Source organism: Vitis vinifera, chromosome 13 (assembly GCF_030704535.1).
Source record: "Vitis vinifera cultivar Pinot Noir 40024 chromosome 13, ASM3070453v1".
Taxonomy (NCBI): Eukaryota; Viridiplantae; Streptophyta; class Magnoliopsida; order Vitales; family Vitaceae; genus Vitis; species Vitis vinifera.
In genome coordinates this window covers 7,455,229-7,515,978 of record NC_081817.1, presented here as the reverse complement: position 1 = coordinate 7,515,978, position 60,750 = coordinate 7,455,229, and the positions used below count along the sequence as shown (strand labels likewise).

Sequence of the window (60,750 nt, the reverse complement as noted above, 5' to 3'; positions counted from 1 at the left end):
GCACAGATCTACAAATAAACAACCCAAAAAATCTCAAATCCATCAACCAAAACCAGAAAATATGAAAAACAAGACATTTCTAACAAAGCCTCAAAACTTAGGGTTTTCTTACTTGGAAATGAGGAATCCATAGAAACCCTAATAATTTGTTGTCTACGAATTTGGTATTTTTCTTTTCAGAGCAAAAATTGTGCTTTTAGGGTGAAATGGGAAAAAACAATTTAGGAATAAATGAGAAAACGGGAAGAAATGAGAAAACGAAAGCCCTCTTATGAGCAAAAGAACTCTGAGCAATTTAGGAAGAAATGAGAAAACGGGAAGAAATGAGAAAACGAAAGGTCTCTTATGAGCAAAAGAACCCTGAGCAATTTAGGAAGAAATGAGAGCGAAAGCCCTCCGACTCTCTCACGAGCGAAATAACCCTAAAACTTGAGGAAGAAATGATTATATATGGAGGACTTTTTGGGTATTTTGTAATGACATAAGGATAAATTGGTAATTCACATACGAGGCGGAGCAGAAACTACAAACCCATCCCCGCCCTAAACTCGATTCAGGTTTTTATATATTCCCCAAACTCGTTCTATACTCGAATAGAATCTTCCCATACCCATCCCAATAGGGGTGGGGTGGGGTGGGGCGGGTGACCCGAATTACCCGGAAAATTTCCATTCCTAGTGCCACTCACTTCCAAACTAGGCAGCTCAAGACTGATAAGGCTTTTTGTTTAAATTTAATTTAAAGCTAGATATCCCTTTATCTAACCAAATTACTAGATAATATATAGGTTGGATAGATTATGTTTGGTTTAAGAAGTTTGAGGAAAAGAAAATATAAGAAAATAAAAAGTTTAAGGAAAATTTATAAAGTTCTAGATGGATTGAGGGAACTAGAAAATTAAATTCTTGAGGAATTAAAGTATTTCATCTCATTTTTATAAGTAAAACGAGGAAGAAAATATTTTAACATTTTCTCTCCTTTTATTCATTGTATTTTTTTCTCATATTTTTCAATGCTTTTCAAATATAGGAAAAAACAATTCTTAGTGATTTATTTTCATTTCCTTTTACATTTATGAAATCAAACATACTGATTATGAATTTGAATTAAAACAATTCTATCCTAATATGGGTGATGGTTATAGATCAAATCATCAAATTGCCAAAATTTCTTTAACGCGTGAATCGTATAATTCAATTGAGCGGTAATGATCAAATCGTTAATGTTAATTTAAAATCATTTTTATAATGTTGTTTTCAAGACTATAAACTTTTTAATGTCATACCGAATAGCTCTAAGAAACCAATTTTATAAGAATTGGTACAATCAGCTAACAATATGATATGTATTATTCATAAATTGAGTATCTATTCTTCATATATGATTAGTCATTCCTTCTAATAATTTAAGCTACTATACTTGACTATCCTTATCCCAATCCCTTTAAGCTCAAGTTTATAATTTTGAGCTAGCTATGCTTGATCCAATCGAATTTTGTCGACTTGCTATTTGTTGCTATTTTTGAATCGTTGTTTTAGTCACACATGATAAATATTGATTAATTAATAATCATAAAAAATGAAACAATAAAATACTAGTAAAAAGAAATCTAAACATGTAAAAGCACACATCATTTGATCTATCCTTCTTTTCCAATATTCATACCTTATTACATAAGCTATTGTTTTCTACGATACATGATGACTTCTGACATACCTTACTACATAAGCTATTGTTTTACACAGTATACAATGACTACTGACATACCTTATTACATAAGCTATTGTTTTACACAATACACGAGGACTTATGACTAAAAACCCAACTACGTGATATGTGACCTCTGTCAATTTATCACGAAATTCAAAATTTCTAAAGTTTTTTTCATAAACTTCCATTCTAATGGTCAATGGTTTTAAGACTTATGAGCATATATAACCAATTTAACGTCACATTCGAGTGCAACTTTTTGTTTTTGTTAACTCTTTCCAAAAGATGGACCTTTAGGATTTCAAATGTCTCTGTTTTGTATTCATCAACTTCTATCTTAATTATTAGATAATGTCTTCATATTTTACATAGATGGCAAATAATTTGATTTTAACCATAAAAAACCACCACTATAGTTGTATAGCATCATCATCTTTACGTAGGTCGAATATTGTTTAATTTCTATCATCATGAAAAATACATTTGTCAAATGTTTCTATGATGGCTTTAGAGAATAAAGTTCTACCAAATCCATCAATTAATTAGTTGTACCATTAAGATGATGATCTTGAAAGCTTAAGAAAAATTGTGTTACATACTATCAAATATAAATGCATAATATATCCACCTAGCTTAGATTGGTTTTGTGATTAGACTATCTAAAATTGTTGGATTTAATAACACATGGTAATTGCGTCAAATTCAAAAAGAATGGTGCTATATTTCATGAAGGGGGTGACATGCATATAGATTTAATTACTACTTTAGTGTATATATATATATATATAGTTTAGTATGATAACTTGCCTTACTAACCGGATATGGAACCAAATCAAAACAAACCTGGCTAGTCAAAAAACATCAACTGATCTCTCCCTCTTTTCCTCTTCTCTTTACAAAAAATACGTATATTATGGACAAACCCTAACACAAGGCTTCTCATGAACTCTTCTTCTTCCTTTAAACGTGGGTTATTATTACTATTATTGTTTGGTTGTCTTCATTATCAGATAGAGAGAGAGAGAGAGAGAATATAAAAAAGGAAGGAAAGAAAAGGTCGAGACTCTTAAGTAACCATGACACAAGGAATAAAGTGGTGGTTAACAAGGTGAGATTTGGAATGTTGTTGCCTGAAAAAGGGAGGTCTGAGAACACCCACCAAGAGGTGCACAGAAATTCAAAACCATCATGCCCCAATCATTACATGTGTGATCATAGGGTGTCCTTATCACACTTGTAACTAAATGGGTTAGAAGGCATAAAGCCTACATGCAAGGATTCCAGTCCCAGCATGTACATTTTTTTTTGTGAATGCAGCCATGTAACCTGCATTTCCAAACCTTTTTTAAAACGCAGCGTTTTGACGGTGAAAACCATGCAGCTAAGCTACCAGCAGACAGACACTTCACGTGGCAAGATTCATTCATCATGGTTGGTGTTTGGTAGCCCAACCCAACTTCCCATTTTATTTTTATTTATTTTTTTATTGTAATTTGGTAGATGTGTGTATTCAAGGCTCTAAAATGGTATCCTATGCAACATTTTAGTCTAAGAAAATTAAACCCCGCCACCCAAAAAATGAAAAGAAAAGTTGTCATTTTCTTATGGCTACTTGCTTTGGATCCTAATGAAAATCACAAGCTCTATTAATGGGTACAAATTTCTTTGTAGCCCTACTCCCAAATGGGCTCCCCGATTTCACCAGGGAGGGTCCCTTTTCCTCTAAACGTATTAGGATTTTCCATGTTATCAATTTTCTTTGATGTTGACTGTCCAAATGAAATTAAATTTAGGTTTAATCATCGGAGAATTTCATCATACTTTAGGCTTGATTAGTCTATTTAAATTGCTATGTGTTCTCTACATTATTTAAGTCATTTTGCCATTTTTCTTTTGATTTTAGTGATGGGAGCACATGAAGAGCCATAACTTTGTTTCTCCTAAGATGAGTACCACTACACATGGACTAGTGGCATTGTGTCCCTTTCTATCCTTACCTTGGCCAAGCCTCTTACAAGCTACCTTTTTCATTGGTTTGAGGATTTTTTGTATTGTGGACAAATAGGAGATTAATCCTCTCAAAACTAGACAAATATGTAAAGTGACATTTCGATGTGATTTCAATATATATTTGAATGAATAAATTATTATTTATCTGTCAATAAATCAAGTCGATAGATTTACTCGTGTTAAATCATCTCGAAAATAAAACATTTAATTTATGGTTCTTGTTGTCAGACTTGATATGTAAATATTTTATTTTATTTTATTTTTAATAATAAAATTTCTTAAATGGATACATCATTTTTAAGAAAATTTTATTTATTTAATCGTCTCGTTCCAAATATGGATAATAAATCATCATTAGTTAGCGTACTGAGAATAGTACTAAAGTCATTCACATGAAATTTGAGGCTATTCCACCAACATATTTTAGTATTATTGCATGTGCCTAATCTTTATAAAATGATATATTTGCTAAAATTATTTTTCTCAAAAAAATTCAAAAAAATAATTATTTTCCCGCCTCTACAAACATGGTAATTTGTGTAAATTGGGCATGGCAAAAATAATAAGAAAAATTCATAAATTCATAACAATAATAATAATAATGAAAAGGTCTCAAACCAAAATTCCAGCTGGTTTTTACTTTTTATGGCTAAGCGTTGGGGGAGAGAGACCGAGTCACCATAAATCTCACCATAGAACCAAGCTTTGAAAGCTGACTCAGTGAGATGTAAAGCTCTGTGAACAGTACGAGCCTCTTGGCTGGAACTTAGAAGGAAAAATTAGAAGATAGAATACGAATAAAGAGAACCAACGACCTCTCCCACGCTTACCTTCTAATGCACGCCTCCCCTCTTTCTCCATTCATATATACCCACAAAAAAACCACACACAAAATCACCCTCCTTTATTTTTTTCTCTCATCCCCATCCTCTCTTCTCCCCAGCCATGTCCACAGATCTTGAATTCCATCAAGCTTCTTTAACGCCCATCAAGATCGAAGCTCCACTTGGCAGCAAAATTGAGTCAGACAATGCAGAAACCAGCCCCTGCCGGACGCCAACCAGCGCCGAACACAAGATTCCGGTGATTCTTACCTGCCCACCGGCGCCGAGGAAGCCGAGAAGAGTGGTTCGGTGCAAGAGAAGAATAAGGGAGTTTGACTTCTTCGAGATCGTTAATAGGGACGAGGTAGAGGAGTTTTTCCGATCGAGTTTGGAGGTGGGTGAAGCCAAGAGGAGGTGTAAGTGTAAATAAAGGTCGTCTCAGAAGCATATGATGAGATTTTTGCTTTGTTAGGATTACATATATAAGGGTGTAAGTGCCCGAGAGGATCATGAACGCCAGCTCTCTCTCATGTATGTATCTATTACACGTTAATATCCGCCAGTTTCTTTGGATTCTGCGCTGCAAATTCAGACAATTTTGATCTGAATCATAGTCTACTCATATGGGTTTTCGAAATTTTATTGAATTATTTGAATGTTACATCTTGGATTTCTCCCTTTGTCTTCTTCTTCACAGTATGGTCAATGAATAGTAGAGAGAAAAAAGCCAGACCAGAAGAGCTTGAACATACTGTTTGCATAAATTTGAGGCGGGATTTCTTGCTTTTGAGCTCGAGAGAAAGAGAGAGAGAGAGAGAGAATTAAGATAGTAATATAATGAAAAAGTAAGATTTTGAGTAAGAGAGGGCGTGGAGGGCGTGGTAGATGAGATTAGTTGGGTGCTTTTACTGGAAGGAAGAAGAAGATTATAAGCCTTTTTCTGGGTTCATTTTCTTCTTTTAGTTTTTAACGGCAGAGTATGAAGTTTGAATCTTTGATTAGTTGAATGTAATCGTGTATATCTGTATTTGTATTTAATTTATTTTCTTCTTGGTGAGATGGGTGATCTGTATTTCAGTGTTTGACATTTTTTGTTGAGTGATTGACACGGCTTTGGGATTGATAAACATGATTTTCCACAGAGAGAGAGAGAGAGAGATGGAGAGAGAGAGAGAGAGAGAGAGAGAGAGAGAGAGATGGAGAGGGAGAGGGAGAGATTGTGCTAATTAATTAATTAATTAATTAATTAAAATAACAAGTGCAACGTGCTGTGTCACACAATATCATTATTCAATGCAGACCTTGTTGGTATTTGCAGAAAATCAACTAAGATCCTACAAAATAATCTTCTATTCAAACAAATCCATGAAGTTCTCAAATTTTATATCTAAGAGCCTTATACCAAATTTTAATTTCACCATGACATACCAATATTGGGTCACGGGTAGGACACTACAGTATTTTTGTGATACTTTTCTCTCTTTATGTACTTTGATAGATGAATATATATATATATATATATATTAATTAAATTTACATCAAAGAAACTCATCATTTAGCATTTTGAATGGCTGAGAAAAATAAATTAATATTCCATAGATGGAGAAATATGAGAATATGTATTCACATTGGTTGAAAAGAAATAGTATGAGTCACCTTTACAATAGATGGATTAGTTGGCAACCGATGATCACCAAAGGTGGTGGTGTCTCCATCGGACGGAAGAATTTAGGTGGTATACGTCTCCATCAGCTACAAGAATTTAAATTGATCCTCCATTGCATTCCAAGACAATCAATTGAAGATTACCATATGCAAATTTATTAGCCATTATTATTATTATTATTATTATTATTATATATTTAATAAAAACACATTTTTATTAGAATTTTTTATTTTATATATTTTTTATATGTATCACATAAAATGAAAAGACTTTGTAATCCATAATAGCTTAAGATTTTAGCGTCTTTTAAACAGATCAACATCTTCTATTATAAATAGCGTCATATTCAATGTTTTCTTACTTCATGATTAGAATTCCATGGCAGTTATGTTATAATAAATGATAAAAATTTAAAAATAATGTTCTTTATTTATATATATATATATATATTAGATTTGAACTAACCACAAAAATCATAACCCTATTAAACAATAAGCTTAGACCAATAATATGAGTCATAATTGCATTCCATCAACCTCAACTCTAAATGAGCACCATTTGTACAACTAAACTAAAACCGATCTCTATTAACAATCAATAGTGTATGATGAAGCTAGAAATGACCTTATTAAATGCTACAATGAGACAAAATAAAAAAATAAAATAATAATTGACATATTCAACTAGAAGACACAAGATGTCATATTCGCTTGCTGGAAATTTCAGATCGATCTTGTCATGTTTATCCTTGATATCAAGATTAATTTCTCTCCACAAATAAAATATATCATCATAGAAACTCAATAATCATTATAATACATATACTCTTAAAAACATTGCAAACTTACAGTAAAATTTTACAAAAAGACAAAATATCATATTCTCAAATTCAATATATTAAATATGACTTAAAATGCTTTGGTCTTGTTATAAAATAGGAGTTGAACTATATGGTCAATAAATAAATTTAAATGGTAAGTATGATCAACAAATGAGCTTAAATGATTGAAGTTATTATTGACACAAAAAAAATTGTAATAATAATAGTTGCCTTTTCCCTAATTAATAATACACAATCTTTTAGTAGATATATATGGGTTAATAATTCCGATTCCAAGATGCTCCAATCACCATAAGATGATGAAAGTTAGAAGAAATTTAACACTAATCTCAAAGTCTTTCTCCATTATTTTATCATCTAACCATATGTAATTTGAACTAATTAATTAAAGATTTTCATGTACAAATTAGATTAACCATTTACAAAAGTGTGATTAACGTCATAAAAACTTATTTTTATTAAAAGGATGATGGAATTTACCTATCATACAAATTTCATCTTCAAGTGAAAAAATTCTACCAATGACATTTCTCTCTTGTATAAGAAAAAAAAAAGAAAAAAAAAAAAAGAAAAACAAAGAAACCCTCTTGATCTAATTGATGAGAAATCAATATTGTAATGTATTTTGTTAGAGAAAATTCATAATCAAACATGTATATTATATAGATAGATGAGCTTTTGAAAAAAAGATACACATGCACAATCAAAGAATGAGAAATTGACAAGATGGAATAAATTCAAGATAACTAATTAAATAAAAATAAAATAAAAAATGAAAAATTTAGATAAAGGCTAAATGGGTTTTTTAAAAAAGAATTATTTGTTTTTATTTTAATTGAAATTTGACAAGCGATATTCATTTTTATAAAATTGAAAATAGATTTTTAAATGTTTAATATAAATTTTTCCTCCTAATTTTCATGTTAATAAACCAAATAAAAAAAATTAAAATTTAAAATATTTATTTTCCTTCAAACTAAACAAAAATTTTGAATAATTTTTACATTTTTTTTTCTAATATTTTGAATTCTTAACTTTAAATTTTTATAATTCCCACCTCCAACATACTTGAATCTTATAAATAAGGGGCTTATTTGTTAACTGTTTTAAAAAATAATTATGTAAAATGGTTTTTAAAAATAGTTCTTTAATTTTTAAAGAATAAAAATCTGTTTGAAAACTTAAAATATTTTTAAATAGATTTTAAAAATAATTTTTATATTAAGTATTTTATTTTTAATTATTTTACATATTTATATAATTATTTCTTAAAAGAAATAAAAATAATATAAAACGATTAAAGTATATCTTCTAAAAATACTTTATTTTGACAAAAAATAAATAAATTTTGATTTTTTTATGTTATCTATTGTAGAAATCTATTTTAAAAAACACTTCCAAATCATGCGCAAGAATTTTCTTTCATTGTTTCCTCATATGGAAAATCTCACAAAAACCAATGGTATGAATTGTTCGTAGGATTACTCATAAAGGTTATTATAATATTCCACAAGGTTATTCCGTCAATCCTTCGACCCTCAACACTGCGGCTTCTTTGTGAAATCTAGGCCTGCAAAACTTCAAAAAGAAAAAACCAAAAGGCCTCGGGAATCAAAATAGCTGGACATTAAAGATAATAATAATAATACTAATTGACTATATATTGTGGGGCATATTTTAATTAATACTGCCAGTCCACGAGATACCCAATTGCCAACTATATATACATACATTAAAAATTAGTTAAGTAGGCATAAAAATAAGAACTAATGGAAAGGTATGATTGGGAATGAGGCACTACTCTTTCCTTTCCACCATTTGATGTTGATGGGAAAAGGGCATGCCACTATTAATTTTTTTACTTGTTTTGGTATATAGCCTTATTCTGACTTGTCTCTAAATTCTGATTCATTGCAATAGAAGGTAATTGGGGCTTAAATAAGTAAGATTTGTCAGTGTGGGAACAGGTTTTACATTAATTATTAGGGAATCACTTGTGGAGAAGGCTTTGGTAGGGCTTAAGGCATAAGCTACTAGTTTTGACCCAATAAAGACCATGCTTTATACCCTTCTCATCATGTATATGGTCACGGTAGTTTAACTCCAAATTTACCTTAGGATTGATTCTTCCTCTCTAGAACATTTTTCTTTTCTAAAGGTAACGTAAGAGGAGTAATGCAATATCCAAACCCGGCCTGAATTTTTTGGGACGAAGATGAAAATGGGTTTAAATAATATGGATTGGATTGGATGAGAGTAACCTATCTTGAACTTATATGGGATGGATTACTCTTATCGATGCTAACCCGAACTTGGATCATCCGGGACTGGATGGGACAGTGCCCAAAAAACCTTAACCCCATCCTAACTAGATTTAGCCTTCTAATGGTTTTGCATAGTGGACCAAAAGGCGCTTGGAGGCAAACCGTCTCTCACAGTAAAAACTAAGAAGCAGTTAAAGTTGGGATAGAACCATTGGAAAAGAATCTTGTGGTTGAGGCTTGAGAGTACCTTCTGTCTTACGTATTGGTTTTCCTGCTTTGTTGCCGAAAGAAAAGAGAAGGAATCAGAAAACAGAAAGAAAGCTGAGAAAGAGAAAGAAAATCAGGGAAAAGTGAAAAGAAAGTGATCTCAAAACCGACTATTTTGTACTTCGGAAGCCAATATCTTTTGTCTTGTGAGGTAAGACAAGTGACTCAGCTGTAGTAGTCTCTTCTCACTTAGCCTTGCTACAATTGGGAATACATTTCCCAAAATACGAGAAAGGACTCTGTACTTTTATATTGGCTTTGCCTGCTTATTTTTAACATCATACTAGACATTTCTCCCATTGGTAAATGCTTCCGCCAGTCCTTATCTTTGGACTCTCAGTGAGAAGAAACAAATTAATTTGGCTATTAGGGAGATTCTCCCATTAATTCAACAATGTCCAATATAATTTCTGTAAGAGAACAAAAGGGGGGGGGCCCTGTTGTATTGCCATTGAACAAGCCTCTGTGGCTTGTATTTGTTATGAAACTACTCGCTCTTACCTCTCAATTTGCAAGGAAATGAATGGGATCCTCTGTATTTTACCAAATATTTCAATCACATTGCATGTTTGCTCGAATTATGTAAACTCGATTCGGGCAGCTTAGGATATATTAATGGAGAATGGTTGTTCTACTTTGCTTAGTCTTTGCGGCCATGTATTCCATATTATCCTGACAATTTATTCATGGAAATGCTATTCATGATATGATGGGGTGGTTTAATTTCCAGGCAACATTCTCCACATGCCCCCTATGTAAACTACTTTCAAAAGGGATTCATTTCAGTGTTGCAGATTCGTAGTAGTACACACAGGTGAGGAGCCAAAACAAAGGAGTGTGATATGCTCAGATTATCTCTAAGTGCCCACTAATTCTGAAGAAATCAACTTATTGAATCTTTACAAAAGATTTTGCCTGAGCAAGAGAAACTTCATCTCCCAATGATGGACCAGAAAACAGCTACCTGATCAAAAACAACAATCTCCTGCTCAGGACCCTGCAATTTGATGCAACTGTAATTCAACTCTCTAACACTAATCAATCCCATCCGACCCAGACTTCTTCACTTTTGCTTTTGTTGGGTTTTGCAGCAACAGGGCTATCTGGTCCCCAATCATCCCATCCTTTATGGGGTGAGCCATTCCATTTGTTCTGTGTAGGACAATCCCCTGCATTGGCATTATTTGAATTCCATTTGCTTTCTGCATGGTACTGTCCAAAATTGCCATCATTCCAATTCCATTGGCTTCCTTTAGGATCTTCTCCAGCATTGGCATTATCTGAATTCCATTTGCTTTCTCCAGGACTCTGTCCAAAACTATCATTATTCTCCTGGCCAGACTTGGACTCGACTCCATCTCCGGTGTATTCTTCTACTTTTAGTGTGGCCAGTGCCATTACATCCTTCACAATTCCCCATGTCCTTTGTCCAAGTTCAGTGGTCTTTGAAGCTACCACGCTTACTTTCTCATCGTAGCCGGCATCTCTCACCTGCCAAGTGCTGCATCTTCTTAAAATCGAATCTTGTGATATGGTTGGATTCTTAGAGTCTATTTTATCTTTCAAACATGAGAAAGTTGATTGGTGTTAACTGGTTAAAATCATCTTGGTTCCAAGGAGAACAGAAGGAAATAGCATAGGAAGTGTAGATGGTCCAAAGAAGAAAGCACTGGTGAGTACCTTGGAAGTCAGCTCTTTTGTGCTTGCTTGGACAGCATTGGCAGCAGACTGCACTGCAGAGGATGCAACCATAGAAACTAGACCAAAGCCCTGAAAATCAGCAACAATGAAATAAGTTTCCCAACATTAGCAGAAGCATCATAAGTACATTTTCTACAGTACTATTTGCCCAAAAGTTTCGTGATGAATGATCTTTCAATTCACAAATTGATACATGCTCAATGTAAAATCCCTTTCCAACCTTTTGACACCACAATCATCAAAACTAGCAAATTTCCCCATCCTGCAAAATCTTCAACTCAGTCATGTATCTTGCAGCAGGACTTTAAATTGGTGGAAACATACAAGTTGACATGTGCTCAAACCAGACAAACCAACTGTTTTTTCCTGCATTTTCATTTGCCCTTTGTTTTCTTTTTCGCCCTTTCCCCCTCTATCACATACAACATAAATCATGTTCCCTAACTTATGTATAACATTGAAATCATGTGTGCTCCTTGTATATAGGTATATCCAAGTATGATCATGAGTGTCACAAGAAGTTCTGCAGAGCCTGGTCAATAAACTACATAGGTTCAGACAACCCCTTAAATTGATACTAACCATTGAGTGTGGATTTAACAAAGGGGTTTTGTTCTATGAAATCAACACACAATCAAGAAAGGATAAAAAAGGGTTCTGGACCAACCCAAAGCAAATGTCTCTTAGGCCAGGTCGTTTGAAAAGAAATTGAAAACCACCTGAAGCTTGCATACTTTTTAACATGCTGCACACTAAAGCTAAAAAAATACAATGTGATGAACCTATAAAAAATCTTATAGCCTTATTTTCTCTGCAACTGAAAGTTAGAAAAAAAACGCACACACACATGCCTATGTCGGGGGAAAAGAAAAAGGGTCTTCCATGCAAAAACACACAACAGGGTCACATTCATAACATGTGAACACGGCTTTTTTACTTTTATATTAAAAGAGAGTGTCATATGGTTGGTGTGTCAAAAATAAAAAAACAGAGGCAATGATCTAGAATTACGGCGAAATGTCAGGCAGTATTTTAGCCCAACCCCTATACCGGGCTAATCCTTGATCATGTAGAAAACAAGGAACACGACACACATTGATCCATTATAGACCAGGTAAAGGAATCAAGGCATCAGACAGTCACAAAAAACCTGATGTGGTGATGCAGGCCTTAGTCGATTTGAATCTTATGGTTTTTCCTCCATTCCTAATGTAATAATAACCAGAACCACCTTTCAGTTTTTCTGATTACAAATAATTATTTCCGAGAAAAAGAAGTCTTCTAAGAAACTAGGCACAAGCCCATGTGGAGAACAGCCCAATATTTCAAGCCAATTCATACAAAACCACCATTACATCAAAGTATCAGGAAAAGAAATGTAATAGATCGGATTTTATTGAGTCTTATAGAGAATAGGAAGGTGAAAACCTTTCTGATTGTTATTATATATGGGTTTAGTTAACTACAAGAAAAAAAAAAGTATAATTGGGTGAAGATAATCCAAAACTAAGCATGTAGCTTTTAGCCTTTTCTGATAAGAGTACCAAAAGGCATAAATTGTTTATACAAAAATGAACTTGGAAACATTCTTAGCAACCAAACAACAATTAAAAAAGAAAAAAAGCAGTATGGATAATTTTTTTCCTTTAAGCTCATTGTAGTAATCAACTAAGAACAAGAACAAACCCATATATAGCAACAAATCTTCCATTATCGATGCAGTGATATTTACCTGAGAAACTGCTGAAACAGCATCCGAGATCACATCCGACTGAGAACTAGACCTGGAGATGGGTCTTGTCCCCGTTGATCCAAACCCCACATACTTGCCTCCCTGAGAAGGCGGAAGCCCCTCCGGCCGCGTTGCATTCTGCGAAACCTTCCTCTCAAAAAACTCCGCCTTCCCGTCCATTGACGCCTGAACCTTCTCATGAATGTCCGAAGCCGACCACGTTCGGCTCGGCCCATTCGTCCCTCCACTTGTCCGAAAATCAGCCACCGAGTGATTCCTGCGAACCCCATCCACCTTCATCTCGGAACTACTGTTAACACTGCGTGGCTTTATCACTGACTCTTTCACAACCGGTGGCTCAGTCCAGCGGCGGTTCTCGGCGATGGCTTGGACCTTTTCGCGGTAGAGGGCTGCGGCGTTGGTGTTGTACTTCAATGGAATATCAGTGTCCTTGGGGATGCCGCGGGCAGAGAGGAAGGCGTTGAGGGCGTCGTTGCCGCCGGAGTTGGCCTCCATTTTCTTGAGGTGGGAGTCGGGCCAGGAGTCCATGGTGACGGAGCGGACGAAGCTGAGGTGGACGCCGAGGCCGCGGTGCTTGCCGGAGCAGTCGAGGCACATGAAGATGCCATAGGAGACGGAAGCCCATTGGGGGTTCTTCTGGTGGCAGTCGACGCAGGTCTTGTTGGAAGACAGAGACTGGAGGTGGCGAAGACGCCGTGAGGCGGAGGCTGCCAAAGAAGAAGAGGAGGAGGACATTGGAGGAGAGATTGGCGGTAACGGCAGTTGGCGGAAAAGGTATATATAATGAGGAATTTGAAGGGAGAGAGAGGTTTCTGTTGGCGGGTCTTCATTGTTGCTCCCCAAATTCAGGTGGGCCCTGGATTCTCCCCGTTTCCATTGAGTTGAAGGCCAAAATAATACTTTGGAAGGAAAAAAAATACTACCCCTCTCAAAATATTTACCATCCTAGTCTTTTTAACCATGTAATTATCTATCGATGTGGTCTTCTTTTAGTGTAAAAAAGTTAAAAAAACCATCGACCATGGTATTGGTTTTAAAATTTTCCTAATAACCATAAAATCATAGTAAGTAAATATGGTTTTAAAAATATTCTTAAAACCCCATTGTAGTTTTACAATTTTTTTTAACACCATAATTAGTATTATGATTTTAAAATTATTTTAAAATTTTTCTTTAAAACCATAGTTAGAGCGTGTTTGATACCGATTTTTAGGAACTATTTTTACAAATTTTAATGCTTGAAAGATAAAAAATTTTAAATATTAAAAATATCTTAAACGCTTTTTAAAATTACTATAAAAAACACTTTTAGTAATTGTGGTTTTAAAAATATCCTTAAAATCACAATCCGTACTATAGTTTTACAATTTTCTTTAATACCATAGTTAGTATTGTGATTTTAATTTTTTTTTTAGAACCACAATTAGTAATTGTGATTTTAAAAATATTTTAAAAATTTTCTTTAAAACCACAATTAGTAATTGTGGTTTCAAAAATATTCTTAACCGTGATTTTACAATTTTTTTTTTAGAACCACAATTAGTATTGTGATTTTAAAATTATTTTAAAAATTTTTATTTAGAATCATAGCCACTCCAATAATATTTTATATATTTATGTTAAATAAAATATTTATTTGTTTTATGAATTTTATTACATATAAATTAAAGAAAATTATTTTTTCATATTATTTTATTGTTTATATTATTTTAAAATTTTAAATTTTCATATGAAAATTAGAGCCAATGATTATGATTTTAGGTTTTTCCTTATTAAGTGTGATTTTAACTTATGTCTTGGTTAAAATGTATCATTTTTTAATTATATATAAAAAAATTGGTTATGGTTGTAACAATTTGCTTAGTTGAAAAATTTTCATTTAGGCCTTGGTCGGGATGCATTTGAGGTTTATTTGTTTGAATTATCAAGAAACAAATGAATATTATAACATCACTAATTTGAATTGTCATTTTATATAAACTTAAATGTACCAACCAAACTATTATAGTTCTATAAACATGAAAAAAGTTTTCAATGTGTGTCACATGATGAAATCTTTCTTTTTCGTTGTGAACATCTACAGTAGACAACCATATTTGTTGGATTCATCTGTGCTATTTGAAAAGTTTCCATATCTATAGATTGTGATGTGCCATCTACATGAGTTGTCGAGTAAAATGGAAATTATGGAGGTAGAACTCAACATACACGTGGAGCTCACTGTCCTCTAGGTACTTGTACATGAAATCATGTAGCATGAGATGTCTCCTCAAGAAAAAGTGGAGGTGCAATGGACTCTGTAATAGGTGGGGGTGTATCCAATGATATAGATGGCTTTGGTGGAGATGGAGGTGAAGAGGCCGACATAGATGTAACATGAAAGGGGAAAGGTAAGTCTAATGATATAAATGACTTAATACATGTAAGGGTAGATGGTATGGTAGTCTCGGGTCAAGGTGAAGGGGCTGGTATGGGTACATCAGGATGAGAGAGTGGTGATTCTAATGATGTAGATGGTTGAAATAGAGGAAGGGTAGATGTCATTGGTGGATATGAGGCTTGTACCGATGCCGAAAGTACATGTCGTTGACTAGCTCAATGACCACATTTCCCTCGACCTTTAATGGGTGGTACCCTAATAGGCGGAGTCAATGATGATGGTCTCATGGATGGCCCTGAAGATGTGGATGACTTTTGTGTTAAGTGTATGGGATGGTCCTTTTTAATAGCACATAAAACATTAATAGCAATTTGATGAGTTTTCTCCAAATCATCTGAAATAACCATCTGCGATACAGTAGTGATCTATATAAGAAAATGAAACATCATACATTTACACATAATTTAAGTTTAACCTTCATTTAAAAATGGTTTTGTATCTCAAATGGTCTCACCAATAGCTCAATGGCAGAAATTGTACTATGGAACCTCATATGATCTCTATGAAAAACAAGTGTGATAAGGCGTTGCGTGATACATCTATGCCATTACATATATGGATCATAAAAATCTATGGTAGTAGTAGCAAGTGGTGTGTCATGATATGTTCAAAATGACTAACCCAAAGGGAAATATATTGAGCATGGAATGTTGCCTAATCATACTAATGTTGTCCTCGCCTATCCACTAAATATAGTTACATATCTATCAAAGAAGGTGGAAATATCCCCTATTGCATACCAAATTGGTGTAAAACTTGTTCTAATCTATGTCACTGGATAACATCAAAGCAAATAAGAGGTGACATAGTTTGCTAAATGTCTTGGTCAACTAGATATATAGCCAAAAAATGTGCAATCAAATCTATTGTATATGGATCTCATAATACCTGTAATTAAAAAAAAAAATTAATTAGTCACATTGGTGCAAATTGTTGCAAAAGTAATCTTATGCATCAATACTTTACCTAATCCTATGTTTAGGCATCCAATTGATCTCAACATAATGCTAACACATGTGATGATGGGTTATGAGCCTAAGACAGAAGTACTTTCCATCTGTGGCCCAATGGATCAATTGGGAATGCCTCATCTAGCAATAGATGATCATGTAAAACATTGACTATATCATCATGTTCATGTAGGACTGGTATAGGGACTAGTATTAGCATTGAAGGACAATCGAAATTAGGTCAACCCACATGAAATCTCTCACATGACCACAACTACAAAATCAAATAACATTATCAAAATTATATAACTTACAACAATAATGCAATCAATTATTTATAATAGTTAGTTATGTCAAAAGACATATAATAGTGTGATAGGTCTAGAAATCTCTATAGCGCTATCCAAATGTGCATGACATATCTTTCTACGTAGGTATGCCAACACTGCACTGCCCCAACTATAGTGAAAAATCTTAGTGATGTCTCTCAATAGTGGAAGGTAACATAACTGTACATGTGTTTCAATCTTGTTTGCAAACAATGCTCCACCCAATAGTGTAAGTATGAAAACATGAGCATAATGCTGTAAAATAACATCATTGGTCCCTACTGGTGAATATGAGAACTACTTACATAACTAATGTGCTGATATAGCTAAACCTCTAATCTGAGATGGAGGTAGGATCACATCTAAAAGCTTTAAACATAGTAGAAACCAATCTATGTAACATGTGCTAGTGATAGGGGGCCTGTGAATATGCAGTCCTAGAATCATGACTATATCCTGTAAAGTAACGGTCATCTTTCCAATAGGTAGATGAAACATGTGTCTTGGGCCGCCATTGCTCAACAAGACTCATGATCAATTGTCAATCTAGTCAAATGTGTCTGACATGGTATACACCACATAAACCAAATTACCAAATTAAGCTACAAAATATTATATTTTGATTAAATAAGAACTTAAGTAAGGTTCATGACTAGAGTCCATTAATTGAGACTTATGTCTATCCTGTAGCACTAAAATAGAGCAATCTAATGGATTTGGATCATATCTGCCTTTTTTGTGCTCCATTACTGTATTGTCATAATAAACTAATGTTAATATTATAATTTTAAATATTTCAATAGAGTCTCCCCTATAAATAGGGTATTCTCCAAAATATAAAGAACCTGATAACTCAAAATATCCATCTGCAAGCAATATCAACATCCAAGTACAATAATGAAAAAAAAAATGTATTAAACCAATGTTAATATTATAATTTAAAAAAATTTAGTAGAGTCTCCCCCATAAATAGGGGATTTTCCAAAATATAAGGGACCTTATTAATCAAAATATCTATCTATAAGCAATATCAATATCCAAGGCTAATAATTGTTAATAATACAATTTTTAAATTAACTACAAAGTCTCCCTTATAACATAGGTATTGTCCAAAATACAAATAACCTAATTGAGCAAAATATTAAACTAATGTCAACATCCAAAGCTAAGCAAGGCCAATGAAAAGTATCATTCATGTACTTGTGTCTATGTTAAAGGAGAAATACAATGTTATCATTCTAAAAAGGGTTATCATGATGAAGTTTCCTTCATCAAGACTTTCCTTATTGACAACACCTTAAGGGAGTAAAATAAATGTTAGCTATATTACTATGGAACATATGAAAGCTTGTAGAAAAAATATCATATATTTTGCCCTATGTGATGTTTATCACTAAAGTTTTAAAGACATTTGAGGTCAATTTGAGTAGTGAAACTAAGGTGGCATACATAACTCATTTTTAACACCTATGACAGAAATATCGTGAACTATTTTGGATACATTCAAGATCGTGATGGTATTTAGGTGCCTAAGATAAAAAGCCAACCTCATCCCCTGCCAGTAGTAGCATAAGAGGAGTTGGTGTGGATGGAGTAGGGTGTTGGCTTTTCAGTAGACTTTTGGAGCCTATCTTGTTCTGGATGGGACATTTGTTCAGGAGAAGGCTTTTGAAATGCCTTCTAGCTTTGAACTTACCCAAATGGATTTGTTGGAATTTTTATGTGTGGACTTACATAATCAATTTGATAATATCATAAATCAGTGTTAATTTATTTTTTGCATTATGATCCATAATGAGACTGGACACATATTGTTTCTTGATTTTTTATGGGCTCACCCTAATTCACTTGACTGGCCCATTAAGTCAAGTCGTCCAAGTAAAGTGTGTAATGTGTAATATATATATGAATTTATATATATATATATATATATATATATATATATATATATATATATATATATATATATATATATATATATGTGTGTGTGTGTGTGTGTGTGTGTGTGTGTGTGTGCATTTTGGAGAGAACTTTCTTTCCTTCTCTTGGAGAGCATTGCACGCACACACACTTGCACCTTGGACTGAATTTTTGGGAGGCAAAGGAAGAGCTCATTGATCCTTAATTCTCGGACCATCACGCACCTGGAGCAACTTATTGGATATCGATGAGGAAGAAATGGCTTCCCATGGCATAAACCAAGGTAATCGGTTCTTTTTTTGCTATTAAATGCATGCTTAAATGTTAACATGTGATCCTATGCTACTTCAATTCTCTTCAATTGGTATCAGAGCCAGCATGGTTGACATTTGAGCTGCAATTTTGGGTTAATTTTTTTATTTCTCATTTTCTGGTTATAGAAGCCATTTTTTGGGGTTTTTTTTTCGTTTAGTGTCAATTCTTGGTTTTCAAGCCCGATTGAGGTTGGAGACTTATAGAGAATATTGTTTGGAGCAAAACCCATCAATTTTTGTGATTTTTGGAGCTCATTTGATGATATTTCAAAAATTAGGGCTTGTTTGGTTCTTGCTCTTATGCGTTTTTTATGCATTTTTTTAGGTTTGGATTGAAGGATTGATGTTTGAGGATGGAAATCTAAGTATTTTTGTCAAAAAATGCGCAAAATTTTGGGCGGAATTTTTTTTTTTCTTCTCCAGAACCAGGTCGTGTTCAGCTGGAGGAGAAGATGAATAGGCATCTGCTGACGTCATCATGACGTCATAAAAAAACAAACAAAAAAACAAATTTTTTTTTTTTTTTGCCTTGGTATTCTTGGATTGATTATGCATATGTTAGAATTGTTATGCATTTGTTAAATTTGACTTTATTGGGACAATTATTATAATTATTGTTTTTATGGTATAATTTTTATTTTATACCAATAATGTTGTCCAAGGTCAATTTTGTTAACTATTTAAATTTATTGTGGCAATAAATAACACTTGTGTGATTGCCTATCGCAATTCCAAGTGTGTCAAGTTGGCAAATTAAATATTTCAGTTTATCATGACAATAGTGAACATATATGTGGTTACCTATTGTGACCCTATATGTGTCAAATTGTTTTTGCTGAGATAATTTAACTCCCACATTTAGTTGCTTTATTATTGTGATTACTAAGATCCATACGAGTATTGTAATTGTCCTATCGATGATAATAATACTTGGTAGGATGCTTAGATTGGTGAAGGAAATTAATTGTATATTATGAACCGTACTAATTTTCTTTGCCCTTTCGATAATAAAATTAGTACATCTTGGTTGTAATATTTAATTAGTTGTCCTTATAGCCGTGGAATTTTCAAAATTCCAAGCTATTGCTAAATTGAGAAATTATGGAAACTAGCAAATGCATGATATTGTAATAACAGACATATTGTTGAATTTTGCTATTTTCTAGCTACTAGCAATCCTAGTATTTCTCTGCAATTGTCTTCCATTAAACCTCTTACTGGAAATAATTTTGAAGAATGGTTGAGTCTTTTAACGTGCATATGACTCTGCAAAATCTGGACTTGGCTTTGAGGGTTGATGAGCCAAGTAAGCCCACCGATGTGAGCTCTATAGATGAAAGATCATTTTATGAAAGATGGGAGCACTCCAACAGGAGTTGTTTGATGGTGATGAAATACACTATGGATAAATCTATCAAAGAATGCGTGCCAAAGACGAAAAAGGCCAAAGACTTTTTGAAATATGTGAAAGCCAATTATACCAAGATTGATAAGGTAAAAATGGCAACTCATTTGAAGCTTCTCACAACTACTGTATATGATGGAGTCAGTGGGGTTAGAGATCATATCATCAAGGTAAAACACTACTTCAACAAGGCAAATGAGATGAAAGTGGAGTTGGGTGAAAATTTTCTAAAATGGTTGATACTTGAGTCTCTTCCTGTTTCCTTTGATGCAGTGAAGTTGACTTACAATGCCTTGAAAGAAGAATGGACTCTGGAGGAGTTGATGTCCATTGTAGTGCAACATGAAGTCTCACTGAAGAAAAATGAGACTCACTCCCTTGCTCTTGTAACTGATCAAGTCAGTAATATGAAGAAAAAACCTCCACACAAGAATTTTGGAGGCTTTAAGCAGTTCAAGAGGAAAGGGAATTCAAATCAAGGAACCTCCAATGCATCTGCTTCTTCTAATGCTGCAAAGAGTGAGAAATTCAAGGGGAAGTGCAACTTTTGCCACAAGCAAGTTGATTGCTTCAAATTTAAAAATTGGTTAAAGAAGAAAAAGAAATGTGAAATTGTGGTTGTGGTTAATTTGAATGCAAACATGATTGAGACAAATATTGTTGATGTTCATGCCAATTCTTGGTAGCTAGATACTGGTGCCACTATTCATGTCACTAATTCTTTGCAGGAGATGACAAACAGAAGGAGGTCGTCAAAGCATGAATAATGTGTGTATATGGGTGACGGAAGCAAAGTGAAAGTGGAATTTTTTGGCATGATAAAGCTAAAGTTGATCACATAAAGTTTTTTGTTGTAACACAATGTGGCTTTCATACCCTCACTTCGGAGGAATCTGATTTCTGTATCTTCTTTGGATAGACATGGTTATTCTTTTCACTTTGAAAGTGGAAAAGTGGATATTTTTAGCAACTCAATCTTAATTGACAATGGTGTTTTGTTTGGAAATCTTTATGGTCTCAGTTTGCATCATGGTTCATTATGTGATTCATCTTCTGTTAATTCTGTTGTTGGTTGCAAGCGTGCTAGAATGAATTTGAGTTCTTCCATGTTGTGGCACAAACGCCTAGGTCATATTTCTAGGCAAAGATTAGATAGATTGGTTAAAGATGGTGTGCTTTCTAATCTTGATTTCTCAGACTTCGAAACTTGTGTTGTTTGCTTAAAGGGAAAGATGACAGTAAAGACCAGAAAGGAGAAGATTGATAGGTGTGGAAGTACTTTAGACTTGATCCACATAGATATATGTGGTCCTTTGACACCAACTGCTTTAGGGGGTTATAAATATTTCATCACTTTTATTGATGATTTCTCTAGATTTGGTTATGTTGAACTAATCCATGAGAAATCTGACTCCCTGAATGTGTTTAAAGCCTATAAGGCTAAGGTAGAGTTGCAGTTGGGAAAGCTCATTAAAGCTGTGAAGTCTAATAGAGGTGGTGAGTATTATGGAAGATATGATGAGACTGGACGGAATCTTGGACCATTCACTAAGTTTCTGTTGGAATGCGGCATTGATACGAGATATACAATGCTAGGCACTCCTCAACAGAATGGGGTTGTAGAAAGGAGGAATCGCACATTGTTAGATATGGTGAGGTGCATGTTGTCCAATTCCTCTTTACCAGAATTTCTGTGGGGTGAAGCCTTAAGGATTGCAGCATATATTTTGAATCAAGTGCCCAGTAAATCTGTGCCTAAGACACCTTATGAGCTATGGTCAGGAAAGAAACCCAACCTTCACTATTTCCATATTTGGGGATGTAAGGCTGAGGTTAGGCCCTATAACCCACAGTCAAAGAAACTTGATCCTAAAACCATTAGTGGTTTCTTTGTTGGCTATTGCATTGGATCAAGGGGTTCTAGATTTTATTGTCCATCTCATACCACCAAGATCATTAAGTCAGACAAGGCTGTATATTTTGAGGATGAAGTTAATGCTGATCCAAATTTTGTGCCTCGTGAAATACCTTTTGGAGAAAAACATGTTGTGATTCCTTTTCCTACATCTCATGTTCCCAATGTGGATGTTCCTATTGTCCAACAGCCAGCCACTAATCAAGGAGAGCATGGTGATCAAGTGGAATCTGGCATTCCTGTAGATGATACTGTTGTTAATGAGGTTCCTTTGAGAATATCATAGAGGGTTCGTAGGTCGGCTATTTCAGATGATTATATGGTTTATTTGCAAGAGCATGAGTATGATGGTTATGATACTTTTGATCCAGTCACTTATCAAGAAGCAATTCATTGTCCTCAATTCACTTCTTGGAAAGAAGCCATGGATGATGAAATGAATTCTATGTATATGAATGGTGTTTGGGACTTGGTTGAATTGCCACATGGTTGTAAACCAGTTGGGTGTAAGTGGGTCTTTAAGACCAAACGTGATTCTAGCGGGAAAATAGAGAGATATAAAGCTAGACTTGTAGTTAAAGGTTATAGTCAAAGAGAAGGAATTGATTTCAAAGAAACCTTCTCACCTGTGTCGACCAAGGGCTCTTTTAGAGTGATTATGGTCATAGTAGCTCATTTTGATTTGGAACTACATCAAATGGATGTCAAGACAGCTTTCTTGAATGGTGATTTGGATGAGGAGGTGTATATGGAGCAACCTACTGGTTTTGCAGAAGTTGGAAAGGAAGATTTAGTTTGCAAGCTCAATAAGTCCATTTATGCTCTTAAACAGGCTTCGAGGCAGTGGTATCTGAAATTTGATAGGATTATCACCCAAAATGGCTTTAAAGAGAATACAGTTGATAGATGCATATATTTGAGGGTTAGTGGGAGTAGTTACATATTTCTTGTTTTATATGTTGATGATATACTACTCGCATCAAATGATTCTGACTTGTTGATTGAGACAAAGCACATGTTGCCAACCCATTTTGACATGAAGGATTTTGGTGAGGCTTCTTATGTTTTGGGCATAAAGATTCTTCATGATAAGGCTAATGGAGTGCTTAAATTGTCTCAAAGAGCCTCTATTGAAAAGATATTGAAGAGGTTCAATATGCACAACTGTAAATCTACTAAAGCGCCAATTGTGAAAGGTGATAAGTTTTCAAAGGCTCAGTGTCCTCAAAATGATGATGAGAGAGAGGAAATGAGGATCATTCTTTATTCATTTGTGGTTGGTAGCCTTATGTATGCTCAAGTATGTACATGCCCTGATATTGCTTTTGTTGTGGGCATGTTGAGAAGGTACTTGAGCAATCCTGGGAGTCAACATTGGAAAGCAGCTAAGAAGGTCCTTAGGTATTTGCAAGGAACTAAGGACTTAATGTTAACATATCAGCGCACCAGCTTATTTGATGTAGTTGGGTTTTGTGATGCTGATTTTGCTGACTGCATAGATGATAAGAAATCCACTACGGGCTATATTTTTATGATGGCAGGATGAGTTGTATCTTGGAAAAGTGTTAAGTAGACACTTACAACATCCTCAACTAGGAGGCAAAGTATGTGGCATGTTATGAGGCTTGTTGTCATGTTATGTGGATGCGGAATTTTATTTCAGCTTTAGGAGTTGTTGACTCCATTTCTAGACCGCTGAAATTATTTTGTGATAATTCCACAGCTGTTGCTTTCTCCAAGAACACTAGGAGTATTTCTCATTCTAAACATATTGATGTAAAGTTCTATTTTATTAAGGAGAAAATGGCAGAGTCTCTTATTGATATTGAACACATATCCACAAAAAGTATGTTGGCGGATCCATTAACAAAAGGCTTACCCATAATTGCGTTTCAGGAACATGTATCTCAAATGGGGTTGTTGGAAGCTTAGGTTGTATTAAGTTAGTGGGAGCCACTTTTGGTATTGTAATACTATGTTATTGTTAGAAGGATTGCTATTATTGTACATTTCCCTATGAATCAAGCAATGAAGCATATATGATTGCTTTTGATTATTTGTTTTTGATGAGATTTTATGGGACATTGATTTATGATTATGTATATGTTGTGATGTTTGATTATGTAGTCCAATTGGGAGAATTGTTGGAATTTTTATGTGTGGACTTACATAATCAATTTGATAATATCATAAATCAGTGTTAATTTATTTTTTGCATTGTGATCCATAATAAGACTGGACACATATTGTTTCTTGATTTTTTATGGGCTCACCCTAATCACTTGACTGACCCATTAAGTCAAGTCGTCCAAATAAAGTGTGTAATGTGTAATATATATATATATATATATATATATATGTGTGTGTGTGTGTGTGTGTGTGTGTGTGTGTGCATTTTGGAGAGAACTTTCTTTTCTTCTCTTGGAGAGCACTGCACGCACACACACTTGCACCTTGGACTGAATTTTTGGGAGGCAAGGAAAGAGCTCATTAATCCCTAATTCTCGGACCATCACGCACCTAGAGCAGCTTATTGGATATCAGAGGAGGAAGAAATGACTTCCCATGGCATAAACCAAGGTAATCGGTTCTTTTTTTGCTATTAAATGCATGCTTAAATGTTAACATGTGATCCTATGCTACTTCAATTCTCTTCAGGAGTATGATGAGCGTTTGATAGAGATGCCTGGTCTATATTGAATCCCATATTATGGTTGTTGATGACTTGAAGATTTGTGCTTCTGAATATCATTAGACTATCATGGGTCGGAGATGCAAGTTGTTATAGAGGCTAGGGTCGAATCCAGGAAGGATGATGTGTAGGCTTTCATGACTGAGCGGTATTTCAAGATGATGGACCATATTAGACACTACTTACCTCCTCCTCTACCTTATCCTTGATCTCATTTCTTGTTATCACCCAATGCCCCCCATTCTTTTAACTTGTTTACTATGATACACTTTTGATGATGCCAAAGGGGAAGACTTTAGCACATATTTTTGGTTTATTTTCTTGCTTCATTTGCTTATGTATCACATTGTTATGGCTCGAGTATTTTGGTTTGTTATGTTTTGCTCCTTTGACTTGTTATTTTTTACATGGTTGATGTTCTTATACTTAGTTATGATACGATTGTGTTTATTTCTCACATGCACTCATACCTATCTGATCTTGCATATACTTGATTTTGCCCCAAAAAATGCACTTGCTTAGGTGGAGCTTTTATGTTGCAATCCTAGATTTCGTTATCATAAATAATGGGAAAATTGTTAACACAAGGTTTTGTTAAATGTGAATATTTTGATGATAACAAGACAAATGATTAAAGACTAATGGTTTAAAATGAAACTTTTATAGGAAAATTATAATTCAAAATTAAGAAGCTTGTAATTAAGAAGAAGATGCAAGTCAAGCCAAGGAATCAAAGTAGAAGTTTTGAATTAGAATTTTTTTCCAAGTATTTTGATCACTTATAAGGCAAGAAAAAGGGTGCATTAAAGATTAACAAATTGATTTATCTTTTCCTATGCATCAAAGATGGTTTGATCTCTTGAACAAAAACATCTTTTCAAAGATCCAATCTTAAAATCATTTTAAAAACCATAAAATCTCAGGGTTTTTTTTTTTTTTTTTTTTTTTTTTGCTTTAAAATTTAAAAAAGGGTTTTTAAAACATAAGGACTAATTCCCCAAAATTTGTTGAACCAAATGGAAGTAATATTTTAAAAAATGAACTGTAGGTGGGTAGGTACGGTCAACTGAGCAATCGACCAAGGTAGTTGTTCCTCCATTTTCATTTTTATGTCTCTGAATCCACTATGAGTTATAGAGAGTTAAAAGACTCAACCAGATGGTCTTGATCGATTGCCCATTCAACCCTCTAACGATTACCTAAAGTGCTAGCTTGGTGGTTAACTAGACCAACTAGTTTTTTACTCTAATGACCAGTTTGGCTTCTAAATCATATATAAATAGTCCTTAACTCACGTCTATGACTCTTCACCAACCTTCATTGATGTCCCTTCATTGTGAGAAGTCAAAAACCTTCTAGTGTATTAAATAAATTCTATCTAATATTTTGATTAAAATATTAATATGAACTACACCATGGGCTGTTCTCATATGGAACTGCCACTATCCTGATGCCCAAGTTTGATTTCAAGTCCATGCTTGATGCAGTTCATTCTTACCATGAGGGCAACATCCTAACAGTTCCTCCATTGTTAAATCAGACAATTGTACCTTTTCTGACTACCTTAACCCAAGTTTTCTCTGGCCTTCTTTCTGTTCTCTCTCTTCCTCACTAATGCAGTAAATGATCATAGTTGGATATGTTCAACTTAAATCAACTTATTTCAAGCATATGATCAATAGTTTTCAAGCATCTGTCTTTCCACTAATTAAGCACTCACTATTCTATATGATCAACATAAATCAAGCAGAGCAAAAAACTACGAATTAAGAACTATATTCAAGTAAAGAATTGAAGCAACATTAACAGGTTTAATACGGCAATGAATTTTTTCAGAGAGAAGTTTCCTTGGGTGGAGCTCAGGAGAGGCTATGGGCTGACAGAGAGCTGTGGAGCAGCCACTGACTTTGTAACCGATTAGCAAGCCAAGCGTGTGCAGGCTCCAGCGGAAGATTCCTTCCAAGATTTTGTGCCAAGGTGGTGGATACTGAAACAGGGCTGGGTGAAGAGTCCTAGTGTGATGAAAGGGTACCTGGGAAATGGAGAAGCAACAGCTACAACCATCACTTCGGATGGATTCCTTTACATTGTTGATAGGATAAAGGAGTTGATCAAGCACAATTGATATCAGGTACCTCATCAACTCTCCACCATCACAGTATGTAGTTGAATCTTAATATAAACACCTTTGAATGCAAATGCAGGTGGCTCCAGCAGAATTAGAAGTAATACTTCTAAGTTATCCCAGTGTTCTTGATGCAGCAGTCATACCATGCGGAAGCAGCTTGTCCTTCAAACCCAACAAGAAGTTGTCTCCAAGTTATACAAAAATTTCCTTTTAATTTTCTTGGAGGATCAGGGAAGGAAAATCTTCCACAACCTGCTTTTCAAAATGATTATGATGCTGCAATAAGAAGGGTACTTGAATAAATATAAAAGATTTATAAACTAAGGAATTTTCTCAATGCAGTTTCCATGGAAAGAAACTACATAATAATCTGTTTTAATGACAAGTCAATAAGTCCTTGTGCTGCAGTCTCCCCACTACACTACAATCATGTCCTGCAGGCTTCAGATGTAACACTGTCAATCCAAAACTGTTGGGCTCGTGCCATAAACCAATAAACTGTTTTATGTCAATTTATTTGATTTCTGATGGATAAGGGCCGCTTGGCAAAGGCCAAGTTACTGGTGTATTGGAGTTTGCATAGTGTAGTGCCCCTTTACCCACATGGCTGTTGTCATCTGTAGTGCTTAGCATTTTAGGAGTTGCCACGATGTAATAGTCTGCTTCCTTGTGATCTGCAGTGACAAGAATCAAATAGAACTGGCAAACACGGACATCGAGGGAATCCAATATAATTTGACGGGTGTAAGACACTTCTGTTTCAACCAAGACCATTTGATGGTTCTGAATCCTGAAATTGAAACTCATCTCATTCCCCATGCTGATGTGTTGTTGGACTGTATGGGTGACCTAGCACCTGTTAAATTTGCATAACCCAAAATGATGAAATTAGTAGAGAACAACTCATGAAAAAGCTTAGCATACCAAGGGCATCAATCAAGAAGGCAGAATGAGCCACCTTGTAGGCGTGTAAAACCAATCACCAATGAGAAGATCAAACTCTGCTTCTGGCTGAGGGAAGGGAACAGCAATCACAATCCTGCAGCAGGCATTTGTAAGTTGATGGTGGGGAAGTAGGAGAAAGTGCCAATTTTGTCCTTGGTCTGAAACACGTAAGTCCCAGTTCTTACCAGGTTGGATTGGACAATTCGTTGCAGACACACCATCTTGCCATGAGTTTAGCCTCTTCTGTATGGCATTCCAGCAACACCACAACCACAAACACCTTAGCTCATTAAGCCTTCAATCAACAAATTATTTGAATACATGCAACCCAAAAATAAGTTTCAATGTACCATTCATGGCTGTCATATTTGTTCTACTTTCTAATCTTCAACTACTATGGACTCTCTAATCATCTCATCCCATGTTGTTGCCCCCTAGTTCCAATCCAACATTATCATTGGCCTGACAACCACACCATTGTCAAAGTGACTAAATTTGTGGCTCTAATTTACTAATTTTGTGAATGTTAAATTTTGTTATTAAATAAGTCAAAAAAAAATCTTGATATTTGAATTGATTATCTTTAAAAGAGAAAAACTTTAGAATATTCATTATATACATATAAATCTATTATTGGTTGAAAATACTAACAAGAGGAACTTGGCCTGACCATCCACCCCAACTAACTTTAAAGCACAATTCTCCCTTATGTTTCATCCTATCTTCCCTTTTGATTTTACAACCAGTACCAACTCTAGAATCATGTTGTAGATGAAGTTGCAACTACTGATGCATCTTGTTGGGGATCTATCAGGATAAATAGCACCAACCAAGAATGCCAGCATAAGGCCTATATTCATTAGAAGTAAGCATGTAGTTCCAGAGAATAGAATACAAACACCAAGAAAATTCTTGTTTCAAGGCATGGTATATACATCTCATGTTTTGGACACATACATTACAGGGCACTTAGGATACAAAACCATTTTTCACTAGTTTTTCTTTGTCTACCCTATATCATACTAACTATAGCACCTCCTTAGGAGAAGATACAAAAAATAAAAGAAACAGATTCACGTAAATGAGTCATTACATGCCTCTTCATCTCATCTCCCTAGTGGCAAAGTATTCTCCCAAATCATTATAGCTAGTAACCCAAAACCAAAAGGCTAAAAAAAAGATTCATGAACTTAATTACCATATATGCCATGTTATCATGAAGAGAGTGTCAGAAGGATCTGATATTCGACTGTCAATATTGCTGACGCTTACTGGACTTAATTTTATTTTCTGAACTGTAGTTTTAATTCTACCTCCGTTTCAAAGCATTTTGATTAAAAGAAACAACTGCAGCAAGATGCCTGGTATAATTCTTTCTGCAACAATGTTTGTTTTTTTGGCACTATTGAGTACTGATCCTTGTTCCAATAGACTAAGTACTTCCAGCATCTGAAAACAAATGTAAACTGGTTAGAGCATGTGCAAAGTAGCAAATCACATAAAAATTATAACATTGTATTGACTACTTAGAAGATCAATATGTGACTGCCAACTTTTTCGTGAAAAGCATGATGGGAATAGTTCTAATATATTTCTATTTACAGTATTCTAAAATTAGTAGGTAAACCATAATCATTTCAGGCTAGTAGCATTTTATTGGAACACAGTACCAGATACATATTGAACATTCTTAAAGGTTTTCCATTATAACAGCCTCCATCAAGTTATATGTTTGAGAATTCAGTAACAACTTAAATTTCAGTTCAATAACATTCAACTAATTATCTCCACCTTTGTCAACCAGCCACATGCCCAGAGGAAGCAAGGTTGTTGTAGGTAGAAAGCCAAAGTAAATTTAATAGTTACAGTTTACGAACATGAACTATATTTTGTTGAACTTTGATGGCCTTGCAATCACCCAGGAGCAAACATGAAACACAAGGCTGTTGAGAAACGTTATAGTCTATGGACTACCTGGATCAGTATACCAATTCTATAATGCTTTAGTTGAACGAATGAGGCCAGATAAATACTAAAATTCAGTTGTTCTCTTCAACTTCATTGAGTGATACTTGAGTAAGAATAGTCCAAGTTCTATGGTAGACCAAGATGACTAAGACATTGAACCTTCAAGACCTTTGAAGCAGCATACAAGGAACAATCTTCTTGCCAATTTAGTAAAAACAGAAACTTTTTGGTGCACTTGGAACCAAATTCAGGGATTTGCAATCTAGTTAATGTTCTCAGTAGTTTAGTATTTTATAATTTGCTCGGGCACCTTAGTGTCAGTGGCTCCAAGTGGTGCTTAAAAAGTCCATCTCAGAAGTTGCAAACAAAGCACATCCTTGAAAATGACCTTTCCAAGCACAATAAAATAATATTTGGATGCTCATTCCATGAAAATAATTTTTCTTGCAAATATTTTAATTAGAATCAAAAGTATTTATGAAAATACTAAAAATACCACAGGATAATGTTATTAGTTCGAGCAGGCCCTCAAAACAAGGCCTCAAAAATCACAGGACAGTTATAGGTCATTATTCATTTAAGTTGTTTCCAAAGGTAGTACTAGTCTTTCTTTCCAATAGACACAAACAACCAAGAAGATGACTGAGCCTAACAAACTACTAGAATACTGTTGATTCAGAATGATAGATGACAAAATGTATGTGTTTTGGGGAGATACCTTTGAGGTGAGTTCTTTAAAGCATTGCTGCACATTCTCTCTAGTTTTAGCACTACATTCAAGAAATGAACATTATGCTTCTGTGCAAGGGACATTCCTTCTTCTCTAGTGAGTGCTCTTTCACTATCCTGAAAATGTGATTTGTTGTAAAAATGAGGTACTCATATTCTTTAAAAGAAAAATGTAACAATGCAATAAGGAAACAAAACCATGAAGCTTACATCTGCTTTGAGATTATTAAGATTAACAACCAGGAATTTTATTTCCATGAAATATGATATTGAACATGAATAAGTTCTTCATGGCGCCACTAATCCTCTGCATAAGTGTAGGTGGGTGATTGTTGTCTGTGTTTTTCCTTTGGGTAGTGGTGGTGGGGAGCCAAAGTGGTTGTTTAGGAAAAGATAGCAAGATCATACAACTTACCCTATCAACTTTATTCCCAACTAAAATTTTGATGCACTTGTGATTACTGGAGTAGAGATCTACTTCCTTTTCCCAAACATCCAACAAGTTTGTAAAGATTTCTTGCCTTGTTACATCCTAAACTAAGATGAAAATTAAAATCCCAAACTAATTATTCAATTAACCAAAGTTGAGCTATAATGCTAGCTAAAGCAAAATACCAGAGTTCAAAAATTTAATGAGCTAAGTATTTCATTTAAAAAAAGAAGAAGAAAGCAAGAAATTAAAGAACTAAATAAACACACATAAGCTAGCAGTTTGTGTGTTGTATACAGTACACACTTTTTTTTTTTATTTAACAAACCAGCATGTAAGGGAAGGAAAGGGGAGAAAGATTTGAAAATTTTGCCAGATATGAAGTGGACAAGGACAGGCATAGTTAACAAACTCGCTCCCCTGTTTCTTGGAACAAGAACATGCTGGAAATAAAACTATATGTTGAAATAGAACAATAGGTCACCCAATAAGAATGCAATGGTTACATGCCACCAAAGAAATATACCAGCATAAAGATAGATACATTTTCTACTACATTCTCGCATAGACCAACTTATAAAATTGATTCCCATTGGGGACTGATAATTAAATTACTGCATTATAGATGGTTAAAGCACCAGCTAAAGCTTGAAAGAGAGGGAAAGGCAAATTAACTGTTTAGGCAGTCACAATTCACCTAATGGCATCAGTCTGATACACATTGGAGGCCCATATCCAAACAACTTAGAGTTTTCAGGAAAGTAGGTAGCTTAACATATTATTAGAGCTATGATTAACTAGAGGTCTCAAGTTTTGCTTTTAACCCCATATCCTACTGTTATCCTCATATGATATACATTAACCGCTAATTTGTCTCTTCACGTGTGGATATATCATAACATAATATACATTGAGTATCCTAATTTGATATGTATTATGGGTCCATTTCCTAACCTTCTAATTTGCCTCTCCATACTTGGATATCCTAATAACATACATTATGGGTCCATATTCTAACTGTTAATTTGTTGTATTATGTATTATAAATTATGGGCTCATATCCTTACTACTAATTTGTCTCTCCATGCTCAGATATCCTAATATTATACACATTATGGGTCCATTTCCTAACTGTTAATTCTCTCTTAATATGCGGATATCCTAATATAATTACATTATGGGACCATTTCCTAAGTGCTAATTTGTTATATTATGGATCCATTTCCTATCTGCTAATTTGTCTCTCCATGTGCAAATATTCTAATATGATAAACATTATGGGCTCATATCCTAATGGCTTATTTGTCTCTTCATGTGCAAATATCCTAGTATGACATGCGTTATTGGTCCATATCCTAACTGCTAATTTGCCTCTCCACATGCAGTCACACATGAAGAAGGGTGTTAGTGTGGTATACATTGTGGGTACATATGCCAATGGCTTAGGCTTTTAGGAAAATTGGTAGCTTAACATTGCTCATGTTTTACTTCAAGAATCCAAACCCAACTATACATTATAAATTTTTCAAGATTTTACCAAACTGAAGAACAAACTTAAGCACCCACACAAGTTGCTCCATTGTCTTGTTCTGCTTCTTCCTTTTTCTGTCTTTTAATGGTGAATCCAACAGTCACATTGAACTTCTTAAAGTGCAAATTGCTTAGCATCCCCACTTTAGAACTAGCTCTGGAGTTAGTAATCTATATTCTTGATTAGTTAGGAAACTGTAATTGAACATCGTTATTCACAAGATACTCTCTCTGCTCTCATTTCTTCATTCTTCTTTTCCTATGTCCCTTTTCTTTCCCTCACTGCAGTCCGAAGAAAGCATAATCAGTTTTGTTCATTTTTATCTTTTCAGATATGTTTAACATTAGTGTGTCCCATAAACCATTATTCCTCAGCCCATTAACATGACTAAATTAGTAGACAACATTGTCCTCCAATTATATCCCAAAAATACAACAATTGTTTCCTCCTTTTCTTTTGATACATAGCTCAAACTTTACCACTTATAAAAAATAGTTCCTGTGGGCTGTTATATATAGACACACATAAGTTTGTTTTACACAAGAGTGCATAGTATGCCCCAATATTTTCAATATTACCAAGGCCAGTTTCCAGAATATGAAAATAGCCAGCTGCATATGTGGCTTATTACAAACCTAAATATTGTATTATTGCTTCTGGCAACTCTAATTCAATAATTCCTAGTGCTTCCATTATGCTTAAAAATTCCAGGTTAGAGATGATAATGGAAAATGGAGCATGATGTGTTTCTATGGGATTGTTGGCTTCTTCATTTATTTTGAATTGTAGATACTTTTACCCAGCAATAGAAATGAACACTTCCAGTGCTTTCTAGTTGTGATCCACATGGGCCTTTCTCACGTTTCCTTGTGAAATTCCAAAAATCAATCCTCAATATTGTTACAAAGTATGAAATGAGTGTCAAAAGCTCATCAATGGATAAATTTCATTGCTCTACCCATCAAACAAGAAAATTATAATTCATTTAATTTCTATGGATAAAGGGGGAGGTGAGCGGCAATTCATCCTAGTAAGATAGCAGGTAGTGCAATTAGGATAAGTTGTACAATCAACTCAAGCAAAACTTAGTTTATGCATGTCCAGAAAATCATGACTTCATTTTTATCCTTTTAACATCAATAAAGCAGAGTTTGTGTCAATATGGGGGAAGAAAATTACCAATACATGGCATAAAAGTCTTCAGAACAGCAACACTGCTATCATATCCCTTGGACCTGAGGCTTTTGAGGACTAGCTCAAGTGGCAAGGGGTTGGGGTGGAGATTAAGTAAATTCCATGTGATAGAAAACGAAAGGGAAATAAAGCAACAACAACACAAGCCTACAGAAAAGGCTGCTGTCATAGTCTTTGTCCATGTCTAAGCAACTGTGTTAGACTGGCATCCACATGGCCATATTTTCATAGCACTTTAAGATTTTGCAATCTCATATAAAGCAGTAGAAACCATGTTACTGCCCTTGTTGCTTGGATTAATTAAACATATGACAAATGGAAAATGTATGCAAAATATAAGTAGCTAACATCATGGAGAGGTGAAATTTGTGAGTTAAAGATAAGATTAGAACAAGGAACACAGAGGAAAACTTAGACCAACCCCATTACATGGAAAAATTAAGGTGCAGATGAAGATGGTTAAGAAATTGTCAAAAATGGTGGCACCAATAAGAGCATGTAAGATGGAACAACTTCAAGAGAAAGAAGAATCATTCATATTATTTGGCAGCGTATTATGGAACCAGAACCAAATGGGATCTATTTTATGAATGCTTTAAAAAATATTATGGACTCATTCAATTTCCATGGGACTCCAAATACTATAGCTTTGGTATAGTCACTAATGCCTTTATTTCATATTGGTGTCTATTAATCCATTTCTCTTTTTACCTTTCATTAATTGATGAAGTGATAATTATTTCAAACGAAAACACGTGAACAAAAATAAATAAATAAATAAAAGAAAAAACAATTCAAAAATACATTAGACATATGACCACAATATATGAATTTGGAGAAAGAAAGGTTTGCACTTATAGTGAGCCTATCAATAAAAAGAAGTGGAAGAAGAAGAAGAAAGAAGTTAGAATGTTTCATCACATACCCAGAATAATGCCATGGACACCTCTGCAGTAAGTGTTTGTTAATGTTCCAAACCTCTCCTGTCCAGCTGCAACCAAAAAAAAAACTATTGCTAGCAAACAACTTGAGTTGTCTTTGAAAAAAAAAAAGAAAACAAATGTCACCTTCACTAGTTCCCAATTATGCTATGATTCTACAGGCATTATAATTTAATGTACAGTGAGATTTGAAGCTTTCATTCCAAATCAAATGCTGCAAAGAGGGGTGACATCCCTTTACGGAGTACAAAAGTTTCCTAAATCCTTCATATTGTTTACATTCAAAGTCAAGTTTCTTTTAAAAGAAAAGCATTAAAACTTTTTCCTTACCCAACATCATATAAAACTACCCCATTTTTTATCCACAGTTCTGCTGCATGAGATAAACTATCACTGAGCTAACAATATTTCACAGAAACTCCTAAAGACAACCAAGGAGCATTCTTATTCTTTTCTAAACTTGAATAATGGAGCAAAGAAATTTTCAACCATAAATGAGGCAACTCCAGCAAAATGTGACAAGAAAAGTGGTTAGTGAAAGCATCTGGAGGAAAACCCCTTGGAATCCCATGAAATCAGAAGTTGAAACCCAAGTACAACTCCTTAGTTGGTACTTATGTGTCCTAGATTGTAAACTTCAATCTTTTCCCACCAATTGTGAGTAGCATAACCTTGAAATCAATTCCTGCAAATGGTTAAACAATACCTAAAGCTCAACATATATCAGATAGAAAAAACTGAAGTGGTGAAGCCCATGAGAAGAAAATGAGGTTGGTATTGCTACTTTAATTTACAAGCCATTCATCATGTAGTGCATATAATTCTTCTAGCAGCACCCTGAAAATTAAAACTCAGAAGGCTACAAGCCCAAAACCATGAAAGAAAATGTATCTTATGGTTTAAACATTAAGGCGGGAAAATTTTCTTGTTGCTGACAGAACTAGGATTAAAACTAAGTTACCTACTCTATGGGTGAAGAACTCCAACATATAATTTATGGAGTCTAGAGTGTTATATCCATTCCACCAACTTACATTTCCTGAAGCTCTCTTCATATCAGTTTAAAAATGCCAAAGTTGACTATCTGAACACAATCTATCTTATTTGACCAGACCCCTGTTTCTTTTCATCAAAAATTATATTGGGCAACTTGCCCATCCAAAATAGGAGAACCCAAATCTAAAGTGATTTTGAAAGAAAGCATCAAGTGAAGCTAATGCATATTGATGGCATTGTGCCTATCAATTTGGTTCGCTAACCAGCCTCGGTATGTGCGGAGCTTATGTCATCCCTCAGTTAACCCAATTTAGCAACCAGGCTCTGATTGAAGACATAACTCAAACACTTGGAGCCAAAATCAGGACTCAAACAAAAGATCAAGAGAATCACATTTCTTGGGGACAAATAACATGTCTTCGCGTCTCTGGAGGCCTCTCTGCAACCCTCTCTTCCACAGTGGGGTTTGGTATATTGGGTTACCTCATAAGAGGATGAACCCTTCAAATAACATAAAACAACTTCATTGGATGCAACATGTTCCTTTTCCCCACATTTCCCCTCTTCCCTTCTGTTGGATCATAAATTTGAGTGTTTCACACTAGTTCCAATGTTGGATAACCACATGAAAGAATTGCTAACAAATTAATAATCCAAAGCTTATAATACCAATGAGAAAAATCCCTAATTACAAACACCTACGAGCCATCATACAAACAACCACCCACCCACCATCTATTTAGATCTTTCCTGAATCAAACCCACAAAAAACTGCAGATGGGTCTTCCACTAATAGACAGAATTTACAATCTAACAGACAAACTTCTGTTTTAAATTCAATTTACACAAACCCAAAAACAAGAACGAAAACAAGTAAATTACTAGAGAAGAAAAGAAAAAGAAAATTATGTTAAATGCCCAAAAGCTCCTAGAACATGAAGAGCCAGTGAAAAAGTAGAGTTAAAGTTTCTAAATGTAAAACTGGGGTTGAATTATAAGGACACCAGGCATGAGGCAAGAAGCAGATATGGAAAATCTTGAGACAAGTAACATATGCTGCTAATGGTGACTAAAATATCTTGGGGCGTGTAGAGTCTGTTGGCTTAGGTTTCATAATGAATACCTGGAGCATCTATATGGATCATCTGAAATTAGCATCTCTGTGTAGTCCAAAGTGATCATATGAACAGAACCACTTAATCAAGGAAAACAACTGTATGGATCAAATATACCACCCCATATACTCATTATTGACGCTGTTGATGCTGTAATTCGCTGATCATAAATAGGTCTTTCATTGAAATCCTATATAGGTAAATGAAATAATTTAAATGCAATATTAACAACTTCAACACAATACTGAAACTTTTCACTTTACATTTTTTTGCCACAATCAAATGAAAATTGAACATGCACCCACAAGTACAACCTCAATAATAATAATAAAGAATAAATTTAACTATATTGAAAGGGTATTACATCATCATTATACTTGCCATTGTAGCCACCAAATGCTTTTCTCTATTGACTAATGTTGAGCAAACATTGAGGCCCTGTTTTCAAGTTATGCTTAATATACTAACATATATTACGTACACTTGATATTCTGGTGCATGACATACCAGATATTCATGTATATGACATAACAGCAATGTAGACTTTCTGAAATAAAATTTAACTACATCAAAATATGGTCCTTCTATGTACAAATTGGGAGCACATACCAAGGATGGATGCTTGGGATTGTTCCACAAAAGGATCTCTATTTTTCAATTTTTAGTTCTATTAATGTTTATACTACATTCAACTCAACTTAGCAAAAGCAATGCTACTAGTAAGATGAACTAGGAACACAATACAAAATATAGACAAGCTAGAAAAAGTTTTGGATTGAACAAATCATTTATTTCCCTCTTACCTTATAAGGTTAGTTCAATAGGAGCTGGTAAAATTTTAGATTATGGTTCTGGCTTTGTTAGTAGTCCATTATAAAGTTTATTCCAATGACATGCATCAAAATAGAAGACCAAGAAACCTCTTTCCCTGAATACTCTTGTCATATAAAAGGAGCAATAACCAGCTCTGTTTGGGTATCCATTAACAAAATATTTTATAGGGTTCCACTTTGTTCCATAATGAGAGAAGTGAGAGCAGTGCTTTCTAGAGGTATACTTCCTTTAGGTTGGATGAAATGAAGTTTTGACAAGAACACTAGAAGAAATTTGGGCCAAGTCAGGATACAAGGATTTTCAAGGATCATTTAGGCTGACTCTAAACCAGCAGGGATAGGCGTTGCAAGTAGAGATAAGGCCTTTGCCTCTACATGGACGTGAACTTCATGTGGACTCCAAATTCCATGAATCAAGAGGTTACTTTCCTAGCAAAAGAGGCACATTGCATCCACCCTCCTTAGTTGTATTTATCGTTGAAGTGGTTAAAGTTATTTCCCATTATCCCTTCCTTTTTCTCTTTTCTCTCTTGTTAGATGCTAATGCTATCCTCTCTTACACTTGATATCAGAAGTGGATCTTCTTATTAGCTGAATTAAATTATTTTATGTTCTATTATTGTGTCAAGGTTTGCAAAGACAGAAACATATTATATACTCCAATGAAGATTACATAGAAAGTTTGCCAAACAGTGATTTTTTTGAAGAACAAATATTTTAGTAGCTAATCCAATAAAAATAAAAATAAAACAACAAAAACAAAATGCCTTCTCATAGTCCTGCTTTTCATAAGTTCTTTAACAAGACAAAACCTTACTGAATTGACCTTAGCCCACAAATCAGTCTCACTCCAAACCTAAAATCAAAGAAAATGAATAAATACAAATGCCATCAATAAAATTAGCTAAATAGAATGGTTACTAATTCACCACCCTTTGATAAGCACTCAAGTTCATGTTTGGCTCCATCAGATGCCCAACAATCCTGTCTGCTGTTCCTTTCTTTGACCTTCCAAACCAATCAATGCACTATATATTAGCTTCTTGATTTTCAGTTTGGGTTATGAATGAGACGCTTAATATTTAGACAGAATCTTGGTGTATAATAGTAATTATAAGTTATTATAACTAGAGAACAGAGGAAAGAAAACACCAACATCTCACTTGGGCATTGAATGGGTTGTGACTTGTGAGAGGATAAGAGAAACCAACTAAATGGATGTTTGCACGAACCAAATGTGGAAATGCTAGGAACTGTATAGCATTCCGATCCCTATTCCCATGTTTCCTTGAGCTACACATGGGCTTAAGTTCAATGTTTACATATTTATAATGTATGTCTCTATCCTGTCTGCTGTATAATGCTTTATATCTTAAACTTGAATATGTATGTGTTTTTTTTTTTTTTTTGGATAGGTAAAGAGTAATATTAATAAAAAACATCAAGAAATAGTATGTGCTTGATTCCCTACTACCGTAGTTCTGTCACATTTGTCCCTACACTCTTACTTGGCTTGGATCATTCCTTTCCAGAGGCTCAGAGTTCCCAAATGGAGCTCAACCTGAGTCTGAGTTAAGAATGCTGTTGGTCTATGTTTCACATGGCCCACAATTCCATTGATAGTTTCACTCAACACCCCATTCTCCAGGAAGTATATAAACATCCTTTTGAATAAAGAAAGGAATAGATTTCTATATCCAACCTTCAGGTTCCTTTCTCAAACAGAATCTACCATTTTCAGCCAACATCTTGTTTCTCCAACCATTAGCCACCCACAAAAGAAGCATGCCTGTCTTTGTCAACCAGGATACTGAAGACACCTAGTTCTCTTGAAATCTTGAGACCTTCAAGTAAATTAAGAATCTCTGCCTCATTAAATAGCCCCAAATCCACTCCCTTGGAGAAAACTTCGAAAATCCTGTATCTATGATCTGTATGCATCGGTTAATATCCTTCTTACTGGACTGCCTAAGGAAAATCATTGAAATTGGGCTCCAAATTGGGCTTCACTCTGCCAACAGGTGGAGGAATCTACTCCCCTATATATGCATAACTCTCCTAACTGGAAAGAAGACCAATCTTCAATCTCACATATAGTGCCAAAGAGGGCTCCAAAAACTCCTTCAGCAAATGTGAGACATCAGTTATTATGCCACAGTTCAGCCACAGATTTCTGTGTCCTCAAAGATTCTAGCATCCACTTCCAATCAAATAATACGTGAGTTCATTAGGATAACCCCACACCAACCCCCCAACCACCAACAATACATTGGCCTCACTCCCTCAACCCGTTAAAATCTTGGAAAAAGATAGCCATTATATTTGAAATAGCTCTATGGTTAGTAAGGCTAAGGTTGCAATTCAAAACAATCTTTGTCAGAATTCAAAAGCATAGGGGTTATGGAGGAAAAAAGTGGTCTACACATTGCCATTCCCAACAACAAAACACAATAATCAGGCCACAATCAAGCAAAGGTATGTAATTCTGGAGAAGTTTTGGAATTCCAAATCTTGGGGGAAGGGAGGAGGGGAAGTTATGAGAATTCCAAACCTTGGTGGAAGGGAGAAGGCGAATCACCTTCCTAGAGAGCTTAGAAGAAAGATTTAGAGGGAAAAACCCCCCTAGACTTCCAATTTCTGCATCTATAACCATACTTGAGTAACTATATTCTTTTAGTAGCAACTCCTATCAGGGAAAAAAAATTATATAATCATACAGCCAAAAATATGGTAAGACACCATTTCTAACTAATTCAGGTTGGTTAAACAAAACCATTCTTGTCACTCCATTCTATCAACAATTGTAGTTTTTGTCACAAGGCTCACTACCTTAACCGAAGTTTTCTCCTTCTGTCCTCAACCTCTTTTAACTTAAATCAAATTAATCCTCCTCACTAATGCAGTTAATGATCATAGTTGGATATGTTCAACTTAAATCAACTTATTTCAAGCATATAACCAACAGTTTTCAAGCATCTATTTTTCCGCTAATTAAGCACTCACTAGTCTATATGATCAATAGAAATCAAGCAGAGCAAAAATCTACCAGGAGGAATTAAGAACAATATTCAAGTAAAGAACTGAAGCAACATTAACAACTTCAACATGGTAATGAAAATTTTACTTTACATTAACGACATTAACATTTCACATTTTGACTTCAACATTCAGCACTACATGGAAAAAAAGAAGTTTTCACAGTCATTCTATTATATACAGTAGGGTTTATATTTGGACTTGAATGGTCAGCCTAACTGAGAAAATAACCACAGATTAAAGACCTAAAACATAGCACCACTATCAAAGGACCCACAAACATTGTTACATTTCCGGGTGTTGTAGTTGCTGGATTCTTTCCAAAACATTTTCTCTAAGCTTCAGCAATGACTCCTTGCATGCTTGGAGTTGATCCAGATCAGCAATGCGGCTCAAATCTGCTTCCCACCACAGAGGTTGGGATTTGGATTCTGGGACTTGACCTCCCTGAAAAGAAGCAATCGTCTCATCAAAGTTTCCACCAGAAGAGGAGATGAAAGGGTTCCCGGTGGGTTGGGAGCTCAAATCTGTTTCCCACCACAGAGGTTGGGATGTGGATTCTGGGACTTGACCTCCCTGAGAAGAAGCAATCGTCTCATCAAAGTTTCCACCAGAAGAGGAGGTGAAAGGGTTCCCGGTGGGTTGGGAGCTCAAGTCTGTTTCCCACCACAGAGGTTGGGATGTGAATTCTGGGACTTGATCTCCGAGAAAAGAATCAAACGTCTCATCAAAGTTTCCACCAGAAGAGGAGGTGCAAGGGTTCCCGGTGGATTGGGAGCTCAAATCTGTTTCCCACCACAGAGGTTGGGATGTGGATTCTGGGACTTGATCTCCCTGAAAAGAAGCAATCGTCTCATCAAAGTTTCCACCAGAAGAGGAGATGAAAGGGTTCCCGGTGGGTTGGGAGCTCAAATCTGTTTCCCACCACAGAGGTTGGGATGTGGATTCTGAGACTTGACCTCCCTGAGAAGAAGCAATCGTCTCATCAAAGTTTCCACCAGAAGAGGAGGTGAAAGGGTTCTCGGTGGGTTGGGAGCTCAAATCTGTTTCCCACCACAGAGGTTGGGATGTGGATTCTGGGACTTGACCTCCCTGAAAAGAAGCAATCGTCTCATCAAAGTTTCCACCAGAAGAGGAGGTGAAAGGGTTCCCGGTGGGTTGGGAACTCAAATTTGTTTCCCACCACAGAGGTTGGGATGTGAATTCTGGGACTTGATCTCCGAGAAAAGAATCAAACGTCTCATCAAAGTTTCCATCAGAAGAGGAGGTGCAAGGGTTCCCGGTGGGTTGGGAGCTCAAATCTGTTTCCCACCACAGAGGTTGGGATGTGGATTCTGGGACTTGACCTCCCTGAAAAGAAGCAATCGTCTCATCAAAGTTTCCACCAGAAGAGAAGGTGAAAGGCTTCCCAGCGGGTGAGAAGACAAGCACAGCAATAGTTGCCCCGGACAGTTGTGAAAGTTGCTGGGCTTTCTTGAACAATCCAGCTCGCCGTTTGCTGAAAGTCACCATCAAACGGTCCTTGGATTCAATCTTTTTAATCTCGATTTTCCTTCTCCCCATTTCAATTGAAAAAATTGATATGGGACAGTGAATAGATAGTAGATCTTAGTTGAAGATGAGGGAGAGATTGAATGGATTTTGAAAGGGTGGAGGCAGAAACAAGAGAACAGAACGTCAGAAACAGAGAACACAACGTTGAAGAAATTGACCTGGGACAGGGAGCAGATGGGTGATCTCTGAAGATGAGGGAGAGACTGAAGGATTTTATAAGGGTGGTTTCGAACGTTGGAGGGAGACAGGAGAGCAGAGTGAACGGCAATTCAAGATTGAAACGTTGGAGGGCGACAGGGAGCAGATGGTTGATCTCTGAAGATGAGGGAGAGACTGAAGGATTTTATAAGGGTGGTTTCGAATGTTGGATGGAGAGCAGAATGAACGGCAATTCAAGATTGAAACGTTGGAGGGCGACAGAGGATAACGGCAATTCAAAGATTTAGGTTTTGGAGGGAGACAGTTAGAGGGAAAGAATTGATGACCGTTGGGTGTCAATTCAAGATTGAAACGTTGGAGGGCGACAGAGGATAACAGCAATTCAAAATTTAGGTTTTGGAGGGAGACATTTAGGAGGGAAAGAATTGATGACCGTTGTAACAAAAAAAAAAAAATTTGAGCTGCTGTTGAGGGGATTCGAACCCCCAGCAAAAGGCTTGATATGCAGCAAAGGCACCACTAGGGCAAACTTACCTTTCAATGTAAGTTATACACTAAAAATATATACATCAAAATTTAGGCAAAATATTAAAAAAACACTTTAAAGAACAAATTAATTATTATAATTAAATGAAATTTTTTCATTTAATTCATTAGTAAAAATATATCATAATTTTCTTCATAGTGTTTTTAATATTATTAATATATTAATTAAATATTAAAATTTTATATATTTATCATAATTTATTTTATAGTGTATCATAATTTTAATATTAAATATATTTTAAAATTAAACATATTATAATCAAATATCACAATATTATCATCAAATAATATTTTATATAATTTAATAACCAATGTGCACTTATCAAATTTATATTTTTTATTGACACGTATAATATTATATATATATATATATATATATATATGAAAAAAAAAAAAAAGGAAATGCATGGGGGTATGGAGGATGGTCGTGTATACATGGTTCTTATGCATGTGGGTATGTAAGGATTTGGGACTTTAATGGAGGCTTTGGAGGGAGTTTGGGTGGCCATGCATGGTGTAGGGAAATGGGTAGTGAAGGAAGCAGGTTTACAGGGTATTGAAGGAAATGGGTTTGGCGGTTGAATGGAAGGTGGAGATGTGGGGCATGGTGACGGATATGATGATGGGGATGATGGAGTGTGAAAGTTAAAATAGGGAAACGTGGGTATGAATATCGGAAGATGGAAATGTGGGTATGGTGGGTTTAAGAAGATGTGAAGGGTGATGAGAGATAAATTGTGGGCGACGAGTATGAAGAATGGAGAAATGAAGGTGGCTTCAACAGCATTTACATTTACATGATACCCAACACTCCAAAAAAAATACCATAAACAGAGAAAAACCAGCAACACAAGTGCATGAATGATGCAGAAATCAACAGAGACACTAAGCAAAATAACACCCAAAATGAGGAAATACACAGCTCATAGTGAACGTACCTGGAGTGTCTCCTTGATCCAGATTTTCTCCTCAAGCTCTCCAATTTTTCTCCGAACCCTTAGCCTTAAAAAACTTTCCCCCTTCCCTCTTCGTTTTTTTTTTTTTTTTTCTCGTTTTCTCTAGCTGGTTTTCTTCTAGTTGGCTTTCTTCTCCACCAAACTGCTACCAGCTCTTTGATCTTGATCAGAGACGTGTTTCCCCCAACTCCCTGCTCCTGCCATCACCTTCTAAAGCTCCAACTACCGTCATGGCAATGGTCACATCCTCCCCCACATGTCCCATGTTGCTCGTCCATCTCCGAAGTCGACCCCCACCTTAACATGAGATTTTCATCTTTTCCTTAGGTGGCCCAAAACAAAATAAAAGTCATTGGTTTTTTAAGGGGTCTACACTTGTTTTGAAGAAAGAATTTGTATTGTTTTTAAAAACAATGTCTTACTTTTATTTTATAAAAGTTTTATAAATTTAATTTATAATAATATGAAATTAAATTAAATTTTATAAATAATAAATTAAGTTTTTTATTATATATGCACACATTTAGTACTCAATTTTAAACATAATATTTTAGAATGTTTTGATTTGATTTACAGTTAATTGAATCGATTTTTTTAATGGAAATTATTCTTAAAAATTAAAGGATTTATTAAAGAATTTAAATTATTAATTATATCTTACTTAATTTTTAATCTATTTACCTAATGAGAATATATATATATATATATATAGTTGTGTGTATAGGATATATAGTAAAGTCATTACTTATGATATATAAATTTTTCATTTATTATTATTTTTTTTATTGATTAGATTTATTTTTTAGTTCTAAATTATTTTTAAAAATTGTTAAACTCATTAATAAATTCAATAAAAAATGTCACTTGATTTGAAGTTCATTTTTGTGGTAAGAAAAATTATAAAAGCATAATTATGTGCAGAAAAGAAACAATATAGTAATTATAAACCAATTTTTATCCATAAATTTATGGTATTCATAAGTTTATTATTTGAGTTTTAAATTATTTTAAAAAATTATTAGACTTGTTGATGAATCTAACACATTAAGCCTTATTTAATTTGGAGTTCATTTGCCTATAGAAAAAAATTGGGAAATAATAATTTTATATAAAAGAGAAACAATAAAGCTATTTTAAACCAATTTTAATTCATAAATTTTTTATACTAATGAATTTATTATTTAAGTTTTAAATTATTTTTAAAAATTAATAAACTTGTTAACAAATCCAACACATTAAGTTTTGTTTAATTTGGAATTAATTTGTATAGCGAAAAAAAAAAGTTAAAAAATAACGATTCTATGTAGAAGATAAATAATAAAGTGTGTATGTTTTTCTATTGTCTTTAAAAACTAGTGAAAACAACTTTCACTTGTTCTCTAAAAGTTGTTCTCTATTTCACTTTTTTTTTAAAAACTAAAAACAAAGAACAATAACCAAAGAGTGTTATGAGTTTTTAAAAATTGTTTTCTATTTTTAAAAACAAGAAACTGTTTTTAAAAACTCCGCCAAGCATGCTTTTAAGATACCTCTAAAATTATGTTACAAATTCAAAAACTCCCTCCAAAAGATCTAAAAAGGTGGCTCAAGAGTTAGTGACAATTGAGTAATAGGTGGACCACCATGGAGTGTAATGAATGGCTAAGAAAAAAGAAATCCTAAGTGCATGCCACATGAAAATGCGAAGTGAAAGGAATGAAATATGATGAATAATATGTGCTATAAGGATAAATTGAAGGGTCTACAACAAGGCTATATATAACATGTTGTACAACAATACAAGAAAAATAATGGAAAGAGAATAAAAGTCAATAATAATTCTAAACCTACAAGGTGAAAGGTACGAAATATGATTAATAACATGTGTTATGAGGACAAAATGGAAGGTCGATAATAAGGCTATAAATAGCTTGTTGTACAACAATACAAGAAAAAAATGAGAAGAGAATAAAAGGTAATAATAGTTTTAGGCTTACAATTTAAAATTAATTATTGGATATTAGAATTGATAGTGGGTTTAGAATCCTAAATCTCATCCAAATCTTTAATGTAAACTTTATAGATTTTGCACTTACCATGGAATACTCGGAAGAAGACTTACATGGAGGAGTAGAAGACAATGGTGGTGTTTACACGATGGTATAGTGGGTGACTTGTGTTGATACTAGGTCAACTGAAGATAGATTTCTTCCTCGGTTGTGGCAATGAAAGTTCCAATCCAAAAACTAGAGACTGGGCTAGCTTCTTCCTTGCATAAAAGATGTCCAGATGGGTGGTCCAGACACGCCATTCGAAGCTCAAGTTAGGCACGAATGAATATAAACCTTTTGAGATGAGATATATGGGAGCCTATTTTTTGTGTCGCATACCTGAGTTATGTTTCAGGGGGTTTTTATAGTGCTCAAATGGGGAAAACACTATAGTGTTGAGCTAACGCCTTGACCTAAACTACAATGATGGTTGATCGGTACGTGATAGAGCAATCATTGTAGTTTAGGGTGACTGGTGGCTGTGTCAGACGACACGTCATGATGCAGCTTGCTGCTAATTCAACCCATTGAAGGTATGAGATAAGATGTGATGGTCCACTGATGCAGGCGTAGGGATGAGGGAAGGTCCCATCAGTCACCTCTGTGTCAGATGGTCATCGCTTCACGTATCAGGGAGGATTTGGGGCTAGCAGGAAGATATTGTCCCCTCAGTGAACTCAGGTGGTCCAGATAGAACGTTTCTGAGTACTTCAATGGTTGTCCGGGTAGTAATGAAGAGAGTGACACGTGGTTCAACAAAGGTACTGCCATGTGGTCAGACGCGTGGAGGTGCACATAGACACATGGGAGGAGGCCCCCACAACTTGGTAGTGTGAAGTATGAACACTATGGATATGTTGGGAGCTTGTACGATTTTTTACCTGTATTTTCATGGGAAAATGAAGATGGAATTTAATCACATTATTTTTATTCTTGCATATACATTACAAGTATACTCAGGCTAGATTGGGTTGTCCAAAGGCATTAGGCTAAGCCGAACTCGAATTTAAATGAGGCTGAGAAAAATAAACCTAGATTTAATCCAAGTTACATAAAAGGGTGACCAAATCCTTCCAAAGATCAAATTGGATGAAGCTAGCTAGATCAATTTGTAGTCCTAAAATCACATCTAAATTTAGTTAAGACCAATCATCCTCCTAAATCATGAATTTAGAAGACTTGGGCTTAAAACCTCGATATCAAAATGTATCTCTAATTTATTTTAAATAATAATAATAATAATAATTGTAAGTAATGGGTTGTAAATTAAAAGGATTTATGATCTAGATTTTGGTGCTATTAGACTATATATATATATATATATATATATTTTCCAGCTAGTTGGTCCTAATTATTCATGGCACAATTAAAGACCATAATGCTATGTTTAATTTTAGGAAAATACTAAAGAAAAAAAAAACTATTAAGAATTTTCATATTTGGTTTTATTATGTAAAATACAAAAGAGAATAAAATATAATTAAAATTAATTACAAATTTATGTACTTTTAAATTATTTAATCTTAATAGAAAATTATTAAAATAAATTAAATAAATTTAAAGTGACACATAAAAATAATTTATTAACTTTAAATATATTTATATTTTTTCTTACTTTTTCTTTCTTTTATACATTTCCTCTCTAGTTTCTTTCCCTCGGCTTTCCCTCAAATTCTCCCCAAACCAAATATACCCTCAAATGGATAAAAACTCTAAAATGGATGGATAAATGACATAAAAATATTTGGTTTAGTAAATTTTATTATTTAAAAATTAGCATAAAATGCAATGTGTTCCATATCTTTATACCATAAAAGCCATAATGTAACTTTTTTACCTCCTTTATCCATATTTTGTTTAAATATTTACCAAAAAAAAAAAAATTATAGCGGACTTTTTATTTAATGTTGTTTAGTAATTTTTATTAGTGATTATTAAGATTAATTAAAATTAGTTTATTTAATAAAAAATTCATTTGGAAAGTATTTCCATATTTACATCTTCTATTATTTGATAATTTTATTTAATAATAATTTTTAATAAAAATTAAATAAAATTATTTTTATTTCATATTACATTTTTATGGTAGAATATTAATATTATTTACTAAACTTAATTAGTAATATTTTAAAAATAATTAAGAGTTTAAAATTTAAGAAAATAATTTTTTTTTATTAATTTAAATTCACACGTAACTTTAAAACTAAAATACTCATTATAAAATAGGTCTAAATTAATAATCTTGTTATTTAATTATAAATTGTATTGTTCCATATACTTTTATAATTATTCTTTTTTTAAAAAAAAAAACTAATTTCTTTTTTACAAATTATTTTTTTTATAGTTTTTATTAAATAAATTTTAAAAATTAATTTAGTATAAACTTTATTAAATAACCATTCACGTGCTTTGCACGTGGAGTAAACCTAGTAGTCGTATAAATGTGGGAACCGGGAACCAAACAGATGATGTATACTCCAGCCCAATCCGAAATCAATTTCAAATGAATCAGATCTATAATCTGTTCAAGCCCAGTCTAAGAATTTAGCAGGCTTGGGCTGGCCCAAACAACTAAAACCTTGATCTAAATTAAAATACATCCATACCCAATTGTACATGGATGGTGTTTGAAACCATATGACTTGGGCCACATTAGTGAAGCCCAGGAAAGCTGATTATGGGCCGCTTCAGTCCATAAAGGAGAAAAGAAGCCTAAATAAGCCTAAATTATTTGGGCCCATACAAGTAAAGTCCTCTCCTGCTCCAACAAACTTTCAACAAGAAGGATGATCAAATGTAATGATTTTCACTGGAACAAGGAAGTTTTAGAACATCTGATTTTCCTTTTCAAGTTTTTCGTATTTTTTCCTTTTCTTTCTATCTTCATCAGAATTAAAGGATAAGAGCCTCTTTCGTCGTGTGATTTAAAAACAGTTTTCTGTTTATAAAAACATAAAACAGTTTTTAAAAATTTCTATTACTGTTTAACAATTATTCTTTAAAAACAATTTTAAAAAACAAAATGAAATAGATAACAATTTTTAAAAAATAAGTAAAAATTGTTTTCACTAATTTTTAAAAACAAAAAGAAAATATGAGTTTGTGTAGACGTATTTTCTTAAACTTATTTTTAAAAATAAATTTAACAAAAACATGGTCAAACGGGGTCTTGAAATTCTCTTTATTTTTTATTAATTTTATTTTTCTTATTAATTCTAAGATCCAATTAGAGAGTTTGAAATTTTCAATGAGGTTAGTCGGTACCATTCTAAAAAATAATTTTTGAACAATTTTTAAAAGTAGTTTTTCATTTTTTTCAAGATTAAAATTTTATTTAAAAGCTTAAGTATGGTAATTATTCTTCATTAATGTCTTGTGCACTTTTCTATAATATATATATTTTTAAATATTTTTTGTGTTTTCGATTATTTCTCATTATACTATAAAAATATTATTGAAAAAACCTTTTTTTTTTCAAAATAAATTCTTCAAAAATTGTTTTGTCCTTAAAAGAAAAAAATATATATTCAACCGAAGTTTCCAAATATATCCTAAATAAGGTGAATTAGTTAAAAAAAAAAAAAAAAAAAGTTGTTTATCTCCTAAAATATGACAAAGTTTTAGAAGATGTCATGATGACTCATTCACTTTGAAAATACTAGAATTGTTCACTTCAGAAAATATGACAAAGTTCATGGAATATGTCACATAACGACATAATGTCATAATGACCCATTCACTTTAATATTCTCAACTTTGATAAATAAGATGGAATAGTAAAATTGTTCGCTTTAGAAAATATAGCGAAGCTCTTGGAATAGGTCAATACATAATGAGCAAATTATCAATATATTTACATGTGCCCTGAAAGACAAAATTGATTTTCCTTCAACCCAACAATAACTTACCATTTGATTGTTAAAAATTTAATATTATATTTAAAATTGGATGCAAACAATAATTATGTCTTTATAAATTGTCTAGTTAAGTTGATAGTTTTATTACAAATCTGGAATTAAACATATGTGAGTTTATATTTACAATTTTAAATTAGTGGGAGACATTTTTTTCTAATTGAGATTATTTTGTTCCTTTTGCCTAAGGTTCCCTTTATCCAAGTGCTATAATTTTGAATCCAAAAATAATTTATCATAATGTTTGAAAATCTTGTAAGGAAATTGAAATTTATTATAATTTAAAAAATTGCAAAAAATAAAAAAAAAAAGTATTGCAAGAAGAAAGGTTGATCCAAAAATTGCAAAATTTTGAACATGATTCCAAAAATTGCACAAAAGAAAAAAAAATTTTAAAATATTTTATTGGACAATTTCTCTAATTTAAAAGAGTCCACTTCTAAACACCTACTATAAAAAGATTTTAAGTATGAAAATATTATCACCCCTATTCGTACATGACCAATAATGTCCTTACCAACTAGCTTCCTCTAAGCGAACAGGGAGCGTTCTTACAATAAGATAAGTCCGGATAGGTTTTTTAAGCACACTCTTCCGAAACTTAAGTTGGTTTTTGAAAGAGATGGATTATAGTGTTTTTAGGAAACTTTTTTCATACTTGAGTTTCAATGTCTATTCTAACAGAGTTGTAACATTTCACAAACCTTTTTAACACTTTAAATGCTAATAATTAGGTCAATGAATAACAGTTTATGAGCTTAAAGTTAGGCATTTATGTTCATGATTGCTCCTAACGTAATGATTTTAAACATTTATTACTTGCATAATGAATATAAGCATCGCCCAATAATCCTTTGTCTGTTTGAGACTTGAATGGGAAAGGGATTTGAAATTGCATGGATGCGGGATCCCACAACACCCCAAAATCGTATGTGAATTTAAAACCAACTATAGAAGTTAAATTTTTCAAAGCACCACCTGTGCAAGACCTCTAGCAGTTAGCAGTTTCAAATTTCAAGTAACAATTACTTGTGTCTGTTTTCTCTATAATTTGATTCCTCAAAGTAACTGTTTTACTGTGGATCTCTTCCCTTTAGAAGGGACCAAGGAAATGTTATGCTGTACTTGGGAACTCATCGTCCCCTTTTTACTCCAAAAGGCACAGCACAACTTTCAATAACTCTGTTTTATTTTTACCTTTATGCTTGATTTTTCATAAAGACTATGTTTCTTTTCTGAAAAATTTATGAAAATAGAGAGGAGCTCATTTCATATATTTTTCTAATATTGAGAGTTAACTCAAAAAATTTCTAATATTTTCTTAGCAATCATGTATAATTAAAAATCCTAATTACTATCACATTCTTAATTTTCTACTAATTATGTAATTAATAATTGTAAAAAAAGTTATTATGATAATAATTTATGATATTTTGGGGTGTTTAGAAAAATAATAAATTATTATTATTTAAATAAAAATAAAAATATAATAATCAATTTTATATATATTTTAATATATAAAATAAATAGATTTAATATTTAACCGCATTCAAATATTAAGAAAAACAAACAATTTAATAGTTAATCGTCTAACACTTAATGACATTAAATTTTGTTTAAAATTAAGCCAAATTCACATTTATTCAAGTTTTAGACAAAAAAATACAAATGCAAAAATACGAAGGGAAAAAAGCATGAGGCTATTTATTCACGTTTATTATGAGATTATGTTTACTTCTCAAAAGTACAAAAGAAAAAAATTCCTTATAAAAGTGATTTTCTCATATTTGATAATTAGAGAAATACGAAAGAAAATCAAATATAATTAAAAAGATTCTTTTATTATAGCCAACTTAAGTCTAAGTACTTTTTACCTTGTTTAATTCTTTTATACATTAACCTTGTTTGTTTGTTCCTTGATCTTACAATATCTCTACTATCAATTTAACAAATTAAATTTCATCATATACTCTCAATGGTTGTGATCTTAAGTTCCATATGTACTGAATCAATATCCTAAATTTTTCTTAATTAAAATTACTTAAAACTTATGTGGGATTGAAATATGTATTCTATTATTGAGATTAATTTATTAATTTTAAATTTTGAACTTATTTTTCAAAATTAATTAGAATTGTTGATTGTAATGGAAATTTAGATGAATATGAATTATATTTAGAGTTCTAATTAAAATGACAACTATTAGTTTATTTTGACTTTATTGTATGCTAAAAGATTGAATTTTAAAAATTTATAGTAAATTCATTTTTAATAAAAAGTTTATGATTTTTAGTATTATTTATTTTTATTTTTTATAAGCAATCTACTAAAGGTTATGAAAATGAATTTTATTAAGAATCAAATGGATTATAAGGCAAGAATAGTGATTGTATATGTGTGGACCCCGCATTTCGGCTCATGCGTTTCCCACTCAATAGCGAACTCGATTTTTGTTAGAAAAATGATTTTATTTGATTAAGAAAAAATGACTTGGAGTCGCCACTTATTTTTGTTTTATTTTTAAAGGGTAAACAAAATAAGAAAGAAAAACACTAAGTGTGACTCCTTATTTTGAAAAAGGCGGTCTGCGAAAAACTGGGTCGGGTTCGGGGGTCAGGTTACTTATCGGGAAGGTACGGTAAGGACCGTAGCACCCTTCTAAGTCCCTCAAGTCGGGTCTCTACTAATAAAATGAAGCAATCATGGCAATTGATGAGGGAATCAATGAATACTCAGAGTGATCATGCACATGTGAGAATCTAAACATGCGTACAGAAAATGACCCAAGCGGGTGTGGATGCGTACCTGGGCAGTGATCCATAAAGCGCTATCAAGAAGTGAGGTTAGCGCACAATTAAGGAATAATTTCGAGCATGTCATAGAGCAGAATAAAATCGATCATACATGACAATTAAATTAAACAAACAATCAATCAATCATGAGGAAAACACATATGTTGGGCCCCCACCAAAGCCCATTTATTTTGCATGAATTAATATCACGGGTTCCATTATTCCGGAATTATGAAAAATTCATTCATGCCTATTAAAATTAAGAGGAGCAAAAGATTGTTTGAAAACCAGAATGGAATTAAAACTATTTGAGAAAAAATTGGATTTTTGAAATTTATTTGAAATTTGGAGTCTTAGAGATTATTTGAAAATTGGAGTTTTAGAAATTATTTGAAAGTTAGATTTTTAGAAATTAAATATAAAAATGAGAATTTTAGAAATTAAACTTGAAAGGAATTGGAATTTCAGAGAGCTAAATTTGGGAATCGGAATTTTGAAAAAAAATTATTTAAGGACGGAATTTTAATAAACAAATAAGTGGATAAATAAAGGAATGGAATAATAATAATAATGAAATAATAAAGATTAAGTAAATAATTGCGAAAAATAGAACTTTAGAGATTGAAGATTGAATTTAGAGATTGAAATTTTGAGAAATTATTTGGAGATGAGATTTTAAATATATGAATAAGTGAATAAATAAATGAACGGGATAATAATAGTAACAAAAGTCATCATTAAACAGCCGAATGTGAATAGTGAAATTTTTGAGGTTGAAAATTAAATTCAGGAGTCAGATTTTCAAGAATTGAACTTTAATGATTTGAATTTTTAAAATAAATAAATAAATAAATAAATAAATATGGAATAATAATAATAATAACAAAAATAATGTTTAAACGGATGAACATGAATAGTGAGAATTTTGAGATTGAAAATTAAATTCGAAAGTACGATTTTTGAATAATTAAACCATAATGATTTGAATTTTTAAAATAAATAAATAAATGAATATGGAATAATAATAATAACAACAAAAATAATGTTTAAACGAATGAACGTGAATAGTGGAATTTTTTGAGATTGAAAATTTGAAGAGTTATTTAAAGAGATGACTTTTTTTAAAAATGAGTAGATAAATAAATTAACGAAATAATAATGATTAAGTAAATAAATGTGAATACTGGAATTTTGGAAATTAGAATTTTGGAGAATTGTTTAAAAATAAAAGTTTTTCTAAAAAGTAAAAATAAAAAAATGGAGTTTTGAAAATTATTTGAAAATTTGGAGTTTTAAAAATTAAATTTTAAATTTTAAATTTTGGGAATTAAATTTGAGAGAAATTGGAGTTTTGAAAATTAATTTAAAAGAAAGTGAAGTTTGGAAATTAGAGTTTTGAAGATTAAATTGAGAAAATGAAGTTTTGAAAATTAATTTTTAAGGAATTTGGAATTTTGGAAATTAAATTTAAAAATTAAAAATTTGGAAGATTAAATTTGGACATCAAAATGTGAAAGAATTAAAAAAAGGTGAGATTGGTAGTGGGTTGGTAGTGTCGGTGGGGACAATGGAAATTAGAACATGGAGTGCAAGATGGCTTTTCATGTGATGGCTAGCTTTTATGGGTTAAGAAAATAATAATAGATGAATAAGAAAATAAAAAATAAAACAATAAAGAAACACATTTGACTAATGATGAGAACTGGGATGGAGGCTTCTACTGGTGCCCTCATTAAATGCTGCTCCCAAAATCAAAGACAAATTGGAGTTAGCCTTAATGACATTTCATGAGAGAGAAAAGCTTCATGTTCCCACTGTGCAGTCTTGCCGGCATCCCCTCATCGCTGCACAGCTCCGCCAAGAACTCCGGCGGAGATCTTCTTGTTCCTCCACAAAAATACATCAACGCGTTTTCCTTCGCCGAGAACTGTGTTGACCAGCTTCTCCCATCCAAAAAGGCAAAAATCCTTGGCTCTAATGGAAGACGGCGAGAATGGCACCCGCGAGATTATCCAAAAATGATGCTTTCACATTCCTCGAGGATGAATCAATTAAACACAACTTTCATCTAGAGAGAGTTTCCTCCCAATCCCGAAAAAAAAAAAAATCCCATTCCCCTGTTTTTATATATATATATTTTTATTCTCTCACCCAGATACTCTTTTCAAACATCCCCTCTGTAAGACCTTTTTCCTTTCCTTTTTCTTCCATCTTCATTTTCTATTGTTTGGTTTGTTCAGGTGGGGTAGAAAAGAAAAAAAAAATTGGGAATATTTGTAGCATAAATAGGTAGCGAAAATCCCATCTTACAGTCACGTTAACTTGCCTCTCAATATTGAAACATTGAAACCAATATTTTATCTTATGCACCAGTATGCGAAATATCAGTTCTTGGACAAATAATAACATAACAGAATCATGAGAATATGTATAGCGAGATGAAATAAAACATGAAAACTGATTTCGAAAGCATAGCATTCACTAACCTGTTTGTTGTTCACCCTAAAATGGCTCCTAATGGTGTCCTCTGTTTTTTTTCCCCTAGATCAAAATCTCTCTCTGTTCTCCTTTTTCTCAGTCGTTGCCTCTCCTCCTCTCCCTTGGCAAGCCCCAAAAAATACATATCTCTTTCCTCTGTTGGCAGCTTCTCCTCCAAGCCATCCTACTGCCTCTCCCATCAGCCGCACTTCCCTGCCCGAGCCAACCTCCCATCAGCCGCCTGAGAAAAAAAAGAAAAAAAAAAGCAAAGAAACTCTCCCCTGCTTCGCATCCTCTGGGGGGGAGTTCTACAAATATGCCCCTCTTTGGTAGAGTTCACGAGTGCAAGGAATATGAATACTGGAATGAAAAGAAAGTGTGAATAGTGAGTGTAACGAAGTGAACTCTATCGAAGAACAAAAAGAGACCCCCAAAAGGACACTAGTAAAATAAGAACTCACTCAAGCCAACAGATGAACACAAAGGCTCTAACCCTAAAAGAAAAGCGCATCTCAAAACGCCTCTAAGTTTGCACCAAGGATCCACACTCTCTCAAAGATGTCTCCAAAAGTGACCCAAGAGATCAACGTCAAAGATGAGTAACGGTTGAACCACCTTGGAGTACGAGCAAGAATGCGCCCAAAGGGGACTACCCTATGTGGACTACGAGATGAATAGGCGATAATCACAGGATAACGGAGTGAGGAAAAACCGAGGGACAATGTAAAACCATGAAGGCAAGATGCGCAAAGCCAGTGGATATGAACGCCAGGAGTTGTGACTCTGGATGACAAGGCCGACTCTAAACACTAAACTAAGAAAAACGACGGCTCTGGAAGCCAAGCCAAAAAGCTAACTCTAAACGCTAAACTAGAAGATAACAACTCTGAAAACCACTAACTCTAAAAGCTAAACTAGAAAATAACAGCTCTAGAAACCACTAATTCTAAAAGCTAAACTAGGAAATAACAACTCTGGAAGCCACTAATTCTAAAAGCTAAACTAGAAAATAACAACTCTGAAAACCACTAACTCTAAAAGCTAAACTAGAAAATAACAGCTCTGGAAGCCAACAAAAAACTAACTCTAAAAGCTAAACTAGAAAATAACAGCTCTGGAAGCCAAACCAAAAACTAGCCCTAAAAGCTAAACTAGAAAATAACAGCTCTGGAAGCCAACAAAAAACTAACTCTAAAAGCTAAACTAGAAAATAACAGCTTTGGAAACCACTAACTTTAAAAGCTAAACTAGAAAATAACAGCTCTGGAAGCCAACCAAAAACTAACTCTAAAAGCTAAACTAGAAAATAACAACTCTGGAAGCCACTAACTCTAAAAGCTAAACTAGAAAATAACAGCTCTGGAAACCACTAATTCTAAAAGCTAAACTAGGAAATAACAGCTCTGGAAGCCACTAACCCTAAAAGCTAAACTAGAAAGTAATAGCTTTGGAAGCCACTAACTCTAAAAGCTAAACTAGAAAGTAACAGCTCTGGAAGCCTAAACAAGATGACAGCGATGACTCTGGAAACTTAAACAAGACGATAGTGATGGCTCTGGAAGCCTAAACGAGATGATAGAAATGGCTCTGGAAGCCTAAACGAGATGACAGTGATGGCTCTGGAAGCCTAAACGAGATGACAGTGATGGCTCTGGAAGCCTAAACGAGATGATAGAAATGGCTCTGGAAGCCTAAATGAGATGATAGTAATGGCTCTGGAAGCCTAAATGAGACGACAGTGATGACTCTGGAAGCCTAAACGAGATGACAGTGATGGCTCTGGAAGCCTAAATGAGATGACAGTGATGGCTCTGGAAGCCTAAACAAGATGATAGAAATGGCTCTGGAAGCCTAAACAAGATGACAGTAATGGCTCTGGAAGCCAAAACAAGATGACGGTAATGGCTCTGGAAGCCTAAGCAAGATGACAGTAATGGCTCTGGAAGCCTAGACAAGATGACAGTAATGGCTCTAGAAGCCTAAACCGAAAATAGTGATGGCTATGAATGCCAAAACTGAGAAGCGATGATGGCTCTGAACGCCACACTGAAAATAGTGATGATGGCTCTGAACGCCAAACTGAAAATAGTGATGGCTCTGAACGTCAACGAAGATGTGATGATTGCTCTGAACGTCGAAACTGAGGATGCGACTCTGAATGTCGATCTGAAAACCGATGATGGCTCTGAACGCCGAAACTAAAAAGTAATGACGATGACCATGAACGTCAAACTGAGAAGTGATAACGACTCTGAACGTCGAAACCGAGGATGCGACTCTGAATGTCAATCTGAAAACCGATGATGGCTCTAAACGCCGAATTGAAAACACGGTGATGGCTCTGAACGCCGAAACCTAAAAGTGATGATGACTCTGAACGCCGGGGTTGAGAAATGATGATGATGACTCTGAATGTTGATCTGAAAACCGATAATGGCTCTGAACGCCGAAACTGAAAACACAGTGATGGCTCTGAACGCCGAAACTGAAAAGTGATGATGGTGACTCTGAACGTCAAACTGAAAAAATAATAGCTCTAGAAGCCTAATCAAAAAGCTAACTCTAAACACTAAACTAGAAGAATAATGACTCTGGAAGCCAAACAAAAAAAACTAACTCTAAATGATAAACTAAGAAAATAATAATAGCTCTGGAAGCTAAACCAAAGAGCTAACTCTAGACACCAAACTAGAAGAATAATGGCTCTAGAAGCCAAACCAAAAAAATAACTCTAACTGCTAAACTAGAAAATAATAGCTCTGAAAGCCAAACCAAAAAGCTAACTCTAAACACTAAACGATAAGGCCCATAGGTGAAGACCTACGGTGGTGATAAATCTGAAACAAAGGGAGATGCCCTAAGCGAACTGACGGTAGGGGAATGCCCTAAACAAGATGACGGTAGGGGGATGCCCTAAACAAAATGATAGTAGAGGGATGCCCCAAACGTAAATAACAGTGGGGAGATGCCCCAAACGTAAATGACAGTGAGAGGATGCCCCAAACGTAAATGACAGTGGGAGGATGCCCCAAACGTAAATGACAGTGGGGGGATGCCCCAAACGTAAATAACAGTGGGGGGATGCCCCAAACGAAATAACAGTGGGGGAATGCCCCAAACGAAATGACAGTGGGGGGATGCCCCAAACGTAAATGACAGTGTGGGGATGCCCCAAACGTAAATGACAGTGGGGGGATGCCCCAAACGTAAATAACAGTGGGGGGATGCCCCAAACGAAATGACAGTGGGGGGATGCCCCAAACGAAAAGACAGTGGGGGGATGCCCCAAACGTAAATGACAGTGAGGGGATGCCCCAAACGTAAATGACTATGGGGGGATGCCCCAAACGAAAAGACAGTGGGGGGATGCCCCAAACGTAAATGATAGTGGGGGGATGCCCCAAACGAAAAGACAGTGGGGGGATGCCCCAAACGAAAAGACAGTGGGGGGATGCCCCAAACGTAAATGACAGTGGGGGGATGCCCCAAACGAAAAGACAGTGGGGGGATGCCCCAAACGTAAATGATAGTGGGGAGATGCCCCAAACGAAAAGACAGTGGGGGGATGCCCCAAACGTAAATGACAGTGGGGGGATGCCCCAAACGTAAATGATAGTGGGGGGATGCCCCAAACGTAAAGACAGTGGGGGGATGCCCCTAACGAAATGACAATGGGGGGATGCCCCAAACGAAATGATAGTGGGGGGATGCCCCAAACGAAAAGACAGTGGGGGGATGCCCCAAACGTAAATGACAGTGGGAGGATGCCCCAAACGTAAAGATAGTGGCAATAGGGGGATGCCCTATGAAGATCAAGTAGTGAGAGAATCTGCAAATGATCCGATGAACTCAAGGATGGGGGTATGCCCCAGTGTGGCATGCCGCTGCAAATCTCAATCCGCTGGAAATGGCTGAAAGAGACTCTACGAGTCTCGAACGATGCTTCGTTGAGAGCTCATATCGATGAAAAGCTCAGGAATAATGGTCAGTGAGGCGAATACAATATATCTCGATCGAGTGGTGGAAACTATAACGGATATGCGAGAGAACGATCGCCTCCAAGGCTAAATGAAGGCAATATGCCCCAGTATGACATCAGATGTACCCGATCTGTCTTAATGACCTGAGAATAACACCAATGGGACGCATAACAGATCTGATATGTACCCCTCTGGAATGATGACGCGGGAAATCCAGGCACCAGAGACAACTCCATCTAGGAATCACGACTATATCAAAGGGTATGAACCTAGCTGAATGACTCAAGAGAGGCTCCTCGGAGTATCCGGACAAAATGAAATCAAACATCGACCTGGCGTGTATCTCATAACCGTGGATGATCATGTAAATCAGTGGGGATCTATAAATCTCGATCAAGATGGGGAATATGCCCCAATGTGGCATCGAGAATGCAATACGTCGAAAAATCAGATGAGCTCAGGTCATCCATGCCTGGTTAGATGGCTCTCGATAGGCTCCACTAAGGAATCATCGTGAGGATAGCGAATATATCATCATCTCTACATACATCTCGCCAAATAAGGATAAGCACGCGACTCGCTCATGATCTATAAATCTCATCTGAATCGAAATATGCCCTTGTTTGGCATCGAAATGTATGATAGGTCGGAGATCAGATAGCATGGAATCATCTATCCTCGAACCTGTGACCTCTGCGAAGATCCATAAAGATCATCCGAAACGAAATATGCCCCAGTATGGCATCAGGTGCACGACAGGTTCGAAGAACAAATGTCAAGAAAACATCCATCATCGCACATGTGACCTCTATGAAAGTCCGTAAATCTCATCCGAAACAAAAAATATGCCCCAGTATGGGCATCGGATGCATGACAGGTCAGAAATCAAGCGACAAGAAATCATCTGTCATCGAACATGTAACAATGGTCGTCCGAATCCATAACTGAATCATGCACACATATCCAAAATGTACCTCCCAGATGGAGAGGCATGATGGCATCCAAGTGTCGAGAAGTGCGGACCTGGCTGGATGGATCTCAGAGGCTCCGTAAGGTAACGATCATGTCCACGTCTCGATGAGCATCCAGTAAGTGATGATCGCGCAAGTCCGTGAGGATCCATGAACCTCCAAATGAAATGGGATATGCCCCAGTGTGGCACCAGAGGTATGATAGGTCAAAAAAATCAGGTGACATTAAATCAATCATCATCAAACTCACGATCCTGGTAATCCGAACACAACTGAATCAGACCTACACATCAAAGAGGCGACTCCCAGAAGAAGAAGCATGGCGATATCTAAACATCAACCAGATCTCAATCACCTGTCCAAGTAGAGACTGCCGAAGACGACATCTGATCCCATGGCCTCAGGGTGGTCTTAAGACACGGGACGTAACGTAGGCCAAGGTGATAGGGTGATAGAAATGAAAGGAAACTAGGCTCAAATACCCAATGATCAAAACTCATGCCCTCATATATGAAATGCAACA

At 34.5% G+C, this 60,750-nt stretch overlaps 3 protein-coding genes and 1 long non-coding RNA gene across 11 annotated transcripts; 1 reads left to right on the top strand and 3 right to left on the bottom strand.

The window, feature by feature from the left end:
• Positions 1-4,665: 4,665 nt before the first annotated feature.
• LOC104878241 (cyclin-dependent protein kinase inhibitor SMR1) lies at positions 4,666-4,974 on the top strand. The gene has a single exon (XM_010648283.1). It carries the CDS (start codon positions 4,666-4,668, stop codon positions 4,972-4,974), a length of 309 nt encoding a protein of 102 aa, XP_010646585.1.
• A 5,364-nt stretch (positions 4,975-10,338) lies between these two features.
• On the bottom strand, positions 10,339-13,920 carry LOC100266843 (probable ADP-ribosylation factor GTPase-activating protein AGD6). Its single transcript, XM_010648281.3, has 3 exons — positions 13,016-13,920; positions 11,263-11,352; positions 10,339-11,073 (listed from the first exon to the last, which is right to left on the bottom strand). Exons 1-3 carry the CDS (start codon positions 13,769-13,771, stop codon positions 10,621-10,623), a joined length of 1,299 nt encoding a protein of 432 aa, XP_010646583.1. The 5' UTR covers positions 13,772-13,920; the 3' UTR covers positions 10,339-10,620.
• A 13,503-nt stretch (positions 13,921-27,423) lies between these two features.
• LOC100251236 (uncharacterized) lies at positions 27,424-37,279 on the bottom strand. Of its 8 annotated transcripts, none has more exons than XR_002029511.2 (7): positions 36,987-37,279; positions 34,852-34,917; positions 33,912-33,983; positions 30,761-30,888; positions 28,260-29,523; positions 28,088-28,168; positions 27,424-27,985 (listed from the first exon to the last, which is right to left on the bottom strand). It is a non-coding gene; the product is annotated as an uncharacterized LOC100251236 (long non-coding RNA). The 8 variants fall into 8 exon arrangements; XR_009467430.1 differs by lacking the exon at positions 36,987-37,279 and having other exon boundaries at positions 28,260-28,317; positions 29,273-29,523; positions 34,852-36,979; XR_002029507.2 differs by having other exon boundaries at positions 34,852-37,275.
• Positions 37,280-40,965: 3,686 nt separating this feature from the next.
• LOC109122069 (uncharacterized) lies at positions 40,966-42,750 on the bottom strand. The gene has a single exon (XM_019218229.2). The coding sequence runs from the start codon at positions 42,408-42,410 to the stop codon at positions 41,133-41,135; it is 1,278 nt and encodes a 425-aa protein (XP_019073774.2). The 5' UTR covers positions 42,411-42,750; the 3' UTR covers positions 40,966-41,132.
• Between the last annotated feature and the right edge of the window lie 18,000 nt (positions 42,751-60,750).

What these genes read in the sequence shown, in the direction of transcription:
- LOC104878241 (XM_010648283.1), top strand. Translation starts at nt 4,666, where the DNA reads ATGTCCACAGATCTTGAATTCCATCAAGCTTCTTTAACGCCCATCAAG.
- LOC100266843 (XM_010648281.3), bottom strand. Translation starts at nt 13,771, where the DNA reads ATGTCCTCCTCCTCTTCTTCTTTGGCAGCCTCCGCCTCACGGCGTCTT. An exon ending in CTGTTTCAGCAGTTTCTCAG is followed by an intron (nt 11,353 to 13,015) that starts GTAAATATCACT and finishes GCTGATTTTCAG; the next exon opens with GGCTTTGGTCTAGTTTCTAT. An exon ending in CAAAAGAGCTGACTTCCAAG is followed by an intron (nt 11,074 to 11,262) that starts GTACTCACCAGT and finishes AGCACTTGGCAG; the next exon opens with GTGAGAGATGCCGGCTACGA.
- LOC109122069 (XM_019218229.2), bottom strand. Translation starts at nt 42,410, where the DNA reads ATGGGGAGAAGGAAAATCGAGATTAAAAAGATTGAATCCAAGGACCGT.